This window comes from Anoplophora glabripennis, unplaced genomic scaffold (assembly GCF_000390285.2).
Source record: "Anoplophora glabripennis isolate ALB-LARVAE unplaced genomic scaffold, Agla_2.0 scaffold542, whole genome shotgun sequence".
NCBI lineage: Eukaryota > Metazoa > Arthropoda > Insecta > Coleoptera > Cerambycidae > Anoplophora > Anoplophora glabripennis.
The window spans coordinates 293,781-355,621 of record NW_019416642.1 but is presented as its reverse complement, the minus strand read 5'-3'; the positions used below and the strand labels follow the sequence as shown (position 1 = coordinate 355,621).

Here is a 61,841-nt window from a genome sequence, read left to right as displayed (position 1 = left end):
CCCAAGGTCGAAAGTGGAGGGGGGAGTCTCAGCACCGGCTATAATAACCTACTGACACAAAATCTAATCAATAATAAATAATCCGCTGGTACTAAGTTGTCCGTGATAGGGATCCATTTGAGCCATTATGTTGATTGAGATAGTCCATTCGAACGATTTGCCTTGTATTTTACAAGGATTTTCTTCCACAATATTTAAAATTTGCTAATCGGTAGTTATGATGCGGACCATAACTTCCACGAATCCGAAATTTTCCCATCCACTCCCTCGTTGAAGCACTTCGGCGAAAATAGCAGCATTTGGTATATATCTACCCGAAAAAACAGCGAAAAGCTTATTATCTTTGCATAATACCCGTTGCGAGTTATTTTCATACATATTTCCTATATGCTGTATCTACATTTCAAAATCTTTACTTTCCAAAAAAACTGTATTTCATTTTTGTTTAAACAACTATGCAATATTTTCACAAAACCTTATTATACCTAAACGTATAAACAATAAACTGATTTAATTACAACCTTGAAATGATGGTAACCGCTTATTGGTGTATCATATCGTGTTCGTCAATGGGAATATTTATTAGCGATGTGCTCGTATCTCTCATGGTGAAGCTCAGGTTAAATCAGCAATTAACAAAGTGTCAACAAAGAAGGCAGCATTTACAGAAACTATCGAAATAGTTAATTCTAAACTGCATAATGTGACAATGGCGTAGGTTAATATACTTATTTATTCATTATTTGTAGTTGGTAAGCCTCGCACTATATTTTTACAGTAATTATTCAAATTGTACGTTGTTTACAAATCAGTTATATCTTATATCCCACTTTATATACAATTTTACACATATTCCTTACAAAAAATTTAAAATATAGAAATTATTTATATATTACTTTTCAGAGGTTATGAAAACTTTTATTATAGTCTTACGAAAAAAAATTAACATAATTTAACAAATAAAATCGTTTATAAACAGATTTGCGTGATTCACTTGTAATTGCAGTGGAAGTTGAAATAATTTACCTGTTAGTTTAAACCAGAGTCGTCGTCGTCGACAGAGCGAGGGGGAAAAGTAAGAAATAGGTAATATTATACCGTAGAAGTGTTGTTTATCGATAAATGATTCTAGATGTGTTATTCCTTTTTATCCAGAGGACGGGCAATGGATACCCCTGAAGGGTGAAGCCAAACCGGAGGAAAAGATATCGGAAAATAGCGTTATAAAATTCGAATATAACCCTGTCTATAAGTTGTCCAACGAACATCCTTACTTATTATCTATTGATTATAGGATTTTAAAAGGAACTATAACGTTCAAGATATTTTATTACATAAATTGTTCAAATGGTTATTTTAGATGAAAAAACCGCGGAGTGCTATTAAATTAGAGGGTGGATTGGAGATAGGGTGAAAATGCACCCTTTTGTGCAACTCTCTCGGTTTCAAAAATACAATAGATACCTTATGTATGTTTTCAGCCAAGAAATTTGAATAACTCCAGATATTTCGAATTTTCACAACCAAGAACGGCGGTGACAAAATTTTTAACATTATGTCGATGTTTCGCATTGTATTAGCTATGTCCTGTACAAATTTAGTTTCGTGCAACCCTCTCGGTTTCAAAAATACAATACCTATGTATGTTTTCAGCCATGAAATTTGAATATTTCCAAATATTTCGAATTTTCACCACCAAGAACGGCGGTGACAACATTTTTATCATTAAAGCTATGTTTCGCATCCCATTAGCTATGTCCTGTACAATTTTAGTTTCGTGCAATACTCGGTTTCAAAAATACAATACCTATGTATGTTTTCAGCCACGAAATTTGAATAATTCCGAATATTTCGAATTTTCACCACCAAGAACGGCGGTACAACTTTTTTAACATTAAGGCGATGTTTCGCTTTGTATTAGCTATATCCTGTACAAATTTAGTTTCGTTCAACTCTCTTTTTTAATTGTAGCTCGAAAACGAAGCAAAATTTCGCTATAGTTCATAGGAAAAATTATTTAGAAAATTCAATTTCCCATCGAAAGGGCTTATTTAAAAAATTTAAAAGGAAAATTTCATGCAAAAATCGTTAATAAACAATTTTTAAATAGATTTTTTTTACTTCTTATACCATAATTTAATGTTGTACCTTTCCAATTGTTCATGAATAGAATTTGGAACTCGGACGGATGATCATAGCCGTCGCGTCGGCCTTTCGCTACAGCGCACCATATGAAACCAGTAATAACGGCAGTTATTGGTTTTTCGCTGATAAAATACGCAAATTTATTTATTTTTATATACACCTACCTGTTTATTTATTTGTTTAAGACTAGCCGACGAAAACCCCGAACTCTGTTTGTGAATATCTTACCATTTAAAAATTAATTTCAGATAGCCTGATTCATTCTAAACAAAAAAGGTCTCCCGCAATTTTTTCGTAAAATTAACGATTTCTGAGTAAAACATTATTTAAAATCAATTACATGGTACGATTGGCATAGAAATTTTATCTAGTAGGCAGTTATCACGTTGACATTTTGTAATAGCAACTTAATTGTTATAATTAATGCAATAATTTTATGAAAAATGTGAAAAAATAAACTTCCAAACTTATTTTACAAATATTTAATAAAATTAAGTTGCATTAATTATAAAATTAAGTTGTCATTACAAATTAATTTTACAAAAAATTTACAAGAGACCCTTTTTATTTAGAATGAATCAGGCTATCTGTAACGAATTTTTAAAAAGTAAGATAGTAATGAGAAAATTTTCTACCCCTTACAACCGTAAGGGAAAATCAACAAATTGTTTACTGAGTGCCTTCTCGATGGTAGAAAATGTCTACTTAATAACATTTTCAATCAATCGCAATCAACTCAAAATAGGGAATGACACTATCGCAAAATAATCATATTTGTATCTACCAACATTTTTAATTTGAGTAATTTTTTATTTTGAGCATACACTTGTAATTTTGTTTCATATTCTGCATATTACTAACCCGAAGGTCATACGTGTTTTTCTTCTCGATATATAGACGCAATATGTTATAAATATTCTTATTAACAATTTTATTAAGTAGTAAACAAAGTTTTCAATTTTACTACTGGATTTTAACATATTTTTATTAAATTGTATTTTGGCCGATGCGTCATTCTGACAGGGAACCCTCGAATAAAATTCCCAATAAAGAATTTTGATTTAAAATTATGTATCCGAAAATTTTATTTATGCACGCTGCAAATATATAAGTGATAAGAAAATTAAAGGGGGCCTGTAAAAAAAGATTAGAGAAAAAATTTAGTTCTTATTTTTCTTTCCTTATATACAGAGAAAGTTATAAAAATGTAACTACACATTTCCTGCTATCGAAAGGGACAACTAATTTCTTTTTATCGTAAATACGGTCATTTAAAAATATAGTTTAGACTAGTTTGATTTATTAGAAACAAATTTGATTCCTTAATTTTTTTTCATAAATATGATATGTTTGAACAAAATAATAAAATGGACCATACCATAGTACACCTAGAATTTTACTAACTGGGGGAACTTTTGTTATAACAAAAATACAGTCGAATGAAAGTACATTGAAAGATAAACGGAAAACCATAAAATATGATAATAAATACAGGAAATGAGCACTTCCTACCATTACAAAAGTCAGAGTGCGTAGAATCATTGATCCACGTATCCAAATAAACGTTCCTGGAGAATTATGAATTACTGTTCATGAATCAATGTGATTTCTCAATTCTCGAATATTTTTCAGTGTCTTAGACATTGCAGTTTTTAAATGACCTCCTATACGAAAAGCTGTAGCATGGATTTAAAACTATATTCTAGGAGGTCCGCCTCGACTTATCCAACGATCTGAATATGTTTCGTTTAAATATTGTCGTGTTTTTACAACAAAAGGGAAAGAAATCATATCATGCATAAACCACAGCTGAGCTTTGACACCTAGATGTAAATCCTCAAAAAATACCTCCTCGAGATTCGATGTAGGTAACAGACATTGTGGGTCAAGTAAGTCGTCGTTAACTATTGTTCATGATGAATGATAGTGAAGGATAGCGATGCAAAAGATAGCAAGACGTTAGGAAAATCTCGAAGTAAAGGGGCCTAGACTCATGGCATGTGAAAGACATTAAAAAATTGTTCTTTTAAGATGGCTCATACCGTCGAGTAGTTGATATTAAAGTACAAATCAATTTTTCCGGTGCTGGTCATCAATGAAATTCATTACTATACTGTAAAAAGATCAGTGAGACTGAAAGCAGTAAAAGTAGTTTTACTTATTTGTGATATTTGACTAAAAATTAGTATTTTCACTCAAATATAGGTACCTGATAAAATAAATTCAGCAGATATACTCGTATTTGGTACACTAGTAGCTAAATCGGAGTAAACTCATCATTGAGTGACCCTATCCCATTCTATGGTTGTCGTGCGTTGTCTTTGTCTATTTCCCATAAGGTCATCTCATGGCGTGGTGTATGGCGTGTAGTACTGGACAAATGTCCGTTAATCCGGTTATTTTAGTGAAAATTATATTTAAATGCAGTGATTTGATTAAAATAATTAAAAACAGTAATATATTGAGTCGCGATTAATTTTGTATCTTCCTCTTACAAAAATGAACACTCTCAACAAAGAATCGAACTTCTTCAAACTGAAAATTATATTAAATTATTCCAGACATTCATAATTTAAATATTACAAGAATCAACTATGGAGTTATTATAGTTTTGCTCTGCTCTAACCCACCATTATCATCATCACTACTCAGTACTAGCCCACATACAATTTATTCATACAATATAATAGATGTTTCAGAATTGGCTAAATTGCTACAAACCTTTAACGTCCACAGCGAATGTGTAATAACATGAGTATCATCTAGATAATATCAGCTTTAGCATATTTTTTTAGTTTCGTAAAAAATAATACTTAAATTTTATATTATATATTATAAAGGACTATACATATATTAGTAAGTGCCGATGTTGTTCAAGATACAATGCAAGTATAAACTTCCGTATTGTTATTCTCCGGATATCACGTACCCCGATTTATTCCAAGTCTTGCTGTTGCATTTGCGTTCTCATTGCTCGTAGAACTTCGGTATAACTATAAGAAGAATAACCGCCGAAAAAACCCGTAGTAGATACCACGCTCAGATTTAGTTCAAGTGAACTGAAAGAAAACACAACGCGGGAAACATGTTTCCCATAAAATCTTGGACTGCAAGATTTAATTTGACCAACTGAATTTAATAGCGTCGTACAGCAGTGGCGGCACGCCAGGTGACGCAAGTGACGCACTGCTTCACCTAAAATTTCCATTTGGTTGTGCAATTTAAAATAATTTTTAATTTATATAAATTTTATAATTTAGGTATAATTGTATTTTGAAAATGTATTGTGATAAACAGAATAGTTGCGCGATGAACGCCTTCTAACAAAACATTGTCTTCGTTGAGAGCGAACATCAACCTGGTACCATACAACGTATAGTATAACCAAGTGACGCAGATCGAAATCAGTCTGTATTCCGCTTCACTTTGTAGTATTGTTTACGGCGGTTGTCATGGCAACGAGGCGGCCAACACGGGAGTAAACTACGGCGTGGGGGAACGAGTGACAAAGAAATTGAAGCAGCATTGTCATCGCACATCGCCTGCCCCTGCCTTTAAACAGTTTATACGGTACTGGTCGCTCAGAGCACGATTATAACGGTTCTTAGTTAATATTTGTTTTGTTTAATAATTGTAGAAATGTTTTCTATGTATGATCCAGTACGTATTTTAATGGAAACGCCATTTTTCAGATGGAAAATTGAGGACAAAAAGGATTTTTAAATTGCGAAAACTATAGTTCAATATATACCGGGTGTTTCATGAAGTTCTCCCGGCAATAATAGAAGATGTTCCTTGGGTTATTTCTAGGAAAAAAGTTCCTATAAACATGTGTCCGATTTGCTTTACTTATTGAGCTACATGAATTTGAAAATAAAATAATGGAAATTAATTTTCATTTTTATTTTTAGAACATCGGTAATAGTGATACATACATTCTTAATTTAAAAGGTTTTCGAAAATTCCACCTCCTACTTCAATACATTTGTCAGCACGCCTGTGAATTGCTCGCGTTGCATTTCTAATATTCACGTGCTTTTCTTTTATTTGCGTTGCAGCATTAACAATTCTTTGGATTAGATCTTCGCGTGTTTCCACTTTCTCTTGATAAACCAAATCCTTCATCCAATCCCACATGTTGTAATCTAACGGATTGAGGTCTGGAGACCTAGCTGGCCAAATGTGTGGCCCACCTCGACCGATCCAGCGACCAGGGTAATGATCATTTAGGTGAGCAGTGACAATTCGGGATATATGAGGTGGAGCTCCATCATGTTGCAAGTACATTCTTAATCGTCTTGCCAGAGGTACATCTTCAAGCAATCGCGGGAGTTCTTCCTCTAAAAATTTGTAGATACTTTGGTCCATTAAGGCGACCTTCAATAATAAATGGCCCTATAAGTTAATCGTATAACATTCCACACCACACATTAACGCTAAATCTACGTTGAAAATTACTTTCTACGGTGGCATGAAGGTTGACGTCCGACCATTGATGCATGTTATGGGTGTTGTTGATACCGTCTCTGCTAAATTGCTCATCCGTAAATAAGATGTAGCGATTCAAATTCCTATTATTATTCAACCACTGACAAAATTCTACCCGTCTAGGGAAATCTTCTGGCTCCAGATGTTGAACACGCTGTAGATGGTATGGATACAACAGATTCTTGTTTAATGTTCTCCATACCCTGGTATTGGGAATCACTAAAGGCGTGGATATCCGTCGTGTACTAACACCGGGATTACGCTCGGCCATAGCAAGGATATTCTCTTCTTCTATAACACTCAGCTGACTTACCCGTTCGTAGTGAATGCGAACACTTGGAAGTGAACCAGTTTCTCTGAGTGCATGAAAAGTTGTGGTAAACGTTCTCGGGGATGGAATGCGACGATTTGGGAAACGCCGTTGATATTCCAGTGAAGCTAAAGTAGCATTTCCATCGCAATTACCCAAAACAAATAAACACCATATCGGCATACTCAGCAGTCGTAAACTTAAAAGGCATTGTTCGCGAATTTGCAAAATTGAATCTTCACACTAAACTGCAAGCTTGCCAAATTTTACCTTGCAAATGTCGTCAGACCACACTTGACCAATGTGTAGCGCGCCGAGACGTAACGCAACAAATTTGATTATTACTTTTTACATTTAAATTTCAAATTCATGTAGCTCACAAAGTAAAGCAAATCGGACACATGTTTATATAAACTTTTTTTCTAGAAATAACCCAAGGAATATCCTCTATTAGTGCCGGGAGAACTTCATAAAACACCCTGTATATACGGTGTGCGTTAATGTTCGCAGAACTAATATTTCTATTATTTATAAAATCTAAATGAAAATCCTTCTCGCGAATGTCAGTTTTTCGGTAATATTGCAAATGCAACTAAAATTTCCAGATTTATTTAAAGCCGTTTTACCATGAAATTTTGAAAATTTTCGCCTGCGGCGCTTTTTTTTCTTTTCAATAATTCAATGAATACGCTTCACCTATTCTCGATGTCACGAGCCGCCACTGTTGTACAGGTCTCCATTTTTAACAGAAAATGATTAAAAAATTTGAAATCTTCGTGTTCTTCAAAATAAGGAAAGTGAGAAACACATGGAAAAAATGGTGACCAAAACTTTTTATTTATTCCAAAGACTCATTCATTCCCTACCTCTTTAATGAAATTTGTTACATTATTTACTTCAGAGTACGTAATGTCACTGGCAACAATCAACACAACTGAACAGTTTAGTTGTGAAATTAAGTTATAGGTACTTTAACATAATACCTAATTCCGTCATTTAAATCTACAAACGAAACACGACAGCATTTACACACATAAATTACAGTCTTTGTTACTTCTTACATCTCCAACCACCAATGTACATTGCAAAGCATAAGCTTTTTTTATAGTATCTATTTTTTTTTTTGCTAAAAAATCAAGATAAGTGGTAGATATATACTTTTTTATTTTTTAATCCAATTTTCTATTATTATTATATTATTCTGCAATCCCTCCGTGGTCCAAAATATAAGTACTTATATTATTACTTGTTTAAATAGACAGTAGGTCAGTATTTCAATATTAGCTATCATATTTAATTTAAATTAATAAAAATAATTTCTTTCAATTCCAAATTCCACTAAATTTATTATATATTTTTTAAAATTAAATTCCAGTAAATTAAAGATGAAACATTTACCTGCGCCTACTATTTATTTATATCTACAGAAACAGGTTTTGATACTGAAGCTTCTCGAGGAAAAAAAACATTGTGTCGATGAGGGTCAGAGTTGGGTGATGGTTTGTCGGTCTAATTGGAATATATATTTTTCATCGACCATCGATTGCACAAGTATCGATAAATTTCGATACAAGTGTAGGTAGAACGATATTATTTGAATAATTTTTGTTGCATAACTTTGTCGAGAACTTAACTTCCAAAATTTTTACTCTCAATTAAACTTTCAAAATTTATAAATAGTTTTAGGTGCGTATGATTTATTTTATATACCTACTGGGTGATTCAGTTTGGTATTCGCGGCCCTGTATCTCTTTTATTTTAACAAATAGCTATAACAAACCCTATATATATATATTTAAATCGCCGCTCAAACTCTATTAAATGACATTACTAGATCGTCTCCATGGTAATATATGTCAAAATTGCTATAGTCAACTGTTTTTGTTCAAAAGGCACACTATATATTTTTTTATCAATTCTGGAAGATATTTTTTTCTGCGTTCAGCTGTGTAAGGAAGTCTATAGTTTCATCAGAAATATTGCTAGAAAAACAGCAAAAAAGATGAACCCTACATTTCTTATCTTTATTTTGAAAAATTATAGCCAGCTGCGGAAACCTATTTACAGCTATTTTTTAATAAGATACTATCACTTTTCATTTGGAAAATTTGTTATTTCCTGTTGCCGTAATGTAACCCACTTACATATAGGTATGTATACATTTTTTCTTAGATCGATATATGTACCAAGAATTTTTTTTCATTTTTCTGTTCTATAAATTGTCCATAGGAAGTTGTTAAGACAAACTTCTTGTTTTTACTTGTTTTACACAATTTTATCGGACGCTGTTTCACACTTAACAATGTCTTCTAGGTACATATTTCTCTTTCTTATGTTGCACCCCTTGTATTTACCAATTCACGTCATTTTAAAGGTTACAATGAAGAATGTTTTAACAATTATCGTCGTTTTTCCGAAAATTTCATATATTTTCTACAAATAATTCACATTTCGCTACATTTTTTTTCATAGGCACAAAATGTAATTCTCAAGACATTTCATCAATTTTTATACCAGTAAATATTCTTTTCCAAACAATTAGAATTATAAAAATCTGTAAATTAACAAATGTTTGAGAACCTTATTCAAAAATCAACAAGATAGGCGAGCCTTCCTGGCGATACTTATAACTAAATTAACTAAAATATAATAAATAAATAATATTGACATAACAAGTGCTTGATTTAATTACCTCTAACTAATGAATTCTTTGAACTTTAAAAAATAATGTACTAATAGTTTTGTACAAGTGCATAATTTAGTGCAAAGATTATTTGTTTTTTTTTGACATCTGAGGTCGTAAATGATATTCTCATGATAGAAATCCTGGAATTTCCAATTCCAAAAAAGAACGTTATTTAATGGTATGATTTTATAATAGAAATGATTTTTTGTTGGGTCTTAATTTTAAACCACTTTTAATTCAACAGTTGATAAAACGGTATAATATGTTTCGAATAAATTCGCATTATTGACCTAAAAATAACAAAATGGCAAAATTTTTAATATAACCTTGAATTTACTAGATATTCTTGTTGGATATTCAACGCTACGTCACTGGGAATTATTTATTTGCGATACGTTACCACGAACTTGTATCCCTTTCGGTCAAGCTCAGGTTAAACCAGTAATCGTCAAGATATTAACAAAGTACAATGCGTTTCTAGAGATCATAAACATAGTTAAATCTAAAGTGCATAATGCAGAAATGTGACATGGTGGTTGTTCTGGTTTATCTATCATTTGGTATCGGTAAGTACCTATTTAAAAACATTAATAAATATTATTACTATAATTAAACGTTGTTTGGAAGTTGAAAATTGTAGAATGCGATTGCTTTGCACATATTTTATTAAAAAACTCAAATGTAAATACTTTGTTATAGAATTAATCATATAAGTATACACATAGCCGCCGACTTCTCGGGTGCTCCGGGGCTCAAGCACCTGACAAAAGTATTTGTCGGGTGCGGAGCACCCGCAAGAATTATTATCAGTTTTTTACGTCTACGTAGTACATACAGGGTGGCCAAATGAAAACGAAACAGATCCATTTTTAGGAACTGCGTCAAGATTGTAAAATAAAGTTAAAAATCGCTCACACCCGTCGATTTTAGATTAAAGGGGGACATTCTTTGCTGGTATTTTTGACTCCGCCACTTTCACCCCCCAAAATATTTAAATGGCATTGGGGGTTGAGTAATATTTCTTTTGAAAGCTCTTACAATTCTCTTTACAACAGACTTTAAATTTTATAATTCCGCCCAATACTTTAAAAAAATTTACATTTTAAAATTTAAATTATGTTTAGTTGCTCTTACTACTTTTGTTGTTGATTAAATGTTCAAACTGATGACCGTCCGCTTCCATACAAGAATAAAGATTTTGTTCGATACGTTCGCGCACATTCCGAAGCATTTCCGGAGTGATTCGACGGCATTCGTTTTCGTTTATAGATTTTACTTTTTAGGTATCCCCACAAAAATAAATCAACAGGCGATAAATCCGGTGATCGTGGAGGCCACTCAATGCTGCCTCTTCTCCCAATCCAATTCCGCAGAAAACGTTGGTCCAAATACTGACGGACAATTAACGCATAATGCGGAGGAGCACCGTCCTGTTGAAAAATCAAATGATCTTCATACTCTGGAACATTTTCAATAATATCAGTCAAAGCTGGGTCAATAGCGTCTTCCAGTAATTGCAAATACATTTGGCTAGTCAAATTACCAGGTAGAAAAAAAGGACCCACCAGCCGGTCACCGAAAATTCGCCCATACATTTAATATTTCAGGTTGCTGTGTATGCACCTCGTGAAAAACTATTGGGTTTGAATCGGACTAATAGCGGCAATTATGACGATTTACTGTCCCGTTCAAGAAAAAACTGCATTCATCAGAAAAACAGATGTTAAAAAGGAATTGTGGATCGTTTCCTGCTCACTCACACATTATTTCGCAAAATTGCAAACGGCGGTCATAATCATCCTCCTGGACTAAATGTATTCTGTATGGATGGAATTTATTCTTCTTCAAAATGGTTTGTATGCTAGTTCGATTGATCCCAGACACAGATGTCAGCTGCCTCGTACTTAATGTAGGATCAAGATGAACTTGTCCCAAAATTGCAACTTCACTAGCTTCATTAACTATAGGTTTTTCAATTTCTCGTTTTTTATTGGCTACGTTCCCTGTCTCTTGAAATTTTTTTACTAACTCTATAATATACTTCCTCCTGACATGTAGATCTTCATGTTGTTCATTAAATATCTGAGCTGCTCTATTCGCACATTTATTGTTCATAAAATAAAGCGAAATGATATCTACCCTTTCCGCAATGGAATAAACCATAGTGTTTAATTTTCAAAAACACAATTAAATAAGTTACCAATCAACGCTTCCAAATAATACTAGCATTCATTTCTGTTTTTTACAATTGTGGTTTTTTTACGATAATGATAACAAATCGCCAAAAAACAATATAACGCAAAAATACTAAATTTATACCATTGGCGTACTTAACTCAAATGACTGACGTTTTTACCGTTACTAGTTGTTTGTACATAAGTTTCAACTTTCAAAATCAAAATTCTTAATAAGCATTGGGCGGAATTATAAAATTTAAAGTCTGTTGAAAAGAGAATTGTAAGAGCTTTCAAAGTAAATATGACTCAACGCCCAATGCCATTTAAATATTTTGGGGTGATGCTTACTCTTGCTTGGGGGTGAAAGTGGCGGAGTCAAAAATACCAGCAAAGAATGTCCCCCTTTAATCTAAAATCGACGGGTCTGAGCGTTTTTCTACAATCTTGACGCAGTTCCTGGAAATGGCTCTGTTTCGCTTTCATTTGGCCACCCTGTATATTTATATTTTCACTTGTTATTCCATATAAGTTTATTTTTTGTTAAAATTATTAAGATTGTTAAATTTTTTAAATTTGTATCGAAACAATAATAAAGTTTATTTATTATGTTTTATGTTTTATTATTATTTATAAGTTTAATTAATTTCGATATATTTTTTAAAAAGTTTTTCATAAAATCTAATTCGGAAAAATACGTATTTTAAATCTTTTACCTCATGCTATCTCAAATGACGGCTCATTTCTCTTTCTTTTTAATGTTATCTGGCAAAAAATGCTTATAAGGCAACCGAGCACCCGACAAAAGTTTTAAAAGTCGGCGCCTATGAGTATACATATAGTTAGTAGTACGATGGGATTTCTGGCTAAATAGGAGTTTAAGAAAACACAAATTTTCTATTCAATGTGGCATCTTCAGGACTATCTAAAATAGTTTTTTGGCGTTATGAATAAAGAAACTATACATTATAACGAAATAATTTCTGCAGTGGTAGGACCTATAAATGTACAATAAAACAACACATGCAATACAATTATACAGGGTGCCCCATTTGAATCGTCAGCCCGAAAAACTTTGTAATCCAATTGAAAAACTTCGGGAATAAAAGTTGTAGGGTTGAAAGGGGGTCGTACGATAATGACCTTGATTTTGACCCAGAGGTCAAACTTATTGGTCTTTTGGAGGTCAACTTCAAACTCCATTTGTTTTATCCGGAAATGGATGGATGAAAGATGTATGCTTGATCCCAGGTCAGAGGGTCCATCAAATTAGCTTTCCGTTTACATTTTATGGGAAAGGTTGATTAATTTTTATGGCAAATTCCGTACAAACTACCGTCGTCTTGATTTATGGTCTAATTGTAACTGGGATCAAATTTAGAGGTCATTTAAGAGTTAGTTTTGGATTTGGTTTTCTATCCAAAGATGGGAAAAGCGGAAAATATTGCGTTCAAAATTGTATGCTTCGCCCTGCGCCAAAAGCAATTCTAATTTTTTAATTTAAATATTCAATTTTATGCAGAAGCTCAGATGGCTTACATATGAGACATCCAGTCCAATTTTTATAGTGAAAAAGGTCTAGATCTTTTTAACTTAACATTTTAATACAAACAACGAAAAAGTTAATCAGTAAAAATATTATTAAATCATCGACAAAAAGTAAATGCACTGACAATTTGATTGACGCATCATTTATACAAATGAGAAAAAAGTAAAGATATCAAATTGGACTAGAATGATATGAACTATTAAAATTAAACTAAACGAAGTAGGTAATAAATATCTCCGATAATTCAGTCTTTCAAGAGTATGTGGTGACCATACCACGTGATCAGAAAGACTGGTTACGGTTCTATTTGTTAGGAAATGGAGTTGGCACGGTGACTTAAATTGTTCTTGTTGTTTCTAAAAAGTGCAATATTGTAGTATAAATTCATTACATTTAGAGATAATTGTTACAAAATGGATATAATTTATTACAGGTGCTTTAGAAGTGACAGGTTCTTCCCTTGTGGACTTATTCCAGACTCGCCATCGTCGACAAAACCAAGAAGAAGGGTAAGCAAAAATCTTGTAGCGAAAGCGTCATATTTACGAACAAATCCTTTTAGATGTGTCCTTCCTTATTATCCGGAGCACGGGCAGTGGAAACTTCTGAACGGTGAAGCCAAACCTGGGGATAAAATAAAGCAAAGCAGTGCTATAAAGTTCGAGTGCGACTCTGGATACAGATTGTCTTCTGAATATGCATATCGCGTCTGCGATGAAAACTGGGTTAACATGCGATTTCCTGAATGTGATAGTAAGTAATAGTATCGTATGAAAAATTAACTGATTTCTGACCCATCAAACGCAATCCTCTCATTTTTTTTCTATATGGACATATTTGTAAATTGTTTTTAGAATTGTGTCCTCCATTGTACCCTTCAACCACGTTCGAATTACAATGCAAAAACAAAAGAGGAAAGGAAGTCAAATGTAGCGAAGCTACTGATGGAACGTACGTGGAGTACACCTGCGCATCTTCCTACGAAACTCCATTTGGTTACAAGAAGGCACTCCTTTGCACGGAAGGAAAATGGAACCAAAGACCCGTGTGCCATCCAGGTGCGTCATTTCTTAACAATTTGATAAAATCTTAATAAAAATATGCAATATAATACTCTAAATCTTCATCTCGTTTCAGTTTGTGGGAAAAAATTAATCAATGGTGCAAAACCTCTGATTATTGGGTCTGCGCCCAGTAAGAAACTAGAATATCCATGGGTTACAGCACTTTACCGGAAAGACAACAATTCTTACAGCTATATTTGCGGAGGATCTATTTTAAGCTTGACTGTGATTGTAACAGGTTAGTTTGAAGTAGATATTCGAAACGTTTCCAATAGTTTATTCTTTTATTAATAAAAATTGGAAATAGTAAACTTAAATATCCGTTTACCTTAAAAAATGTATTTATTTGTTATTGTATGTAAATTTTATTTTTAGCTGCCCATTGTGTAACAAACGAATTTGGAAACACTCTGCCTGTAGAACTTTATCTTATCGGTGTTGGAAAATTGTATAGCGAATATAAAGCTTCTAATGACACACGTGCTCAGTATTTAGAGGTAAACAGCAGGCCTTCCTTTATATTTACTTAATCCTAGCACTTTTTTATTGTAGCAAATAAAATATTACAGGCCTTGAGAAAAAACCAACATGTTGATTCGACTGAATCAACAATTTTAGTTCTCTTCGTACAATATTTTCATGTTGCAGCTTTTCAAGATAATTGTCCATGAAGACTATAAAGGCGACAATAGGCGCTTCTTGGCAGACATAGCGGTCTTAGTTGTGAAAGGAGAAATTGTTCTGACTGAAGTAGTACAACCAGTTTGTTTTAACAATATGAAGAGCATTTATTTACATCCAGGAAGCATAGGAGAGGTACTCACATTACAATCAATATTTATTCCATCGTAACTTGTTGGTTCAAAAACTTTTAAGGTATCTGGATGGGGAAGGACAGAGGATGATGATACATCAGAAATTTTGCGAACGCTGAAGATTCCCTATAAAGACGATGCCACCTGTGCTGAGGAGCTGCCTAAAGAATGGGTGAATAAGTATAGCATCGTAGACAAACTGTGTGCCGGTTTGTTCAACAAAAGCACAAGTGTATGTGACGGCGACAGCGGGAACGGTTTAGCCTTCTTGAATGCGGAAGACAACAGGTACTACATCCATGGCATTGTCAGTTTGGGACCTCTAAGAGATGGCCATTGTGACATCCAACAAAATTCCCTTTATACCAAAGTAGCTTTCCACTATGAATTTGTCGACCGTCTTCTGAATGCGTATGCGCCGACAGTTAAAGATTGCGTACTACCAGCTCATCCTAAAAACGGCAAATGGACAACTGAGAAACAGGACATGAAGCCAGGAGATGCTGTTCCATCGAGCACTGTCCTGAAATTAGAATGTAACAAGGGATTCTTATTATCATCAGTCTCAACCAATATTAACTGTGGTTCCGCTCACGATATGCCAGTTTGTCAATGTAAGTAAACAATTGAATTTTAGAAGAAATTTTAATCAACTTTCCTTTGTTTTAATCTTCAGCACTGTGTCCGGAACTGAAATTTCAAAATGGATCTAATTATCGATGCACCAACAAAAAAGGGCAGACTATTGACTGTGCAGAAGCTGTCGATGGATCTAAGTTGTGGTACGATTGCCCTAGAGGATACAAACCTGCTGAGGGTACTAATAATAGTACTTGCATAAATGGATCTTGGGGATTGCTTCAGCCGGAATGCTTGCGACCCATCAAAAGTAAGTTATCTCTAACACGAAATAAAACCCTTATTACTTCTAATTTGAATTCTCTTTAGCTTGCGGTAAAAAAGTCATTACCAATTCCAATGCACTGACGTCTGATGGGAAAGCGGAGGAGGGACTGGAACACCCCTGGAATGTTAATATTTATGAGAAACAAAACAATTCTCCTTTGAAAGATTATACGTTCGTTTGTGGAGGGTCATTAATATCACAAAAAGTTGTTTTAACAGGTCAGTGACACGAGTTAAATTTCTTTATATCATTTCATTATTCCATTATCTTATTTAAATTATTTGATAAAATTAATATGCAATGATTATACGCAGCTGGTGCCTGTATATCAGATCATAGAGGAGAAGTAAAAGAAAAGGAAGATTATTTGATTGGAGCTGGGGTGACTTACACCAAATATAATCATCCCAAAGATGTTCACGCTCAATACTCCGAAGTAATAACAATCGCATTATGCAAATGTTCGCTTTGAAATAACACTAATTCTGTTACAGCTGACCCACATCATCCTTCATCAGCGTTACAAAGGAGAAAGCAGGCGTTATTTAGCTGACATCGCCGTGCTCGTAGCAAAGAAACCATTTACCTTTAACAGTTTTGTGCAACCAGTATGCTTTACTGATGTGGATAGTATCCTATTACGACGTGGAAACGTAGGAGTGGTGCGTTATTGTTTTTACTAAGTTCGTACAATCTTACTCTTATTTCTTTTTTCCAGGTACTGAAATATAAGGATGAAGAGAAACAAGAAGCACTTGAAATTCCATACAAGGAGGACGAAGTCTGCAGTAGGGAATTGCCAGCGGATTTTGCTGACAGGTACTACGTTCTCGATAAAATATGTGCCGGTTATGCCAACCGAAGTAGTTTGTGTCGTGGGGACAGTGGCAAAGGCTATTTTGTCAAAAATCCTGAAGATAATAGGTATTACGTCTATGGAATTGTCAGCATAAGCCCTGTTGTAGAAGACAAATGCCACAATGACGTTTTATACACCAGCGTGCGTTTCTACTATGATTTCATAGATGATATACTGTCTCGTTACAAGTAGTGTTCAGTGCAGAAATATTAATTGTTTTTATCAACTCGATAACATATTTCTTTATGTTTGTTTAGTTGGCACTGTTTTAGTTAGTATATTATTTTAATTCAAGTAATTTTCTAGAAGGGACATATCATTATAATATGTATTGTTGCAGTTTTAAATATAATCCTTAATTTTATTTTTATATACTCGTATGTTTTATATATTTTCCTTCTGCCAATAAAATTTTATACACGTTAACTACCATCGAGGGAGTACGTTTCACAATGAAAAACATTATTTTTAGTTTTACCAGTGGCGTCCATATCAGCACATTATTGCATACTTCTAAAGAAAAAATTGGTACGCCATTGCTTTTCCATAAAATAACAATCAGTTTTGGATCTTCATTCAATATGGAAGAAAGAAGCTCTCTTTCGATTTTTCTGTGCAACTCAGCGTTTTCGAGGAAAAAAATTAAAAACCCTTTAATTTTTGTGCAATAATTTAAAATAAAAATTCCCTTGTATTGTTTATGAAAGAATATTTTACTTTTGCCATTTTCAACTCTTATAAACTACCCTTTTAGCAATATTAATGCAAAATATTTTTATTATAACCGATTTTTAAATATAATCAATCATAAAAAACGTTGCTACGCTGCATATAAATAACCACACTAAATTTTTTTACTTATTTTATTTGTATAATATAATATATTATAATATATAAAAATGAGAAAGCCTATTTTGCTCCGAAAAAATGTCATTGGTTTTTTTACCATAACTTGGTTAATTTTGAAGCTATAGTATCCTACAAAAAAGCATTTTAAAGATCATATCAAGAGCTGTAAGACCGTTTTCATATAAAACCTTTTAAGTCCTTCATTTTTTTAAGGGAAAGGATCGAAGGGCTCGACAGGTCGTTTTTTCACTAAAATGGATACTTCAAGCGGCGATATCTTCTTTATTTTTTATGCTATAGGATTAAAAAAGCAAAATATTTGTTGAAAAAAAAGCTACATTTTTGTTGTCTATCATTTTTTACGTATCTTTCATAGTTTCAGAATTATTATATAAATAAGGCAATTTTTTTTAATAATGAAAAATACGTTTTCACCTTTTACCGTACATTATTCAAAAAATACGCATTCTAATCCGGTCTAACTTCTAACTTTTTCTAATTAACTTTTATAAGTGCTCATTTTGAAGGTCTTTTTGAGTGCTACAAAAAACTCCCGGAGCGGTATACACGTCAAATTAATCTTTTTTCCGTTATTTGACGTTGAATACATCGATTCGAGTATTCCCCCAAAACAAGTCCCTTTCAACTAACCATATTTCGCTTTGTATAGGACGTATAACACTTTTTAAAAAACGATTTTCTTTGTTTATTTATAAGCTACATTTTTGTTTATTACGCATTTTTTAGTAAAATACGTAGTTTTTGAGTTATTCGCGAAAAATACTTTGAAAAAGTGTTCTTTTTTCACTCATAATTACAAGTTTTCAATCGTGAATAACTAAAAAACTATTGATTTCTCGAAAAAATTCTCTGTTCATTGACCTTTTCTCTAACTTTCCGCCAAATTTCAAGTCGATCGGTTCAGTTTCAAAGAATTCGGAGGTGAAAAGCGTCAATGACTGTACTATTTGGATTTCGCCGCATATCATTGCAGGCTTGCTGAATCGTTAAAACTAAATGATCTTTTGGTAATACTGGAGTAGCCTAAAATTTATCTTTTACATTTCCCCAAACATAAAAGTCCAGTGGATTAGGATCCGGTGACCTGGGTGGCGAGGTCACTAGTCCAATACCATTAACCACGTCATGATTCATGTTATTCCTCCCAGCCAATTCAACGTTGCGGATAAATAGTATTTAGCCATTCTGTTGCAGGAACTATTCTTAATGACATTTATGCATTTTAAACAACGAACATTCAATTCTTTTCCAACGACTACTTGATCCTTCCACCGCTAATGTGATTTTTATGTAGTATTTCTTTTGATACTCTTTAACTTTTAAACGGGAAATTGCTCTAATAAAAATTTATTAGAAAAAACGAGCTTTTCAACAGAAAAAAAATTGGGTATATTTCTGGAAAAAATATAATTGATGACGGCATTAGTCGTTTCTGTCAAATTCTAAAGATAATACTTTCGATTGGAAATGGAGTCTACCTCATCCCATTTAACACCAACTGCTCCAATTTTATATAATTTATTTGTATCGTCACAGTAGGCCCATACTATCGAGTTTGAGACACCCTGTATATATAGTCTCAGGTTTCGTCTTATTTAGATAACATTAGACGTATTTTTACAACGAGTAAATTATAGATAATCTAAAAATAATCAACTTTCTTTCATAGTTTGGCATTTTCAGATGTAAGATAGATAAATCTGCTTTAGCTTGACTCGTACTGTATAACCTTGAAACGAGCATATGTGCTCTCTTCGAGCTACGTCAGTGGGAATATTTATTTGTGATATGTTACTGGGAACTTGTATCTCTTTCGGTTAAACACAAATTAGGTAAGATATTAATAAACGAGGATGAATTTGTAGAGGTGAAATACCTACTATTAACAGCTGGTTCTAAACTACACAATGCAACAATGCAATAGGGTTATTGCTCTGGTTCATCTGTCGTTTGTTATTGGTGAGTATTTAAAATCATATTTATTTCTCCCAGGAAACAAAATTTTAATAGATAAATTAATGAAACGAAAATTTCACTCTTTAATATCGAAGTATTAAGAATTGTTTTCCATCATTAAATTTTATTTGAAATATTCATGATATATCCCAAAGTGGGCCGTGATTTAACTTTATTATTACATTGGCGGTAAATTCCACAGGTGCTTTACAAGTGACAGGTCTTGTCAACTTAAATCAGACTCGTCATCGTCGACAGAGCAAAGAAGAAGGGTGAGCAAAGAACCTGTAGCGCAAACATTATCTTTACTAACAAATCGTTCTATTTAGATGCGTTCTTCCTTCTTATCCAGAGCACGGACAATGGAAACTCCTGGGCGGTGAAGCCAAACCTGGAGATAAAATATTGAAAAATAGCGTCATAAGGTTCGAGTGCAACTCAGGCTACAAGCTGTCCAAAAATCAACCGTTCGCAGTATGTTTTGACAACCGGTTTTCGGAACAACCTGAGTGTAACAGTAAGTGAATATTTGAACATATGAATGTATATCATCAACAAAATCAGGTTTGTTAATCTTAAGATTTACTTATAATGGTTTATAGTGGTGCATTATCTGTATCTACTTAGATACGCATATTTGTATTGCTTTTAGAACTGTGTCCTCCTTTATACCGTTCGACTACATATCAACTTAGGTGTAGAGATAAAACAGGGCTAGAAATCCAGTGCAATGAAGCCACTGAAGGGTCGTACGTGGAGTATACCTGTGCAATTTCATATGAAACACCATTTGGATATAAGAGGACACTGCTTTGTAGAGACGGAAAATGGAGCCAAAAGCCTATGTGCCACCCAGGTATGTACCATTGCCGCTTGATAGTTTAATAAAATATTAGTTAATTCGATACTTTCAATCTTTCTCACGTTTCAGTATGTGGAAAAAAGATAATTGACAACGCAAAACCACTTATTGCTGGATCTAAGCCCAATAACGTACTAGAGTATCCTTGGGTCGTTGCACTTTACATCAAAGAGAACAATTCTTACGAATATATCTGCGGGGGATCCATTTTAAGCTTGACTGTCGCCTTGACAGGTTAGTTAGAAATTAATTACGCTTCTCGGATATTAGTTCAGAGTTATCAGAATTATAGCATTAAATCTCGATTAATATTTGGTTAAATAAACGGATAGTTAAATTGTTATCTATAATTACGTACCTATTTGTATGATAATTAAATTAAAATTTCAAGATTTGGAAGCATTTATTAGGTAAACTGTACACATTAGTAGACCTAATCTCAAATAGCATGGCTTTTACCCAAAAATTATACAAATTTAATAAATAACAAAAAAGTTATTACAAAATACCGATTTTCGTCTCTTAACTTCAAGGGTTAATATATACCTACTATCAAAAAAAATCTAGATTATTTTCACAATATCTCTCCTAATTGGACAGTTCATCATTTGCAGAACACGGTGTATAGCGTCTAATTAATTTCAACACTATATCCCAATTAATCATTTATGAGAGATTTATTTTTGCACTCAATATTTCGTTAATTAAAAACCAAGTCTGAGTAAAAAATGACTCAATAATAGTTAAATTTAAAGCATATTAGAGAAAAAGTGAACTCTAAATTGGGTTTATTAGCCCAGTCATTATAGACATGAAAGAGCCTGTTTCGGGGAAAAAATACTATTAGAAGTTTCTCTGCGGAATATTGTTCGGAAACCTTTTATAAATAATATATCAAAAAATCAACTCGAGGCTAGTTGGGAAACTTTGTTTTAACAGTGGTCAAAGTTATGGAAAAGTGGTTTTTTGACTCACGTAAAAAAGCTATTATTCATAGCGAAAAAAAGTTTATACAAAAAAGGTAGGTATTAAATAAGCCTATAAAATGAAAAAAGTCCGATTAAATTCCGATAATTTGTTTATGCACAAGAGCTCAAAAATGGTCGAAAATTGCCGTTTTTTTCAATTGCTAATAATTAATGCAATTTTCATCGCAGACACTTGTAATTCAGGATTTTTGAGGCTTTTTACACCCTTAATAAGTGGTAAAAATTTCAGCTCGAAAGCTTCATTGGTTTGGCGTTGGCGGAATTTGTTATCTAAGAAGATGCTATTTTCAATTCATTTTTCCCAAGCTCACAGGCGTTGTAGGGTTTCGATCATTAGTTGTTTTTGTACCTAAATAGTTGTATTGACATATGCATTTACTGAGAATTTAGTTTTTCAAATTTAATTTGTTTAAAATTGACTTTGAAAAAATGTTAATATTTATTAAATTGTTAAGATAGGTAATTATTATAAAATAAAATAGTAACCTCTTTACTTTAGTTTTCTTCAAATTTAAAAAAAAAATCGTTGTTGTAAGTTGATTAGAAGCTGAGATAATTTTTTTTTATTTATTTAATCGCAGTGACCTTAATTATTAATATTAAGAGCCAAAATTTGGACATTAACATTAAGGTGAATTCAACTATTTAATTTCGAAAAAGAAGATAGCGGCCATGCGTTCTATTACTTGGTCTAGCGAAAGAGTGGGGAAGGCGAGGTTTAGCATGCGCGTTTTTCAAAGTCATTTTTAAACAAATTAAATTTGAAAAATTAAATTATCAGTAAATGCATATGTCAATACAACTATTTAGGTACAAAAATAACTAATGATCGAAACCCTACAACGCCTGTGAGCTTGGGAAAAATTAATTGAAAATAGTATCTTCTTAGATAACAAATTCCGCCAACGCCAAGCTAATGAAGTTTTTGGGTTGAAATTTTTACCACTTATTAAGGGTGCAAAAAGCTTAAAAACTCCTGAATTACAAGAGTCTGCGATGAAAATTGCATTAATTATTAGCAATTTAAAAAAGCGGACAATTTCGACCATTTTTGAGCTCTTGCGCATAACAAATTATCGGAATTTAATCGGACTTGTCGTATTTTACAGATTTATTTAATACCTACCTTTTTTGTATAAACCTTTTTTTTTTCTATGAATAACAGTTATTTTACGCCAGTCGAAAAACTACTTTCCCATAATTTTGACCATTGTTTTAACAAAGTTTCCCAACTAGTCTCGAGTTGATTTTTTGATATTTTGTTTATAACACGTTTCTGAACAATATTCCGTAGAGAAACTTCTAATAGTATTTTTTCCCCGAAAAAAAGCTATAATGATTGGCCTATATATACTCAGAATAGAGTAAAAAATCACCCAACTACTGATAGTTAGCAGTAACTTGGATTTGAATAAAACTAGAAACTAAGGATAGAAATTGATTGTGTAGAATTGAGTGAAAATTGAGTGAAATTTTTTTACAGTATAAGTACATAAATTTATCTCATCAACAATGTAATATATTTTTTTAGCTGCCCATTGTGTCACGAACGATTATGGCGACACTCTGAATAAAGAAGATTTTCTCATTGGTGCTGGAAAATTATATAGCAAGCATAATGCTTCCCAGGACACACGTGCGCAGTATTTGATGGTAAACAAGAAGCATTTTTTTAATATTCACTTAAATCTAGTGACAATACGGCTTTGTCACATTGTAAGAAATGTCACTGACATAGTTTGTAATAGATAGTAGAATAGAATGCAAATATAGTAAGCCATACAAGTCCATTGAGGCAATGTGAAAAATAACAATATACAGGTTCGGAAAGTCCCCATGGTACATCGGCCGTTACGTGAGAGCGATAAAGTCATAGAAATCCGTAAGATAGACAAGGATGGTTACATTGAAGACGTTTCATAATCTGAATAGTCACTCCCACTTCTAACCCGAAACGGGCGGTGACTATTCAGACTATGAAACGTCTTCACTATAGCCATTCTTGTCTATCGCACGGATTTCTTTACTTTACTTTGTGGCTCTCATGTAAAGGCAGATGGACCATGTGGATTTTCCAGCCCTGTATGTGTGTAAAACAAATATTAAAATAAAAAAATTGCCCTATTAAAATAGAGACATAATGATCTATTTGAATCGACAATTTTTGTTTTCCTCACAATATATTCAATTTGATGTTATAGCTTTCCAAGATCATTGTCCATGAAGATTTTAAAGGTGCTAGTAGACTCTTCCTGGCGGACATAGCTGTCTTGGTCACAAAAGGAGAATTTGTTCTGAACTCATTAGTACAGCCAGTGTGTTTTAACAATATGAAAACAATTTACTTACACCCAGGAAGCATAGGAAAGGTAATCATTCAGATTACATTCTATATTTTTATACAGGGTGTCCGGTAAATATCTATTAATCTCTCAGGGACGTATAAAATAGGTTAGAATAACACTAATTGTAAGACTTCCTATATATTTTTTTCCTAATAAATTATGAATATACAAAATATCGGTAACTTTGAAACCACCTTGTATATTTGATAAAATTTTGAGGAATAACACTGTGTGATAAGATATTAAAACGGGTATTTTATTATTACAAAAACAAAGATTAGAACAGAAATCCTATTACTGGACATGGGATATAGAAATTACCAAAAATTTTCTAAAACATCATGTAAAAAAGTTTCCATAACAAAAAGACTAAACTGGCTTATCACTACATGATTTCAGTTAAGATTACATCAGTACTCTGCAATAAATCTGAAAACAAATAAAGACATAACAAATTTAGTAATAGTGGGTACCATACAGGGTGATTCACAACTTATCCAAAAAAATTTGGGAATATATGCAGCATGAGAAATGGAATCAATATCGTAAACAAAATTTTGTAAAATCCTTATAGTTTCCTAGAAAAAAAATATTGAAGTTATAGTACATTCAACCACTACATAGCTGGACAACTGTAGTCTCTAGCATCATTCGTCACGTGGTCTCAGCGACTCCGAATACTGAAATCGGATTTTGCAATCGTCGTTGCGATAGTATTTATTTACCTGTTATCTGTGGTGTTTACAAAAGGTTTTTAGTAGTTAGTGTCAGAAATGGGTAGTTAGTGTCAAAAATGGTTTGCGTGTAGGTATAGCAACTCGGAGTTGATGGATATCGTTTTAATTTATGGTGAAGTATTTGTGTTATGGTGAAGCAAGACAACATTTGTGTTAGTTCGTAGAAACTGAGTACAACGGACCCAAATGTGTTTACACATTTTGAACAATAATTGTTGTAACATCGGGTACGTCAAATGATTTTATTATTTAAAAACACAAATTAATTTTATTAATTAATAAAGGCAAAAGCAGTTGAATTTGCCGATATAAAATAGATGCGATAAAATTCTATTTACATATTTCTTTCCTTGCGGAAGTTTTTGTCCGTTTTTATCACACAGCCATGCCGGTCGCATTGTGCGAGGTCAGGTTTTACAGTGGACCAGTTTCCAGTGCCGTGCAGAAGTGTATTTTCAAATCATTTTCGAACTGCCCTTTTTGATTTTTTCTTTACCCTGTACATCCAGATTTTCTTTGGATAAGTTCTGAATTACCCTGTATATAAAAAAAATATGAAATTTTTTAAAAATAAGTTAAAATTGAAGCTGAAATAAATTAATAAATTTGATTGTATTGTAAAATAACTTAAAAAACTTCATAGTGCAGATATATAAATCAAAATGAAGTAAATGTAAAAATAAAGGTGAGGAAGGTGAAAAAGTCAAGTCTAAATCAATCAAAAAGGTTATCAAGAAGTTATTATAACAATAATCTCAGGGAAAAACCCTCGACTAAGTAATCTCGCCAGCTGTCAAAGATCAAATGAGTGTTTCCAAATAGTAAATAAACCAGAAATTAGACACGTGCAAGATATCAATAATTGTGAAGTGTCGTCGCCTTACCTACAGCACAAGATAAGTGAATACAAATTACCGAGAGTGTCTCAATCAGGACCAGTGGATAGGAAATACGAAATACAGCGTGGCTCAAACAGAACGGACCATTGGTTTTAAAATACCCATCGGCTCTAACATACAGAACCAGGGAAAAGCAACATACACAGTTGCTCAAGAAAGAAGAGGGCAAATTAAAGACTAAAGAAATAAATCGAAATAATGTTTGTAAATTTAGTATGAGGTTAGATAGACGTTAGTGTTTTGAACTAAATATTTTTCCAAATTGTTTCTTAAAGTACAATTATAAATAGAAAATATAAAAAATCGTTCTTTGGAATTAAAATTATATCTTTGAATCTAATTTCCACATTTTTAATAATAAATTAATTAAATTAAATTAAATTAAATTAAAAATAAATATATATATAATAAATTAGAAAAGTGGAAATTAGATTCAAAGATAGCTTCAAAATGTTTGACTGCGGGAGTAATCATATTAAATTTCTTAAAAGATATTTCAACAATATTCATGTACATATTGAATCAATTTTTTGTATTCATACCTAGCTCTAAATAGTTTAAGGTCGGGTCACTTAGCTGTTCATAAAGTAGGTCCATGTCGATCTACATTATCAGTCACTAAACGTATTGACACACTAAATGCGGGAAATGGGGTGGTGCACAATCGTGCATTCGCTCATTTTGAACAGTTGTCTAGTAAATGAATTAATTTGTTTCTTTTAAGTTATTTCAAAGGTTTTTGGTTTTTTAAATAAAGTGGAATAAACTATATGCATGAAATAATTTATAAATACGTAAAAGTTAAGCTCAAGTTGTTTTTGTCCTTGTGGCAATTGCTATTATTGTTCGAATAACCGATTTGTTTAGAAAATCGTTTGTTTTACCGAAATAAACGAGTCTTTAAACAAAAATCTGTCAATTTTTTAAAAAGTATGTGTTGGGGGCATATCTCGAAATATCGAAAGACCGTTTTTAACAACAAATCATGGACACTACGCCTAAATTGTATCAAGATATACAAAATGGTTTTAAAGTTATAACCCAAAACGGAAGTCTTTAGGTACCCCTTTCACGGCGGATATCCCCGTCATAAAGAAGATTAGGGGAAAAATTATAGGAAGTAGTAGATACTAGTACGTGTTTACCGGACATCCTGTGTTTGTAGTATATTTGTCCGAAAACAAAACTTTTTAGGTATCTGGATGGGGAAGGACAGAGGATGAAGATACATCAGAAATTTTGCGAACGTTGAATATCCCCTATAAAGACGGTGCCACCTGTGCTGAGGAGCTGCCTAAAGAATTTACGACTACGTTCAACATTGTAGACAAAATTTGCGCGGGTTTTTCTAACAAAAGCACCAGCGTATGTGACGGCGACAGCGGTAACGGTTTAACCTTCGTGAATCTGGAAGACAACAGGTACTACATCCACGGCGTTGTTAGCTTGGGCCCTCAAAGAAATGGCCAGTGTGACATCCAACACAATACTCTCTACACCAAAGTGGCCTTCTACTACGAATACATCGATCGTCTGTTGACCACTTATGCGCCGACAATCAAGGATTGTGTTCTGCCAGCTCATCCTCAAAACGGCAAATGGACAACTCAGCAGCAAGGCTTAAAACCAGGAGATGCCGTTTCATTGAGTACTGTCTTAAACATAGAGTGCAACAAAGGATTTAAGTTGACGTCTCTTTCGACGAATATCAACTGTGGTTCCACTCACAATATGCCAGTTTGCCAACGTAGGTACAGTTGTGGACATTAAAATGTTTCCAAAGCTTACTGTCTCAACAACGTTCTGTGAGTTCCATAAGTTCGAGAACTTAGAATAGACAAACATTTTTAACATGATTTTTAACACCTCATAATTTTAAAGCAACTGAGTACTTTGGATCAGGATCAGTATCAGGAAAATCAGTACCATTGTATTTAAACAGGAAACATTTTATTATCCATGGCTAATTGCAGCATGAAGTCATTTATCTCCATTGGAAATATTAATTTATAACGTGATTTACAATCTTTAGCTCTATGCCCAGCGCTGAATTTTCGTAATGGGTCTAACTACTGGTGCACCAACAAAGCGGGACAAGCCATCGACTGTCTAGAAGCTGTCGAGGGATCTACGCTAGGGTACAGTTGTCCCAAAGCATACAAAATTGCTGATGGTACTGGTAGAACCAATAACAGAACTTGTTCAATGGGGTCTTGGGGATTGCCTCAGCCAGAATGCTTGCAATCCATTAGAAGTAAGTTACCTGATAATCAGTACAATATATTAAAAAAATATCATGGTTTTTCGGGTGCCAGTTACAGCTTACAATGCATTTCTGTAGTCTTAGCTGGGAATCTTTGTCATGTCCTTTTTGACGTTAGAATGCGTTCTGTGAGGGCGGATCCGCCAGAATTGCAGACTCTTGTTGATTTTTATAGCGGTTCCACGCCCACAAAACCTATCCCGAGAACAACAAAGACATGTCAAATATTTCTAGCTAAGGCTAAGGTAACGCACTGTAACTGCCAGCCATCAGGTACACAAACCATGGCACAACAACTCAAAAACAATGACACTCAAAATTATGTATTGGAAATTTAACATATTTCGTTTCCTCTTTAGATTGCGGTAGAAAAGGCAATGTATCCAATACACTGAATGCGGAAGACACAGCAGAAGGACTATTAGAATTTCCTTGGAATATTAATATTTACAAAATTACAAATAAGTCTGGTTTGACGAAATATATGTACAACTGTGGAGGATCACTAATTTCCCATAAAGTTATTGTAGCTGGTAAGTCGATGTTATCTGAGCGGCCACTTGTTTGTCTTACAAACCTAAATAGTATGTAATGGCTCCAATTTTTGAAAGGAGGCAAGTTAATTAACATGTCGTTTTTAATTAAGATACGTGGAGTCTTAGAAATAATTTCAAATTAAACATTAAACAGTTTCTAACTTAACCTAGTAGCGGGAGTGCTGGCTAGCTTAGAAGCGAAATTAATAAAGCATTTGTTTTGGTTGTCAATTGTACAAGCAACAAAATAATGCGTTTCAAGAAGTACTAGTATACAAATAACAGCATTAGGTAACATTTGTAATATTGACAATATTGGTTCTAAGTTCGCAAATTTAAATTTACGTACTTTACACTGGCCAGGTACTTGTTCATAACTTCAAGTGGTCAAAGTCGACGTTCGATCGCCTGTCTAAAGGGAACGTGTCGGTTCTCGAGAATCTGGCGCTGCCCCAGCATGTCTGTAGCAAGCCTACCTTTCCTTTCTCAATTAAATTTTTTACTAAAATTAATATGTGTTTATTATATCTAGGAGCTTCTTGTTTGTCAAGTTATAAAGGACAAGTAAACTCAGAGGAAGATTATTTGATTGGAGCCGGTAAAATTTACCCCAACTATAATGATTCCAGGGATGTTCACGCCCAATATTCAGAAGTAATAACAATCGCATTATGCAGATTAATTTGAAATCTTAAAAATTGTAATTCTGTTGTAGGTGTCCAATATTATTCTTCATAAAAATTACAAGGGAGATACCAGACGTTATTTTGCTAACATTGCCATTATAGTAATAAAGAAACCTTTTACTTTGAATAATTTTGTTCAACCTATATGCTTTACTGACGTCGATAATATCCGTTTACACCCAGGAGATATAGGAGTGGTAAGGTATTATTTTATTAAGTGTGAGCAATACTACTCTTTTTTCTTGTCTGCAGACGTTAAAGTACAAAGCAGAGGATAAACAAGAGTTGCTGAAAATTCCATACAGGGAGGATGCAATTTGCAGGCAGGAATTGCCATCAGAGTTTGCAGAGAAGTACTATGAGGAAGATAAGTTTTGCGCCGGAACCAAATACCAGACTAACTTGTGTCAAGGAGATACTGGTAAAGGCTTTGTTGTCAAAAATCCTGAGGACCACCGGTACTACATTTACGGAATTGCCAGTGCAAGTTATTCTGAGGAACCAAAAAAATGTCATCATATCGTTTTATTCACCAACGTATCTATCTATTATGATTTTATAGATGATATACTATCTCAATATGAGTAGTTTTAAATGATATAGGCATACATTTTTTTATTTGTGTTTACATCTGTGGTAAAAAAATATATTAAGTTTAGGTAATATTAAAAAATTTTAAGATACAACTGAATTATATTTATAAACTTTCACACATATAATATACGAGTACATATTAATTCATTATGAATAAAAAATAACGTGTATTTCCCTTCGTTTCAGTATATCTTCCACTGTAGCTTTGCGTCATAATATTTTTATATACAATAAATAATATAAATACGTGCGATATATAGCATCATTTACCTCGAACTGAAAATTCGTTCACTAACACCACAGACAATATAGCTTATCGTCACAGACTGCATGTTAAATGCTAGAAATTGGCAACCCGAAAAGGTTACAGGCTTTTGTTAGCCGGCATCCAGCAATAAAATTTAGCGTGGTGTGGTAACTCTTCTACTTGGTTGTTGCCAAATAATAATAACTGCCAAATAAATATAATGCATTCAATTATGTAATTAAAGAGATATGGAACTTATCTTTTGTTTGGAAATCATATTTGTGTTAAATGCTAAATAAAATAAATGAAGTTAGAATTAAAATTATGAATTTATCTAATTAATTATTTATTTTATATCACCTTCGAAAGGAAGAATTCAAAAACTTGAAGTTAATCTTTTTAGATTTGCGCGTCGACTTTCAATTTAGTACGATATTTAACACCTATGTAATCTTATTGTTGATTTCTTTAGGTAGGTAAAATAATTATAGACACAAGTGTTGCATATCATGGATGCCATTGGTAGTGCTCATATTTGTGACACAAGGTTTTCAAAAAAATTAACACAATGTAAAATTGCTGGAACCTCAAGGAGTAGTTGAATACGATATTTATTTAAGAAAAACAACAAATAATCAATCAATGATCCCTTAAAGAGATAAAATAATGTATTCGCTACTCTTGTTGCAATTTTTGATTAACTGTTTTGTTTTTCAACATAGGGACTTCGGACTTTTATTCAACACAGAACGAACAATCAGAACCAGGGGTGTGGGGAGATTTTTTAAATTATTTTTTCGATTCACCGCACCCTTTCCGAGTTATAATACCTTTTTTACTACATCATCTCACACACCTCTTGTTTACGAAATTTATTTTCCACATACGGACTTCGGACCTTTTGCATTCAAATCGAGACAAATTTTTTTTCGATTTTCTATCTTTATTAGGCTTTCCCAGTACGTGGTTAAAATTAATGACGTTGTAACAACGCGATAGCAGGATTTTTTTTCCCTGGAAACCAACCATTTTTCAGCATTTATCAGAATTGAAATTGGAACATATCATTGTACTAGACCTTATCAGCATAAGTCATTTCTAAAAACAAATGCAGCCTCACATAAACTTCCAATTGAGATACCAATATTATTTGTTTTTCTAGTATTTACGAAATATACATAGTTTGCCAACAAAATATCTTTACATTGCTTAATAATATATATTTGTGACGTAGTTTTAATTTTTTTCCAGGTTTTCCTCAGTTTATTTTTACTCTTACTTACTCTTTTGACGCAAGGGTTTATTTAATTATTTTTTTATTTTTAAAATATATTGTAAAACGCCCAAATAAACGGAAGAAAAAAACCTTTTTTTAACAGAAAACATCTTAACGATAGTTGGACTTAATTATAATCTGGATATTATTTAATTATTCATGAAACTTGTTGTTCAACAAAACAGACAAAAATTAACATCTGAAAGAACGATTTTTCAACGGATGGTCTACCGTAGTGACTGAAGTTATAATACCTAATTATCACATTAATATAGTGTATTTCTTTAATTCAAGGCCTTGAGGTTTAAAAAGTTTTTAAATTTAAAAATTGCTACTTGAATATCAGTAAAAAACTTTGGGAGTATGTTTGCTCTTGCCTGGGTAAATTTCCACCAGTCTTTAATTTCCTTGACTGGTTTATAATAGTTAGAGCTGTCACAATCGGTCCGCTAGCCATTGGCGCCATCAGTAAGCCACGCGAGCTTATTGAACGATTTCTTTTACGATTTTAGTTGTCTTTTGATGCATAATTGTATGTAATTATGTCGAGCGTAGTTAGTCCTAAAAAACAGCAAACAATTGATACTATACTATGCAAAAAAAATTACCTATAAGTAGCTATGACATAATTAACATAAAAACTATTCAGGTGAAAAACAAAACAGAGATATATTATTTGGAATAGAAAAGAATTTTATGAAAGTAAAGGAAATAATTAGTTCTAAAAATACATTTTTAAGCTGCTTCCTTCGTTTAAATGTTTGATTTATTATTTTTTTATAAAATTAATAAAAAAAGCAAAGAGTATTAAATTCAAGTCAACATCACAGCTTTATCAGTAGTAAATTTGTCCAACAAAGCGGCACTCCACACGTGATATTTCAAGTGCATGTCATAGGGAAAGTTAGATAACGAACAATTCTTCCTCTTCTAAAAAAATATAAACAATAATGTAATTCTGTATATACGTTATAAAAACGTTTAAAATTAATATTAATAAACATAAAGTAATAAATATTAAACAGTGCACAAACACACGTAGAAAAAAACTGCCAAAAACTAGAAGCCTCAATTTATGTTTGATTTAATCGTCATACTGATTGCTTCTAACCTACCATTTGATATAGTAAATAATGAAACATTTTATTCCTACTGGAATAAATACAACCTCGAGTGGAAATTACCTTATCGAACCAGCTCGGAAGTAGATTATTTAATTATGCAAATATTACATTAGTAGATCAGATTAAGATATTTTATTACCTCGGCGAATAAGTTTCGCTGAAACAGGGGTAGAAATATATCTGATGATGCGATCTATAACGAATCCCATCCAGATTTTAGAACCGATGGCAACAATGCGTAAAACAATTTACGTGTTTCACAATGGATACAATGACATAAATCTTATAATCATTGTTCACATTATTTTATGTTGATGATCCGCACGCCTTTGGTGAGCGGCCAATGATGACAGCTTTAATAATAAACTAAAAAAAAAAATTGAAGAGAAAAAAAAGATAGTTTTGAAAAAACTGTTTTTAAGTGATTACAAACTGCACAACAATTAATTCGAAATTTGTCTCAAAAAACGGAATGAATCGGGGTCGAAATGTGGTTTGGGTCATCAACTTTAATTTTAATTTAATTAAAAGTTGATGAACAGAAGCATAGGACGGAAAAGCCGAATCGTGCTGGAAACAACAGGATTTTGTTTTCTTCAATGTCCGGAAGGTTTTCCAAAAATACAAAAAAAAAAACATTTTTTTTTATTCATCAATTTACGTTATTTGCGGTAAAAATGTGACAAAACCTCAAAATTTTTTTTTCCTTTTTAATCATGATTATGAAGTGTTTAAGCTCAAAAAACGCGACCCTTTAATTTTTTTCAAAAGTTTGACTGTTCGAAACAAAGAAACGATTAGCTAGATCGAGAAGAATCTTCACAGGATTCTTCTGGGTATATCGAACTGTCATACTTAACATTAGTCATTTCGTGAATATGTCTTATTTAGCCGTCAATTTTCTAAAAAACCATAAATTACCCTTTTTCCTGTTTTTTTAAATTCGTGTAAAAGATGAAAAAAACATTTTTTTCCAAAAAAATGCGGCAGCATTTATAGGAAATTTATTCCAGTTTTCGAAACTGCCCTTCAATTCTCTGCAAGACCATTTGTCGCCGAGATATCGTTTGAAGACAGAAGATCATTAAAAGTCCCATATTTCGATGCAAAATGGTCGTATCGAAATTTAAATAAAAGGAAATTGAAGCTGAATAAAGAAGATATATGATCCATGCAATGGTTTAGCTAAAAAAAATTTCCAAGTGCATAGAAAAGGACCCCGCACTAATCTTATGGATTTTGGCCCTCGGTGAATTTCTCTGTGACTGGGAAAAGATAGGTTTCGACCTACTGATCAAATATCTCCATGGGCACAAAGCCCAAAAATCACTCCTATGGGCCCTACCGGGGGATTTTAGCCCAAAAATGATGGGGCGCGAGGAGATGACACATCGCTCAAGAAACCAGTTCTGTCGCCGGGGACAAGGCTGAAAATGGATTTTTGGGGCTGAAATTGTCCTCTCTTTCATATTCTGGGATCAGTTCATGGCTGCTGACCTCCTAAATACCTGAAAATGGAGTGCGAAAAGGGTAAAAACGTTAATAATAAGACATACTATAAAAACGAATGCGGACCTCGCAAATTGCGCCTGGAAGTGACAATATTGTGGATTCAACAACTCCGAAACTCCCGTTGGACTATATAATAATATGAAATCCATGGTTTTGCTAACTGTATTTTATGTTGAAAGGGAAGGTAACATTAATTAATGCAACTGTTGTAATCATCTTTCTTATTTAAGAATATGCATATAAAAAAGTTAAGAAACACATCAGTTCAAATTTTTTTTTAGAGGAATTAATTGATTTCAACAGGTACGCAAGTAAGCCAACGAAAAATGAGAAAGAAGTAAAAGTTAAGTAAAATTACAAAATATTGTTTTCAGTGTACATATTTTAACCGAAAAATCCACTTAATGATTAAATTAACCACACCTACGTCACTGTTGGAATTTATCATATTATTTACAACATATTGCCGCTGGCTAGCGTCAGTGATGAGGCCAACTAGTTCTACAACTTGATAAAGACGATTGTGTTTCTAATGTTTTTAAAAATATATAACCTATTCAAATAGTTGCAAGATTGTGACTATCCAGATAATATAATGCATAAACTTGTATTAATTGTTGTGATAGGATGCTTATTGTTTATTGCTAGTAAGTAAATTTTTATGTAGTCTCGTAAGCAGTTTGTGGTCTTATAAAAATGCGTTAACATTTATTTTATGTGTTAATGACATAATTATGTGGTTAATCACCGGACGAACAGCTTCAGATCTCCATTATTTCAATTAAATATGAAAATTATTTTCCTTTGTCTTAAACAATCGGTCACAACTAAATTCTTTAATGTTTTATGTTTAAAACTTTTACAGAACTAGGATAAGAAGTGAGTAATTAAATAAGTCAAATACATATTATACATTTTATCAAATATACAGTTTCCTGATGATATTTGTAATAGAAAAGTCTTGTACGAAAAAGTTCTATCTTCGCGTTTTTTTAAAGTTCATTTATTCAACGAGAATGTGTTATTTATTAAAAACTGTGGAAATGTTTCTATGCGACCGGAGATGCAACCTTATAATTTAAGTCAGTATAATCTAATACTAGTAATACTAAAAGTAGGTTAGGTTACATTGTCAAAAAGTTTGTACAATCAACTGATTTTGTGTTTGTATTGAATTCATTATTCACTTAATTATTAAATATTAAGCATGGTCCATCAACCCATCAGTGTTAAAATGTGAAAGATTCCAGACAAAAGTTTTTAATTTGTAATTCCACGATAGTGACAGTGTAATTTTTATAAAGAAGTAAAAAATAAGAATAAGCCGATTACATTAAAAACGAGATTCTTATTTCTTACTTTGCTTAATTTTTTAGTATATGCACAAACTAGTTTTACAATGAACCGAGAAAACAATGCATGTACTATTTCCGAACGTGTCGATATGGTGTTAGTGTATGGTGCAGCCGTAGAAAATGCGCTCACGGCGACTAGGTTGTACGGGGAACGATGGCCACAACGTCACCCTCCATGTGCAAATATAATCCAATCCTACAGTGCGTTCAGCGGTTGCGAAATACGAGAAGTGTTATTTCTCGAGGAGAAGGACGTGGTCAGCAAGTGAACCTTAATTTTGAAGTTGACCCCACAATTAGTACTCGACGTCTCGCACACCAAGTAGGAACCTCATCTCGTACCGTACATCCCATCTTAAGTCGCCAGCTGTTGCACCCCTATCATCTGCAACCAGTTCAACTGATTTTGCCCCTGGATTGTGATCAACGAATACATTTTTGTAGATGGTTTTTACGGCAATGTGCCAATCAAATAGAGTTTCCTGCTTATGTTTGTGTAACAGATAAGGCGACATTTACACGTGATGAATTGTTTCTATAATATGCACATATGGACCAATGAAAATCCTCACGCGATTAGGGAAACTCATTTTCAACATCGGTTCGCTGTAAATGAATTTGTTTACGAAGCTGGTCTGCAGCAGGTAACCCATCGTACAGCACACGGACAGGACCGTTCCAGAGAAAAGATTTTGATTCATAATTGAACTTTAATTTACGAAGAAAGACTTAAAAATAGAAGTTTTTCTTTACAAATATCGTTAGGGAGCTGTAGTTTAATTTTTATAGATTATACACGCCACACCCTTTATTACTAATAATATCAATTCTATCCATCCAATTTGTTCTTGGTTCTCAAAAATAATAGCAGAAAATATTCTTTTGTTTCTGTCTTCAAGGTGGACTTGATTAATAAACAGCAAAATTTTAACAACAAAAATTTTCAGATGCATTCAACCACACCTGCAATCATAGTTCCAATTTAAATTTTACTCGACGGCGAAGATACAGTAATCACAACATAGAAGAACGGTAAGCATAAACATGTTCGTGCGAATGTTGTTTCACTAAATTTTTCAGATGTACCCTCCCCCCTTTCCCCGAACACGGAGAATGGAAGCTTCTGAACGGCAAAGCTTCACCAGGGGACAAAATACCGAAAAACAGCGTCGTAAAATTCGAATGCAGTTTTGGATACAAGTTGTCACAAATTCAATACAGAGTTTGTGACGATAAATGGAATTCTGGTCCATTTCCGGAATGTGAAGGTAGATTCAAAGTCGTTCAACTTAATACCGTTGTTTGGGTGACTTCCTAAGTCAAATCTTAATAGTCACTGTTACACAATGCCTTAATTATGTGCTTTTTATTTTATATTACGGATGTAATTCAAGCTGGACGGTGTTGTAGTCCGCAGGGTAGTTGCTTCCCTCAATTTTATTAGGTAGTGTTTATATTATTTCACAATTTATTATATTTTTAGCATTGTGTCCTCCGCTCTACTCCTCAGCCACAGTCGATCTAAAATGCACAGATAAAAGAGGGAAAGATATCAAATGTAACGAGGCTTCGGAAGGAACTTATCTATTATATACATGTGCGCCCTTCTACGAGACGCCGTTTGGCTACAAGAAAACACTCCTTTGTTCAGAAGGAAGTTGGAACTACCCAAAACCAGTGTGCCAACCAGGTCAGTAGTGACGATCATGCCAAAATCAAGTTATGTCAATGTTTATCTCATTTTAGTGTGTGGAAAAACTATTGTCAATGACGCCAAACCGTTGATTTTTGGTTCGGTACCAAATAAAAAGCTAGAGTACCCCTGGGTTACTGCAGTATACACAAAAGTAAACAATACGTTTGAAAATATTTGTGGTGGCTCCATTTTAAGCCTGACTGTGGTGTTAACAGGTCAGTAAAACTATTTTTGGAACCAGTTTAGATTGGATTTCAGGTTAATTCCAGTAAAACCTGATACCAATGCCGTTGCATACAGCGATGGTCATACCTCTACCAAACTCAAAATTCCTCCTCAACATTGAAAGGTTTTCCGTGACCTCCATCACGTTCTCGATGGGGTTACAAATGACCAGTGTTACGTAGTCCTTCAAACATTTTTGGAAACTAGATGCAGGACAAAATTAATTTACCATATATTAATACCTACCAGGTCATATTTACTGTAGCTATACGCAATTTTAATAAATCACTAACCGCTAATAACAGTAACATTAATAGCCATACGAAACACCAAGGGAAAGTTTTAGATGCGCATTAAATTAATTGTCAAAACAAAAGGCAGCCAAGAAAATACCAGTTAAACTATTAATCGGTGTTTTTTTACGCCTCTGCTGTTATTTTCTGCTTCAAACCAATTGTTTCGCAAGAACACAAATCTTTTACTAGTGTGGATGAAAATAAACAATATATAGTGGCATTAATAAAAGTAATAAAAGAAAAATCCTAGTACACCTTCCTGCAGTTGTTGGACTAAATAGTAACATCTCGGGGATACCCGGACAATGAAGTATATCTTTTTCTGTCAATTATCTTTGTATGTATGTATGTCTTTGTATACGTTTATATGTATGTCTTTGTTTCTACATCTCTGTATGTGCATCTGTATATGTGTATTTCTTTGTTTGTATATATTTGTACATATATCTTTGTACGTATATATTGTTTCTATCAATTTAGTAATAGAGTTAAAAACAACACAAGAATTCATTGTCTTTATGTATGTATTTATGAAATTATTATGTCAATAAAGTTATTGATCAAATATGGTTTACGATTTTAGCTGCCCATTGTGTTACGAACGACTATGGAGATGTTTTACCAAAAGAAGACTATCTTGTTGGAGTTGGAAAACTCTACAACAAGTATCAGGCTCCTGAAGATAAATTTGCTCAATATTTAGAAGTAAATATTTTATTTAAATAATACCTACTGTAAAACATACATTTTGTAGACGTAGATTGTTTGTAAAATAACAATATGTCACCAAAAGGAAAGTTAATACATATTTTATCATATTTGATATTCTAGCTTTCAAAGATAATTGTTCATGAAAATTATAAGGGCGATAGAAGACGTTTCTTGGGAGATTTAGCTGTCCTAATAACGAAAGGAGCATTCACACTGAACGATGTGGTTCAACCTGTCTGTTTTAACGACGTAAATAATATTCCTCTACATGCCGGAAGTATAGGAGAGGTAACACAATAAAATTATTTTTAAAATCGTGTTCGAAGTATAGTGTTTTCAGATATCTGGATGGGGGAAGACGGAGAGTGGTGGTCCATCGGAAGTGTTGAGGACCCTTAAGATCCCCTACAAGTACGAAACGACCTGCGCTCAAGAACTACCTCCCGACTGGGCTGACAAGTACAACATGATAGACAAGATATGCGCGGGATTCATCAATCAGAGCACCAGCGTGTGCTCCGGCGACAGTGGCAGTGGCCTGGCTTTCAAAAACCCGGATGATAACAGGTATTACCTCCATGGACTCGTAAGTCTTGGTCCTACGACGACAGAAGGTGATTGCAATATCCAGCAGAACTCCCTCTATACCAAGGTGGCCTTCTACTATGAATTTATTGACCGCGTCATGAGTAAGCATACTATGACCATCCAAGACTGCGTGCTGCCTTCTCATCCGCAAAATGGCAAGTGGACAATTGACAAACAAGAGAGAAAACCAGGGGATGCCGTCCCGTCGAATACCCTCCTGAAAATAAAGTGTAATCTAGGTTTTAAGTTGTCATCCAAGACGACAAATATCGAGTGCGGATCGGCGCACAACATGCCTACTTGTCAACGTGAGTATCCATAAAAATATCATCACAACGTGACAACAGCGCTTAACCTGCTTGTGCACGCGGCAGACTTGTCCTATGGAAAAAATGTAAACAACTATTATTGTGAAACATTTAGTAAATTTCACGACAATTGTTTTCCAGTTATTAAATAAATAAAATAAAATGTATCGATTTTGTAGTACGAAGATAGTATTCGAAGATAGCTCGAATTTGAGTAATTATTAATCTCTTAAAACAGGAACTTAATTTTTAATCAAATTATGTATTTGAAAAATATATAATTAAATAATAACACGTATTAAAAATAATTTAGATACTGACCAAAAAGCAATATTCAATAATTTTTAAACGCACAAGTACAAAACAAACTACAACATATGTTTAAAATGTCCACTACCATTTTCGATGCACGCGCGACACCTTCGAATCCAATTTTCGCGCACTCGCTGGGAAACGCCTCAAGAAAAGGAAATAGTGGTACGCAAAAAACACACCGACACGGTCGAATCCAGATACCAACTGAATTGCGTATTGGTGGTTGCTGGACACCTTAGTACCTCGTGTTAATAAACCGCAGCGCCGTTGTCACATTGCCCGATATGAACTTTATCGAATTTTAAATTTATTACAACGCTAATTATTTTTTAGAATTAAGTATAAAGAAGTTAAAAAAGTGAGTAACATTGTATTTTATGGTATTCTGTGCACGCAGTTATGTCAACGTTCCTTAATTAATCAAACTTTTGTACATCAAGTTGGAGATTTTGTTAATATTTTTCTCGGAAATGATTGAGTTTAGGACCCAGTCATATAAGGTTTTTTTGTTTATTTTAATGTATTCTATAGTCTGTTAAAATTAAGGCAGTCAAGCTTCTAACACCCTGTATTAGAAGTTTCCTATTATTTTCCAACCAGACTCATTTCAACAACATTACAAATTAGTTCAAATAAGGTTCCAAATGGAGACCAATTACATTGAATTCCAATTGTATTCCATGAAGAAAATTAAGACAACTTCTTATACGTTCACAACACAAATTTAAAGTTATTCTAATAAGAAATCCCACAACTCAAAATTAAATTCAATTTCAATAAGATCTCATTTAGATTGGAATCGTATTCCAATTGTATGTCAATGACAGTCCAACTCAGTCCTAACAAAATCCCAACTGGATGGCAAATATATAATAAAGTTGTTTTCCAAAAAAATTCCAATCGCATCTTTAAAGGTTTTCAATAAAACAGTTATACTATAATACCAGTTGTATTTCATGAAAAAAATAAAATTGCTAATAAACAAACTAAAGACCTACTTGTTTAGTACTGTGTCCACCTCTGATGTTCCCTCACGGAACCGAATTCCGCTGCACCAACAAAGAAGGCAGTACCATCAGCTGCCTGGACGCTGTCGATGGCACCACCCTGTACTACGACTGCCCGGCTGGCTTCAAATTTCCTGACGGCACCACCAATATTAGATCCTGCGTCGTGGGATCTTGGGGGTCTCCCCAACCAGAATGCTTGCCACAGGATAAGGTCGTCCCGCCGCCTTCGCCAGATTCATCAATATCGCCTACTCCCAATTTATCTCTAGTACCTAACTATAATCCAGGTGAAGAACCGTCTACACGGGTTGTTTGCGTCTACGAGGCTACGCGATTTTACGACAACAACGTCGATCCAGATGATTTGGATAGCTCTCTGTGCACTTATGTCATTTATTCTTCTGTAGGACTCGCTGCTGATGGAAGTCTCAACATTCAAGGCAGTCCTGTCCCTGCAGGGGGCACCAAAAGTGAGTTACGCAGACTTGATCCTTGATCTTTTAGTCCTTCATCGGTTTTAGTGTTTTAATTAAGGTTTGCAGCTTTGGCAATGACTTCTACATAGCTTAAAGTTTTTCTACACTATTCTTTTCCAATTCAACCATCTGTAGATATATCATGCTTCTCCATGACCTTTTTGCTCATCTAACATTAACTTTTTAATTAGGTTCCATAGATTTAAAACTAGTTCCTCTTCTCCCCATTTTTCCTAAACCTTCTCCTTCCACAAACATCCATGATTTCCTCACTAACTTCATCTTTTTAATTAGAATCCATAGCTTTGACAATGGTTCTTTGAGCTTCTGGTTCTTCGCTTCCGAGCAGAACCGTCAATTCTTACTAGAGCTTCTCATTTACACAATTCTCTTCAGCCTCGCTCCAATGTCCCTTATGTCCCGGTATCCATACCAGCCTGGATCTAGCTGACTTCTTTTTACTTTGACTGACTTCCGACGTAAGTAAAAATTCTTGACGTACGACGTTCAGTGACCATCGCTTCCACATGGAAGATGGTGGCACGCATTCTTAGACTGAGCGAAACTTGAACAACCCATTAGCCTCGCTTATTCCGACTCCTGCATTTATCTTCGATCCATTCATGTACTAGGCTACATCGGCATTTAACAAAGGACTCTTTTTATCAGTACTTCCTTCCTGGTATTACTAATCTGGTCTGTCTGGGATAGTTTACACGTTTTTATCCATTAAGATTAGATGAAAAGAGAACTGTTTAATATATTTTGCAGGTTTGTTTCAAAAGGTAGCAGACATGAAAACTAGAAACTCTAAACTAAAAGTGTTACTAAGAGCAGAGGGGTCAGGTGATAAGAATTCTGAATACCCAACAATGGCAGAAAACGCAGAAAAAAGAAGCACGTTCATTAGAAGCGTCGTTTCTTTCCTGGAGATATATAAATTTGATGGGTTGGATATATACTGGAATGTACCTCAGTTTGAAGATAGGGTAACTTTTAACGGTGTTCTTTTATGTTACAACACATTTTCGTTCTTTATTTTTATAGGACAAATATATTGATCTACTGAAAGCGGTAAAAGAAACATTCAAGCCAAAAGGTTGGCTGCTAGCTGTATCTGTGTACATTGCCCCTACCTATATAGGTTACCACGTAGGGAAAATGAACGTGTAAGTACATGCAAAAAGATAAAGACTTCTTTTACCTGTTGGTTCTAATAGTTGGTATTCAATATTGAGTCAAATCATTCTACATGTAATGTTTACTAAAATTTTGCAATTCTTCTATTTTTCTTTATGCCAATTTCACCGTTCATTTTCAGAATAGTAGACTGGGTGAACATACAAAACTACAACAATTACTTGGAGAGCAGTAATCGTGTTGGTCAGTACTCCGGTTTTCGCTCGTCTTCTAAAGAAGGTGATTGGGAAATGGAGGCGAACAATTTGGTGAACTCTGCCAAATCCTGGGAAGTCAGAGGGTTGGCGAAAGATAAGTTGGCTGTGTCTGTAGCGTTTTACGGGAGATACTTCACTCTGAAGAATCCTAAGAAACACGACATCTTTGATTATACAGTGCCTGGAGAATCCGGATTACTTACCTATTCTGAGGTATCACAGATTTTAATAAAGAAATTTTTTTACATAAAACTGAAAATGAATTAATTTCCTTCATTATTTTCAATATCAAAATTCATTAGATCTGTTGAAATGCATTTTTACCAGCTCATTATTGATAATTTTTAGATATGCCAAAAATATAGCAATTGGACAAGAATCTGGGACGATGAACAGAAAAACCCTTACAAATATTCTGGCAATAAATGGTTTGGATACGATGATCCAGAATCAGTTACAATAAAGGTGAATATATCATATATTTTCTCTATAATATTGACATGAGCTACATAAGGAATAAATATTTCGTTGCTTTCAGGCTGAATATATCAGTGACCTGAAGTATTTCGGAGTGCACATTTATTCCATAAACGCTGATGACGTTCAAGGTAAATGTGGACCGAAACAAGGTTTGCTAAAGTATGTGCTCTCTGGACTCGGCTTCTCTGTAGATTTAAAAACCTAGAGTACTTTATTAAAAAAAATTAAAATACATTTTTGCATTATTTATTATTTCAATCTTTTATATTAGGTGCAATAAAGTCCTGCCCAAAAGTCGAAGTATGTAACTTCGACACAGAGAAAATAAACAAAATATTTTAAATACGAATACATTTGTTGTATTACTGCGAAATTTATTCTGGGAAGATCTGGCAGCGCCATCTTTTGGCTTCCCTGATGACTCATCCCAGGAAGACGATACATATAGAAGCATTCTGTAAGTAGACAGCATAAAGTTTTTCATTTTTGTATAAGATAGAAGCACCAGTATCGTAATTTTTTAAATCAACGAGAATGAATTACAATAAAATTAGCTCGATCCCTCTTTATATGTATACAGATTAAAAGTCAGAGATATTTAATTTTATTTTTATTTTCATCTATTTTAATGACGTATGGTGAGTTTACACGTTGGGAAAATATTGTAGAAAATTATTTCGTATCATGAGGTAAATTGAAAAAAGATTAGTCTTGAAATAAAATGTTTTGGAATAATATTATTTGAAAGAATGTTTTGCAATTTTTTTGTGAACAAATCCCCGAATGGAAATGCTGTTTTTTCTACACAAAATTTTAACTCATTAAATGGAACAACACCTTTCATTTTTCTTTTCGAAAAACTCTTGGTTTTTAAGAAAACGTAATTCTTAAAATTGTTAAATTTTGTTGCCTGATACATAAGTCAAAAACCTTAAGTCAACTAATGAAATGGAAACTAGTGCTTATATTCAGTATTTAGTTTTGCAAAAAATTTAAAGATAAGTTAAAATTGATTAATTTCATAAAACGTTCTCATACGTTTCTCATTTATTTAATTCATAGTCAGCTCGTTAGCGTCATCTTGATTGGTATAAAATCCTTAACAAAACCGATTTGACTGTGATTCTTCGAAAAAAAAATATTATATAAAAATTTTGTGGAATTAAAACATGGTTAAAATAGTGGCATTTATTTCTGGGACGCCCTATATAATATTTTGTTCAATTGAACTCAAAATTTCTATTATATAACAAAGTATTTATTATTTTTTAGTTATTTTCACATTCATTACATATCATTAAATTCTTTTTTTCTCTCTCTCTTAATATTTTTAGGTATCTATAAAACATGTTTTAGTGATTTAATAATTATTAATAGATCAGAGCGAATCTATTTTGAGGATGTGACCGTCCTAATCAAACGATTTCAATTTCTCAAAAACCATTTGAATAGTTGAGTGGTCTTTTCTATGTGAAAAACTTTTCAAGTATCTAAATCATTTATTGAAGGCTGTGCAAAATTTTGAAAATTCGAAAAAATTTTTTCAAAATTTGTTTCAAAAAATTATTTTGTGATTTAACAGATTTTAATGAAATTTGGAATGTTGTTTTATTATACTAACGAGCGTTCACATAAAAACGTGGTCAAGTTGGTTCTGAAAATTTGGACGTAGGGCGTAGCGTATAGCAAATGAACTTAAACGTCATCTGTCAAAGCGCTATATCGCCGATATCAATTTGAATATTGTCGTTAAAAAAGTTTATCATAGAGTCCTACTTTAGAAATGGACGCAAGATTGATGGAATATGGAAGTATTCTATTGAGGAATGTTTCATAGAATTTTAAAATCAATTTCCCGGCGTTGTTGAGTACAAAATTTTTCAAAGTGCAGTTCAGCGTTGTGTTAATGTTTTTCGTGAAACGGGCAGTGTATCAAGAAAAGAAGGACCTAAAAAGCGGACTGGAGAATTAAAAGAAAATGTCCAACAAATAATAGAAAATGCGCCAAGAACTTCTGTACGTGTTTTATCACAAATGGTGGGAGTATCAGTCGGTACCTGCCACACAGTGTTAAAAAAAGATTTGCGTTTGTTCTCCTATCGTTTAACTTGTCAGCAAGAACTTCATGAAGTTGATTTTCCGCGACGGGCTGTATTTTGAGAATGGTTTTTAAACAACTACGGTGAACTTCATAATATCACCTTTTTTTCTGATGAAGCCTGGTTTCATTTAAGTGGTTACGTAAACTCACAGAATATGAGAATGTGGTCTTCTGAAAAACCAGATAACTTTTTTGTCGAGGGCCCAAACGCTCAAAAAATTGGAGTTTGGTGTGCTCTCAATTGAAGGAGGATTTATGGACCTATTTTTTTAATGGTACTCTTACTGCGCAAAGGTAGAAGAGAAGAAATTATCGCTCCTTTTGTTAACCAGCTGGAAGAAAACGAAATTACAAACTTTTACTTTCAACAAGATGGCGCAAGGGCACATACGGCAGGTGAGACGATGAATATGTTGAGGGAAGTTTTCCAAAATCGACTAATAAGTCTCAATGCTGAACATGAATTTCCACCGAGGTCATGTGATATTACGCCGTGTGATTTCTTTTTGTGGCCTTACCTTAAAAACACTATTTTTGAACTGCCTATTCCTGATTTAAACCATCTGCTGGCTCGACTTATAGACAAGATTCGTGAAATTAACAATACCCCGAGCATCTTAGAAAATGTCTTTAATTCTTTGAGGAACAGGTGTGAAAAGTGCTTGGAACAAGGAGGGGGACACTTTCAGCAGCTGCTTTAATTTATTGTTATAACAAGGAGGAGGACACTTTCCGCAGCTCCTTTAATTGTTTGTTATTGTTATCACGATTATTCTTTAAAATAAAGTTATATAGTCAATAACGTTATTGAAACTGAGCTATACAGCTCGTTGAGAAATGAGGTTAAGTTGGTCGCTATAAGCTACTCCCTACGTCCAATGTGTCAGAGCCAACTTCGACCACATTTTTATTTAAACGCTCGTTATAAAGATTTTTTTACCAAAATTAGAATGCCCGTGGAGCAATTACAACATTTTAGTAAAATTATCCATACTTTCGACTAAGAAAAAATGATTCTTTCACATCGACCACGCTATGAAAAAATAGGCATATTTAATATAAAAAAGTACATTTTCAAAAGCCGTGATTTCTTTATCGTTGCTTTTTTTCACGGTCATCCTTACCCATTGCGCCACTCTGTAGATTAATTTATCAATATTTGCCAAATCAGAACTGTAGAAAATTAAATTGGCTCCACCATCGATCGTTTATCTCCACATCCATAAATACATACCTCAAATCCGGCGGAAAAAGAGCAATAAGGGTTTATATATAGGCTCAACTGGATGCTCCCTTTCCGCTGACGTAAGTAGCAAAGTGGCCGAATTCGGCACAAGTTTTGACCCGCGAGTGGGTCGAGGTCAGGGTTGGCTTTGCCTGGTCGATGGAGCTTCCCAAGAATTATTGCCAGGACCTAGCGTAATGCGTGAAAATGTTAGGGCTGTTGGTATGTAGATGGCGCTCTAGGTGTCCTGCGGAAACATTTTTACACCTCTGTTATCTTCTACGATATTGGTATTTAAAGCCACAATACTGCTTCGCTTGAAACTTTTATTCTATCATCACAGGGTGTTAACAAAAATCAGATCAAATTGTTAACCTTTTTGGATAAAAATAAAGAAATTCGTTAATCATTATTTATTTCAATAATGGGCGACAAAATTGCTATTTAAAAAAGGTTTTTATTAATACCTCAACATATTCAATTGAATCTTTGCTTTGATTTTTCTAGGTCGACACTTTTTTTGTGTAAAAAAATAAAACGAACCGAAAAGAGAGTTTTGCCCCCCAGCTATTTTTTTTTAGGTTAGGTCTATTGTTTAAGTGATTGTTCTTTAGACCAAGCGTTTCTTTCTCTCTTGTTTAATTATCATTTGAGGTATAAGATTTTTTATTGCGATATTGATCCATTCGTTGATGGTGAACTTCTCAATTTCTCTTAAGCGACAATCTATTCTGAATGATAAGATAGTACAAACAAATTCAAATAATATTTTCTAAAATATCATATGAAATCAAACAATGTTTTTCGAATCCAGAAATTTAGGTATGAAAATGATATCTAATATCAACATTAAACTTATAGAAACGATAACAAAAGTGTTGTTTCTCATTAGTATACCACAGGTGAGATGACCGACGAACGATTTAGCTATTTGGATGTATATCTAAAGACATGTTTTGAGTATGGGTGAGACATAACCTAGAAAACACACTACAACTACTAATCTGTAGGTGCTACGCAAGCATTGAGATCTATAGTAGTTGTTTCCTACAATATCGTTACTTAAAAAAACTCTTGTCTCTCATCTGTCTGTGAATACCTGATTTCAGTTTTAAATTATTCTTTTAAGTAAATTAAGAAATCATTTAACCAAAATTCTTGCAAAATTTGATATTTCAATATACATCTATTTTTTTAGAGCAATATAATACCTAAATATTACAGTGATATGTCCAAAGAATTTAAAATATTTTAAAAACCAGGTGCTAAAACAAAATTTTATAAAAGTGAAAACAATTAAAGAAGCAAACGCAAAAAGTGGGGGGGGGGGGATATGTGGCCACTACAACCCCTTTTCCTGCGCTAACTAAAATTGCATACAAAGTGTTCCGATATGAGATACAATTCTAAGTAAAATTTGCACTGATTCCTCGTATTTAAAAAACGACGGATTTATGAGTTAAAAAAAAATTATGATTTTAATTTCGACACCCTGTATCTTGAAATAGATGCGCCTAAAAATAGGAGCGTAAGAGGACCCTATTATTTGCTCACAAAGAATGAAAAATTGAAAGATAGGTAAATATATTTCATAAAAATATAGCGATTGTTTATTCTGCTGATTGTCGCTGGGGTTTTTTTCAATCGATTCGATTCACTTCCAAGACGATATGGATGTATTCATTTATTCAAGGGACCGACAGGAAATATACGCAAATGAAAACGCCTACGGAAAAGGGAGGATTTCCGATCCGCAGGGATTCGCAACTTCTGCCCACGCGAACTGGCAGTAATTCGATTGATTTGGCGTAATTATTCGGGTTCGGAAGCAATACATATTTATGAGCAACCAGTAAACATCTCAAAAAATGATAATAGAGCTGGGAAAGGTTAAAAGGATTTTTCACTACAGAGAATGTTTGTTTAATGGGAATATCTCATTTTGATTCGACAGAACAGATCCTAATAAATAAAAAACCGCATGAATTATTATTATTATCTTAATTTATTATGAGCGTCAAGAATGCCTATATTAAAATACTTGAAGAGGCAATAGTCAAGCTGCAAAAACTCGATTGACAGTAATATTTTTTACAAACAGTTTATATGTACAATTTTTTTTTAATCTCATTAAGGTTAAGTAGAGTAACCATAGACTATCAACCAAATACTTTTAAATAAAGACATTTATTATTATTAATACTCTTTTACTTTACTTACCACAATAATAAGATGAAACATTTTTGGACCGCTGTCTCCATTGACAACTCGGCTAGCTCTGCTTACACTGCTTACAGAAATCACTGTGCATAAAAATATACAGTCCGTCATTAGGTACATTGTTAAAGAATTGATGGACCATTCTAATATGTTTATTCGCACTAATTAATGTACAAAAGCCTCTTTTCTAAAAAATAAAACACAGTAAAAAATATAAAAAATAAATGACCAATTAAACTGTTCACTAATATTTTTTTTTAATTTAAACATTAAAAGATATATTTTTGTAATGGAAACTAAAATAGAACTAGCAATTTTGTTCTTTACTAAAAAATAGTGTAAACAAGGCTACGACCACAACTATTCACCTCTATTTCAGCACTTCTCAATAAGTTTTTATAATTTCGACTACACAGACACACTTAAAAATTGTATTCTTTTTATCATACCTTGTGTATGTTTTCGCATCTGCGAAACACGAATTTGAAGTCGGTTTGGCAGCAGCATCCACCATTTTCGAAAAAACAGTCCCCAAATCCTCATAAAATGAATAAAAATTTAAACCGGCAACTTCACCATATATTAGAAAATAAAAATATTTCGAAATAATACACATTTTATATTTTGCTAGTAATTTTAACTTGATCGCTGCACACCTCGGTTTGGTATAATTGATATGCAGAGTATTTCTAAAACAGAACTACATACTTTTACGGAATGTATAGTACACAAGAAGATTAAAAAATTGTTTTCATTTTGGTTGCAAGGTTTTAAATTCAGAATATTTATTATTTTTCATTAAATCACAAAAATCCTACTATTAAACTGTAAAAACAAATTTAAGTACTTTTTACATACATTACAAACTACATTGTAAATATACAGTTATTCACAAATGGTGACTAAAAATGAAACTTCGTATTCTTTGGTGAATTTTAAGGGGAGTCTTTCGTATAAAGTTTTTATCTAGGACGCTTCGTTAAAAAGATACAGGGTGTTAAATTTCAAAAAATATTTTAAATTTTTTTAAACAATTTAAAAACTAGTAAATGAAATAATAAATAAATAATGAAATAAATAAATTGGGTACATGTACCTATTTATGTAAACATTGTCCAAAATCTGAGTGTTTTTCCTAAAATTTACATGCTTCGTCTTTTATTTTTCTACAAATTACTACTCTTTTATTTTTTCGAAAAAATTCTGAAAACACCGGACCTCAACAAACTGGATTTCTTTTTGTGGGGTGTTGTTAAACGGCTGGTGTACAGTGAACAAATTAATACACCTGAGCAGTTAGAAAAAAGAATACATAATGCTTTTCATCGGATTCAAGCAACGAAAATTACATTTTCGTTACTAAAAAGATGTTGCGCCTGTTTTCGTGGAAATAGTATGTATTTTCGAGCATTTATTTACTCAAATAAAATCATTAAAATGAAGACTAATGTTATTAATTTCTTTACTCTAATAAATAACCGAATGATTAGTGCTTATCATGTCATTTAAGTAAAAGTGATTTCAGTTGGTTTTTTAAGTTTTACTCGAAAATCAGGCTTTTTTCGAAAAACATAAAAGAGTGGTAATTTATAGAAAATTAAAAGACGAATTCGAAAATATCATGATTGTTATCGTAAAATAGTGGCGTACTATTTCATTGTATGTATCTTTTTAACCAAGCATCCTAGATAAAAACTTTAGAGGAAAATTCACCAAAGAATACGAGTTTCATTTTTGTTCACCATTTGTGAATCACCCTGTATACCAACTGGTTGTCCCAAATTTTAACCACGCTAATGCAGAAATGGGCTATCAAATTTAACATTAAATAGTTTTCAGACAACTAATACTTTACGGACTTTTTGTCAATGACGCGCTCAAAAATGATCTTCAAAGTTCAAAAACTTGCATTTATGCCTTCTGAGTGCAATAAGCATTATGCTGGAGATACTTCTCGATCTGTAAATATTAGAGTAGATCAACAAAGACTGCATTAAAAAACAAGAATTTAAGATAAAAATAATTCAATGGGGTTCGGTTAAGATTTTCGAGAAGAAAAATAATAATGTTAAAAGAAAATTAAATGAAACCGCGATTATTTCATTAAAGGGTGAAAGATGTGTTTCAAATTTTTCTGTGAACTTGGACCCTTGTTGGCTAGAAATACTAAATAATGAAATAAGTATGGAAATAGGCAAAAACGAACAAATTTAAGCTGCCAAAAATAATTAAAAACGAAAAGTCAGTGTAGAAGACGAAAACAGATGGATTTTCGAAACGCGAACAACTTCTTGAAATGGAAGATACATAGTGAAGTGAATTTTGTATTTGCCTGTTTCTTTCGGGTGAGATTTTTGGTTAGGCAAGCAAGCTATTTTCGTTAAAAACAAATAACCCTTGACTGATTATTTTGGGGCAAAGGTTTATTTCATTATTTTATTTCGAAAACAAATTTATACAACAAAAATAGTGACACTATTTTTACTTATAGGTTCCTCAATTTAGATGGTTAAATGCGAGACACCCTGTATATAAGAAACAAAGACAAGTTGAACTGTTGTCCCCAGTATTTGGATATATCCAAGTCAGTGTCCTAACCCAAGGAAATCTGTCTGGACTCACCCCTCAACGCGTTAAACAAAATTGCATCGGCAAAATAAACGTAAACAAAACATAATATAATGGCGCAATTGTGAAAGTGCACACACTTGTCCTTATTTCCATGAACAATTTTACGAGCGCCTTTTTCAAATTGGGAGCATCGTATCTTTGATATGACAATTTCACGAAAATGTAGTGGAAGGAGATATATCTAGCAGTTCTTGCTTCCTTATTTTATTTTACACAAAAGTAAGGTATCATTATTGTGTTAATTTTTATCAATTTTTTTTTTTGTTAATCGGGGGTGAAACTAAAAGACTTGACGAAATTATAGTGGTGGATTATATATTATAAACAAAAAAAGTTCCTCTAAATATTGAGGTTTTTGTTTTTTCTTCTGAATCTTAAAAACGTCAATTTTTAGAGATGTGTTAATCGTTATGGATCAATTCAGTATCATCTATACATTTTTATTAAATCAACGTTTTAACAATAATAGGAAACAGTGACGTATAAAACTTTTTTTAATTGCTAGCATTACCTTCAACAAATAAATTTTTAGAATGTTAATTTTTAAAGTTGTCCTTATTGATATTGATTTTAAGTTTTAACAATTAAAACTATAATTTATGGCTTACGTAATGACGCTACCCATATTAACTTAATTTAATTCTCAATTAGTAAGTGCTTCATTCAAATTTTATTTCACAAGTTACTTAATTATTTTCTTGATGAAGCAACAAAGTTTCGAAAGCTAGAAACCTAAAAAGAATAATGCCTTTTTTCTTCTATTACTGCGTCCAAGTCCAGCTAGATATATAGGATGTTATTTATGAAATGGTGTTAATAAAAAATAATTTCTTGTCTTATTTTTTTGCGTAATATCTCTCAGATTTTCTCAGAAGCGTGTTCTCCTACAAACAAAACTATAGATTAGTGTTGAATTAAACTTTCTCTTTTCTAATTCATTTTAAATTATTATTATTCTTTTTTATAACTTTTTTTTGATAATTTGCAAAACGATCTGTATATTTATAATGTTATTTAAAGTTTATAAAATCCTACTATCCCTATCCTCTGGCTAAAAGCCTAAATTAATTATTACAAATCCTAGTCGAACGTAAAAAAACTCCTATGTGTAAAATAACATGCAACCAATTGCATCTACAAACTAAACGTCACATTTTTTTTCATTTTTCACGACGAAATATTAAATCTTAACCAACTTGCTGTTGCAAACCTCTAGATAGTTTAGACCTTTTAATTGTTTCCTTCCAATCTTCTTTGGGGTCGCTCGGTATCTTGGTTCGTCTTATAATCCTCCCAGTACTGGCAACGAGACGACCAACTTGTCTTCTCGGTGTACTGTTAACAGTCTACTTTCCTCTTGTACTTAAATTTATTTATTTGGCTTTTGACAACTACCTTTGGAAATATTCTTCTAGGTTTTTCCCTTAAACTCTAAAATCTACAAGTTATTTATACCGATATTATCTGATTTTATTCCTGTTTATAACTTATTTCAGTTTAGTTTATAACTTCATTTCATTTTTGACTTTTAAAAATTTACAATTTTATCAAGTTAACTGCTTTCTTTTTGTTTCAGAGCGACATTTGCCCTTATCTAGCTTAATCCATACTAACAATGGAAAATTCTAACTGTTTAGAAACCATTTAAGAATAAATTTATGCCAATCTAACGAATATCGAGGTTTTTTCTAGAAATTTCCTAGAATTCCACGTTATATGAAAAATGTCAGTTTTCAAAGGGCAATTTCCGATTAAATTTCAAAATGCACTTACTCTACTTGCCAAGGCCTACGTATTCTGAAAGTTTGGTAAAAAAAATTTTTTTCGTATATAAAAGTTTTTAAAAAAATGCGATTTTTAGCCGCTTTTTTGCAATAACTAGTACATTTGTTTATCAATTGACATAGGCTAGGCTCAAAATTTTTGTTCTAAAAAGTTCTATAACTTTTGTCTAATACATTTTTTTTAACTGTTTTTTAAATGAAAAAGACTGTTTTGCGAACTTTGGTCGCCATTTCGAAAATGAAGCCCTAACAATCAGCTGAGATGAAGTAGTTCACTCAATTCTACGGAATTTTTCCTATTTTTTTTCAACTTTGTCAACTGATCTAAATTTTGGCAAAAAACGAAGTATTTCCGACAATTTGACTGGCCTATTCACCTTAATGTATCTAATGTATGGATCAATGATGTTACATTTCAATTAATTCATATTCGCAGAGCTGGTTGTACTATGTTTTAAGGTCAGATGTGAAAAGTTCGCTGCCTGGGAGCGATCGAATGAGCTTGGGTCGCGTTATCGAGAAAACTACGTTGAACACTTCGCACTAAACCAAAAAGGGTTTTTACGATCGCATTCATATGTGTTCTGTGATGTATACACGATGTTCAATTTTAAATAACGCATTGCAAAATCCGCTTAGGTGAAGCACTTTCAAGAAAAACTTTTTATATAAAAAGAGGGACATTCGCTGGTGACCTTGACTTTGACCCAAAGATCATTTGAGAGTCAACTAGAATTAGATATGATAAATATATTTCTGACCGTTGTTAGAATATATTTCCGTTGAAATATGGACATAGCGGAAAATTTGACGTTCAGATATGTTTTTATGTTATGGATCAAAGTCTAACAGGTCAAATAATGTTCTGAATTTGAGGTAAGCACCTACGACGAAAAATTCTGTTTGAAAGTTTTATAGTTTGACGAGATTATGCGATGATGACCTTGACCATGACCTAGAGGACAAGCTTGAAGGTTCTCTGAAGGTCAAATCAAATTACGAAATAGGAACACAATGTTTGCAGCCCTATTAAATTAAGGCAAGATCGCTATGAATTATATCGACATATTCTCTGAAACTATGACCTCTATGACCCGACCAGTCAAGACAATGTCACTATAACTCAGTGAGCCGCCTCAAAGCGATCTTGCCTTTACTGACCGGATCATAGCAACCTTGCCTAGACTGTTTGGGTCATCGCGATCTTGCCGTAAGTGGATGGGTCATAGCGATCTTGTCATGACTGGTCGGGCCATAGAGGTCATAGTTTCAGAGAATATGTAGCAGAAATCATAAGTCATAGTAGCAGATTTTCCACACAATCAAAATGTATGTAAGTAATTTTTAAAAGCAAATCGATAAAATTCTGGTTACAAATGAGAATTCTTTTACATGAGATTTTAGATGAAGATTTTTACCTTTAATGTTCATTATTGGGCTGATAATCCGCATAATCAGCATAAAATCTTTATGTTTATTTATAGTATTCAGTTATAGTTATATGGAACATAAAATACCCTATACAAATCATCCACTTTTCGTCCTCAGTTCATCAACAAAAACAAATGTCCATTATGTCATTAAATATTCATCTAGTGAGCATTTTTGCATTACAGGGCGTCGCGTAGGGGCGAACTTTTGATGATATTTCTTTACAGTTAAATTAGGCTATATAACTTCACAAATTACCCTAACTTTGCATAAAATCCATTTGGATAATAGAATCGGATAGGATTATCCCCGCTATACAACTTTTCTTTATTCTACGAGGCTCAAAATAAGTTTTTATATTTCTTTAGCCAAATGATCACGACCGAGGAGCCAGAAGTTATTAAAAAACTCGTAAAATTTGTCAGCCCAGAAAGATTTATCGATCTTGAAGAGATTTTTAGCGTTATTCTGATGTTTTAGCATAATCAAATCACCGAAGATAAAAATAGATGTATTTATCATTGATTATTAGCTATATCTTTGTTAGAAACCTTTTTATATGGTCTTGACATCAACATCTTTGTTAACATCCAGTAGATTAAACTCTGATGGTTGGCTCAATGAATTATACAGTATCGAAAACCGGTAATTTCATAAACCGTTACTATACAGGGTGTTAAGGATAAGTTTTGCCAAACTTTAATGGCGTATTCTACCGATGAAAATAATCAACATATGCCCTACAAAAATGTTTGATAGGATGCTTCCGTACGAAGATACAGGGCGTTAAAAGTTTCAAATATTTATATGATTTTCTTCACTGGCAAAAAAATATTTAGTGATAAAATTTAACTTATTCCAAAATACACTCCAGTGGCGTAGTTATTGGGGGAGCAGGGGTCCTTTTTAAAAAAATCGTACGCCACTGGTTTTTTAAATAATTTTAAATGTTTTTAAAATTTACAATCAATTTGTGACAATAAAGTATTCTTGTAAAGTATTCGTAAAATTTACTGGCCTTTAATAAAATCTATTGACACATCGTTGAATTCGACATTTAATGCGTCATCTGAAGGCACAAAAATCTAATATGGCGTCCATAAAGAAAATCAAATGTTGGTTATGAAAACATAAGGATCTAGGAGGCCTGGAAGGTGTTTCAACTTTCAATACATAGAAGATAATATAGTTTTTTGTATACACTATACACTGACTACACTGTAAAAAAATTTCATTCAAATTTCACTCAATTATACTCAGTAATGTATCAATTTCTGTCCACACCCGATTGAGTGAAATTTTCACTCTATTAGTACGAGTACAACTGATTGTGAGTGAATCTATTGCATCGAAAATGAGTGAGTTTTACACAAATCCGAGTTACTACTAACTATAGATTGAGCGACTTTTGAGTCTATTTTGAGTATATAAAACCAATTTAGAATTGTCTTTTTCTCTACTATGATTTATATTTAACTATTATTGAGTCATTTTTTACTCAGACTTTTCAATTAACTATATATTAAGTGCAAAAATAAATTACATACTCATAAATGATTAATTAGGTTATACAGTGTTGAAATTAATTCACTTCGCGGAGCCCGCTGAGAAGTGAGACCCGCCAGCCATTAATATACATTTAAATTCACTCAGTAATGAGGTACAAGTGCACCAAATACGAAGAATTTATTTAAGGAGTACCTAAATTTGAGTGAAAGTACTCAGTTTTAGTTTAAATATAATCACAAATGAGTAAAATGATCAAAATGCCCAATATTGAGTTAAAATGTACTCAATAATTTCACTCAATGCTTGTTATTGCTTTATTGCTTTCACTCACACCGACTCTTTTACTGAATTTCATTGCTCTACTTTCAATAGAAAGAGAATAATTTTCAATCTTTTCAGATTATTTCAGGAACGGTGCAAGTTACATTCAATTTCTGATCATAATCTGAAAAGCCACGAAAACATACAACCTATTCGTAATTTAAGCAGCCCTGTATATATTCTAATTCAGGAGACACTAATGGTGTTAAAAATTGCCCATGATCTGCACTTATAAGTTTTATAATAAAAAATATTAAACACATAGTTAAAAACAAAAAAAATTAACTACGCTTTTTATTTTCTTTCTTACTCATTTGACAATACTTTTGTTGTGTATGTTTCTTCTCTTACAAGTAAATATGTATTTTTGCTTATTCCTTTGGATTAATGTACTTACTTCATTCTAGATCATGTGTGTTTAACAGTTAAACACACAAACTATTTTAATTTTACTGATAGGAATTATTTCCGTAATGTCCTATAATTGGGCATCCTTAAAGGCATCCTGTAGATTTCTCATGCCACCATGTCATTTACCCTTTAGTTTTATTGAACCTAAAATAACACCAAATTTGTTCGTTTGTTTTAAATTTAAAACGTCCTTTTTTATTTCCAAACTGGCCACCCCAGTATGTTAATTTTAGCCCCAGTTACCTTTGCTCGATTTCAGAGCTAAATATACCGCGAAAATCGTTATCTCACGTTTATAGTAGGCCAATTAAATCAGCGGAAGCACCAGCGAGGTTGGTATTGATCTGGTCCGCTTTCATTCGTGGTACACTGTACGAGTATTAGAGTGGATAGAGCAAGTGCGAGATAAAATTTGCATCCAAACCCGTAAAATAACAGTTGATGCAGTACGTAGATACGATTTTAGATTGTATAGGGGGGGTGTCCTGAAATTAGCCGGTGTCCTGAAATTAGCCTGCAATATTTTACCCCAGTATATTCAACGGTTAAAAACAAACGAAAAAATTATCTGAATGTGAGCTTCTGAAAGTTGTCTTTTCCAGATATTTCCAATATCTGAGAAAAATTTAAATATAGTACGGAGCGAATCTAATGACTAAGGAAAAATAAATATTAATAAGGTTGTCTAAGATGTGAATAAATTCCTCCAATTTTTTCGTATGCGGTTTCAACTGTCTTTTACATTTTTGTATTAAAAAATGGACATAAAAGGGAAAATATATTACTTTTATATTCACTAAGAATGGATAAAATGCTTACAGATCTTTATGAATAGAAAAAAAAGTTATATTAACTGGAGAGTGAAAGACATAATTTAGTGATTGTGATCTTGTACTTTTGGTTTTCCTCATCTTAATTTTTGTAAATAGCTATTTGTTATATGACAAGATAAGAAATATTGCTTCCAACCGGGTTAAATTCAAATCACATACTAAGCACTAGGCTTAGTGCATGTTCAGAGTTTAACAGAGCCGGCGTGAGGGTCGGTGACTCGCGTTTTGAACTGTTCAGTTATTTACGGACTCTTGTTGTAGTTGGTGTCGCGTCGATACCTTTTTTACGGCTACTATAAATTGTATTCGACTTAATTTACATTAACAACTATTCGTTGGAGGGAAAAGTGAAGTAAAATGCCAAAAAAGAAAAGAAATAGACGGGACTTACTTCAAATGTGGTTTGACAGTGATCCCAAAGGTTACAGGGACATACGTATTAAAGGAAATGACCTGTTTTGTACTGTTTGTGAACGCATTATACATTCTTGTTACAAAACTAAAGTGACAAGACAAATGACATTTTTCTGTGAACTTACAGACGCCTTTCTTTGAAGCAATATTCCGTTAAACAAACTAGAGAACCCCAAGTTCCGTCATTCCGTAAAGTGGAATCACATGGACTATCCTTAAATGAACAATTTGATATAATGGATGATGTACAAAAATATATATTATTGGCATGGTATGATAAAAGAAAAAATTCAAAGCGTGTTGGAAAAAAAATCAGGATACACCATTTTTGAAAACATATAAAGTTTTATCTGGTACATATCAGGAGTTACCAACAAATATATTAATATATAGTTCATGCCTCAACAATTTCTCATAGTGTCCGTTGTCAACAGTAGACATTGAACGGTCATTTTCCCTATACAAGTTAATATTAAGTGATAAACGTCGCCGTTTCACTAAAGAAAACATAGAAACGCACGTAACTCCTTCTTATGCCACGGAAGCCTTGTCTCAATACTAAGGTTTATCGGCTAAGTAGTGTCATTTAAATTTATACCTATAGGTATTTTATCCTCAACTTAGCCTTGCTCTTTGGTAATAGTACTATGTTGCGACTTATTTTCTGTAGACGTATTAATATTTTCATTCGTAGTCTAACTACGGTCCTGTTGAACTTCACGCCGCACTATGTCTACTAATCACATACTAAAATATTTACTTCTAATAAGCATAAATAAATATTCTGAAAGTTCTACAAATTTGCAATTCAATTCGTAGGTTGTACAAATACGGGGCACGGGGTTGCTAAAACATGTTGTGCATTTATTCACGTTTTAATAACACCCCTTTTTCATATCTAAAACACCTGTCACATTCCACACGTGAATTGAAATTAATAAATATATTACTCAAATGTAAATCAGAATGGAGGGAAATTCTGAATTCTTATTAAGAATGAAGGTAGAGTTATGAATATCATTTTTTTTAACTTTAGAGCGCTTGTTAAGCGAGGGATAAATAATGTTTATCGTTCTTATCGATTTTGATAATTTAAATATTACTGTAACGGAAGTTACAGCTGTTTTAATTTGATATACGAGGTTAGATCAAATAATAAATTCCTTATCAATAGGTAAGGAGCACAATTTAAAATATATTTACAGAGCGGATGATACAAGGTGTCCCAATAAAAGCTCACATCTCACAATGATGTGAGGAATTGATTTTTGCTGTCGATATTAAAAATGTGTGCCGACCGGTAGTTAATATTTGTTTTTGTTATAGACGCCGCGCCATATTGAATTTTTGCCTCATTAGCAGAAAAAGGAAATTCTCTTTATAACGATGTATAATTTATTGGGTTTTCATAAATAAAAAACCAAGATATTGAATATAATTATAATTTTAATAAAAAAAGTCAAGTAGCCATGTAAAACATTTGAACTTTTTTTATTAATTAATTTAATATTTCTTATATTCAATACTTTATAACACAGCAACATTTTATAATAATAACAAGAGCAACGAACAAAACAACATAGATAAAACAATACAAAATTTTATCACAAATGTTCGTTGTGCATACCACTACTATTTATACTTCTACACTCGATCATAAATTTATTCTCAGTTCTTCCTCATTATCGGATCGCCTTGTGTATAGCTGATTTTCAACACAACCTTAAAAGAAAAAGTCCAGGATGGTAAAATCAGGACTTCTCGGTGGCCAAGTAACTGGACCACTCACGCACTTACTTAGTAGGTACGCACTTGGAACATTTCCGATAAAATTTAAATATACCATTTAATTTTGTTTTGCTTTATCTATGTTGTTTGTTGCTATTTATATTGTTATGTAAATAAAATTAATCTATTAAAATGTATTTAAAAAAATCAAATGTTTCACACTTTTTTATTAAAACTATAATTATATGTATACGCAATATCTTGGATATTTATTTATGAAATCAATTAGGTATACGTCGTTATAAAGATAATTTCCCTTTTCTTCTAATGAGGCAAAAATTGAAAATAGCCACAACAAAAACAAAAGTTAACTATCGCTCGGCATATACATTTTTAGAGATATGTTAAAATTGACAGCAAATATCGATTTCTTAGATTATTTTATATCCGGCTACACATTTTTGTTCCTAAATTCTCTGGATCAAGTGAAATACGACTAAAAGAAGAAATAGCATAAAATCGGTTTCCTTCGAATATTTTCGGAACTATTAGGAATTTTCAAAATTAAAAAATAAATCTGTGATCGGCATAAAATTTTGCACATATTTGTTTATCTAACCATTTTTGTATCTCTTACAATAAAAAAGATACATGTAAAAAGTTGTAACGTGGTATGTAAATTGTCATTGTATTTATTTCAAAAAATGTATTACTTCCAATCAGTATTTGATTTTATTAAAGGCATTAATTTAATCTATTAAGTTTTCAGAAAAAGTGTGTACTATAAAAATTGTTTAAAAGTGAACATATTCCATGTGCACTATCTTCCACGTCTTCTATCTCCACAACATCATCTATGTGCCAGTGTTAGTAGTAACAACTAAATTGAATCTATTTCGCAGGTTTACCAAACCATATTTACAAAACTAAAATATGATTTCCACGACAGAGAAAATGGCGGCGGAAGTCTTCATTAAGACACCCTGTAGTTGTAATTTTTTATTTTCTATTTTTACGTGTCAACTGCGAACCTAGAGCTGATCCCAGAAGTGATTTATTTCAAAAGTTTGTCCATTTTCTGTACGAATATTTGACAATATTTTCTTGCAAAATAAAAAATTGAACAATTTTTTTGTCATAACCTAAAAACATGTTTCCTCTGGGATTACCAAATCGAATACCAAGTGACAGCAAAATAATGCCCTATAACAAAACAAACAATAACATTATGTATGAGCACCCTGACAAGAAAGAAAATGGGAGCTGGCTGATATACGGCCCTTTGTAAGGAAACTCAAATTTTCCTATCAGCAAAACGAGATGCTTGCGTAAAGTTATTACCAATTTTACGAGACGTTCTCCCCTAGAATTTTATCTTTCAGCCGACGCCCACTTCCCGAGGAAGAAAGGAAAAGAGAAAGTTGAAACAACGTAACATAAAGCATTGTGCGGAAAGAAACGAAGATCTAATAAAAGAATGTGTAAAATTTATCCTTGATATTTTTTAACAAAGAAAAATCTCTATGTCTACTCGGGTTTTATTGCAATAGAGGGTGGCAAAAAATAATGCCAATAGGCACCTTTCACATAGATTTTTGCAGAAAGAATGAAAATAATAAAATTTGTTTTCAATATATACCTGTTTTTAAATTTACATCGAGTAGAAGAAGTGCATAAGTAACACTGAAAACTTGTTTCTGTATGCAAAGCTATTACATACGTGCTCATTACTTGAAAAAAAATAAAGACAATGCTATTTAACACAAACCAATGGCCAGAACAACTATCAATTACAAATAAATATAATATGCAATGTAAGAACGAGATAAGTAACTTGTAACATTACTACACCAATAGACTTTTATAGACTTTATTCTTAAGAATACGCATGGGGAGATTTTCCGGGCCATTTTATGGGTCTATTCATTCCAATCCATTATTCCTCGAAAACAGTATTTAAATAATCCTGCACAATAAAGGCTTTATGGGGTGGGGCTCCATCGTACTGAAACCACAAACTCTTTCGCAACTGCAAAGGAATGTTTTCGAGAAATATTGGGAGTTCTTCTTGCAAGAAACGCAAGTATTCTATACTATTCAACACGCCTTCATAAAAGTATGGTCCTATCGGATGACATCCAATGACACCACACCACACATTCACACCAAAATGTCCTTGATTTTGTATAGGATGAACAAAGTATGGATTCTCAATGGACCAACAATGGTAATTTTTTTTATTTGGTAAACCATTACTTACAAAACGGTTTTCATCCATCCAAAGAATATGATTTCAGAAGCTACCGCGATTTGTGCAAAGAAACTCAATCTTCTTTCTAGGATTTCAGATAAATATTACAAGTTATGTATTTTAAAATCGTGGTAACCATTAACTTTTAATATCTGGTGTATCGAAGATGTTTTCAAATTTAACTCGCTTGCCTTATTGAGTAAAATATGTTCTTTTTAAATATGGAAAAATA

The 61,841-nt window shown here is 32.8% G+C and overlaps 3 protein-coding genes across 5 annotated transcripts; all 3 read left to right on the top strand.

The window, feature by feature from the left end:
* Positions 1-10,034: 10,034 nt before the first annotated feature.
* On the top strand, positions 10,035-17,367 carry LOC108913102. The gene is made up of 13 exons (XM_018718578.1): positions 10,035-10,195; positions 13,786-13,861; positions 13,915-14,105; positions 14,207-14,410; positions 14,490-14,654; positions 14,792-14,913; positions 15,065-15,232; positions 15,293-15,845; positions 15,908-16,120; positions 16,180-16,356; positions 16,453-16,574; positions 16,633-16,800; positions 16,857-17,367. The coding sequence occupies exons 1-13, from the start codon at positions 10,144-10,146 to the stop codon at positions 17,187-17,189; spliced, it is 2,544 nt and encodes an 847-aa protein (XP_018574094.1). The 5' UTR covers positions 10,035-10,143; the 3' UTR covers positions 17,190-17,367.
* Positions 17,368-19,652: 2,285 nt separating this feature from the next.
* On the top strand, positions 19,653-30,157 carry LOC108913104. Of its 3 annotated transcripts, XM_018718580.1 has the most exons (13): positions 19,653-19,826; positions 20,026-20,095; positions 20,153-20,340; positions 20,476-20,679; positions 20,755-20,919; positions 23,206-23,327; positions 23,876-24,043; positions 26,850-27,402; positions 27,688-27,909; positions 28,278-28,451; positions 28,987-29,108; positions 29,170-29,337; positions 29,393-30,157. In XM_018718580.1, exons 1-13 carry the CDS (start codon positions 19,775-19,777, stop codon positions 29,726-29,728), a joined length of 2,544 nt encoding a protein of 847 aa, XP_018574096.1. In that variant the 5' UTR covers positions 19,653-19,774; the 3' UTR covers positions 29,729-30,157. The 3 variants fall into 3 exon arrangements, with proteins under 3 accessions (XP_018574096.1, XP_018574098.1, XP_018574097.1); XM_018718582.1 differs by lacking the exons at positions 19,653-19,826; positions 20,153-20,340 and having other exon boundaries at positions 20,769-20,919; XM_018718581.1 differs by lacking the exons at positions 19,653-19,826; positions 20,026-20,095 and having other exon boundaries at positions 20,250-20,340; positions 20,769-20,919.
* Positions 30,158-34,387: 4,230 nt separating this feature from the next.
* Positions 34,388-42,997, top strand: LOC108913103. The gene is made up of 14 exons (XM_018718579.1): positions 34,388-34,540; positions 36,196-36,280; positions 36,329-36,516; positions 36,732-36,938; positions 36,995-37,159; positions 38,049-38,170; positions 38,297-38,464; positions 38,517-39,072; positions 40,394-40,867; positions 41,645-41,862; positions 41,921-42,042; positions 42,195-42,483; positions 42,619-42,735; positions 42,809-42,997. Exons 1-14 carry the CDS (start codon positions 34,489-34,491, stop codon positions 42,953-42,955), a joined length of 2,910 nt encoding a protein of 969 aa, XP_018574095.1. The 5' UTR covers positions 34,388-34,488; the 3' UTR covers positions 42,956-42,997.
* The last annotated feature ends 18,844 nt before the right edge of the window (positions 42,998-61,841 follow it).

Coding starts and splice junctions, on each gene's coding strand:
- LOC108913102 (XM_018718578.1), top strand. CDS start 10,144: ATGCAGAAATGTGACATGGTGGTTGTTCTGGTTTATCTATCATTTGGT. Junction 14,655..14,791: donor CTTGACTGTGATTGTAACAG/GTTAGTTTGAAG, acceptor TTTTATTTTTAG/CTGCCCATTGTGTAACAAAC. Junction 16,575..16,632: donor TTCACGCTCAATACTCCGAA/GTAATAACAATC, acceptor ATTCTGTTACAG/CTGACCCACATCATCCTTCA.
- LOC108913103 (XM_018718579.1), top strand. CDS start 34,489: ATGCATAAACTTGTATTAATTGTTGTGATAGGATGCTTATTGTTTATT. Junction 38,465..38,516: donor ATGCCGGAAGTATAGGAGAG/GTAACACAATAA, acceptor TAGTGTTTTCAG/ATATCTGGATGGGGGAAGAC. Junction 40,868..41,644: donor CCCTGCAGGGGGCACCAAAA/GTGAGTTACGCA, acceptor TATATTTTGCAG/GTTTGTTTCAAAAGGTAGCA.
- LOC108913104 (XM_018718580.1), top strand. CDS start 19,775: ATGCAACAATGCAATAGGGTTATTGCTCTGGTTCATCTGTCGTTTGTT. Junction 20,096..20,152: donor CGACAGAGCAAAGAAGAAGG/GTGAGCAAAGAA, acceptor CGTTCTATTTAG/ATGCGTTCTTCCTTCTTATC. Junction 27,403..27,687: donor CAATATGCCAGTTTGCCAAC/GTAGGTACAGTT, acceptor TACAATCTTTAG/CTCTATGCCCAGCGCTGAAT.